This window comes from Pan troglodytes, chromosome 22, assembly GCF_028858775.2.
Source record: "Pan troglodytes isolate AG18354 chromosome 22, NHGRI_mPanTro3-v2.0_pri, whole genome shotgun sequence".
Taxonomy (NCBI): domain Eukaryota; kingdom Metazoa; phylum Chordata; class Mammalia; order Primates; family Hominidae; genus Pan; species Pan troglodytes.
In genome coordinates, this window is record NC_072420.2 from 11337576 (window position 1) to 11409116 (window position 71541).

General features: G+C 49.3%; 2 pseudogenes; both read left to right on the forward strand.

The window, feature by feature from the left end:
- Positions 1-3695: 3695 nt before the first annotated feature.
- On the forward strand, positions 3696-12778 carry LOC129138273 (carboxylesterase 4A-like; annotated as a pseudogene).
- A 19760-nt stretch (positions 12779-32538) lies between these two features.
- Positions 32539-53409, forward strand: LOC129138327 (core-binding factor subunit beta-like; annotated as a pseudogene).
- The last annotated feature ends 18132 nt before the right edge of the window (positions 53410-71541 follow it).

The following is a 71541-nucleotide window of genomic DNA, read 5'->3' on the forward strand; positions in this document are numbered from 1 at the left end:
CAAAGCCCAAGGGATCACGGTTGTAGTAAGCCATGAGTGCACCACTGACTGCACTCCAGCCTGAGCCACAGAGTGAGACCCTGTCTCAAAAAAAAAAAAAAAAAGCAGGTTGTCCACTGTTAGAACATGACTAGCAGTTACTAAAATACCAGAGCGTTCCTTGTCAGAACATTGGCTGTCACTGATAAGATCCCAGTTATCCTGAACATTCTGTGACTTATTTAGAATCCCAAAGATCAGGTGACAGAACATGGGATGGCCACTGTTAGAACCCTGGAGATCAGGGATTTAGAGGTTAGGGTGTTCACTGTATAGAAGTCTGGGCATCAGTTGTTAGAAACTGACCATGAGCTGTCAGAACAATGGCTGTTTGGAAACGGAGTGTCAGGTGTCAGAATTTGTGGATTGCTCAGAATAGCCCATGGGGTGGTGGTTGGGATGGGCAGCGGGAGAGGAGGATGTTTCAAAGATAGTAGTTTCTGCCTGGGTAGTTACAGGGGAGGTGGAAGGAAGGTATCAGACTCCAAATTTATTTTGAAAGTAAAATTGGCAGGATTTGCTGGAGAATTGGATATAAGCCACAAGGAAAGAAGAGGAATCACTGATAATGACTAGTTTTTGGCCACAGTAGACAAGGAAATAGGGGTACCATTTATCAAAATGAGGAAAACTGGAGCAAGAGCAAGTTTGGGCAAAATAGGAATTCATTTTGAGCCAGGAGCAGTGGCTCATGCCTGTAATTCCAGCACTTTGGGAGGCCAAGGCAGGAAATCACTTGAGCTCAGGAGTTTGAGACCAGCTTGAGCAATGTAGTGAGACCCTGTCTCTACAAGAAATTTAAAAAATTAGCTGGGCGCAGTGCCGTGGTCCTAGCTACTTGGGAGGCTGAGGTAAGAGGTTCGCTTGGGCTTGGGAGGTTGAGGCTGCAGTGAGCTGTGATCGTGCCACTCACACTTAGCCTGAGAGACAGAGTGAGACCCTATCTAAAACACACACACACACACACACACACACACACACACACACACACACACACACAGAGTTCCTTTTGGGGCCTGTTAAATTTGACGTGCTGACGGATGTCCCACGTGGAGGGGCGGTAAGGTGGCTGGAGAGAGGAGACAGAAGGCAAACTGATCATCAGCACATCAGTGGTGTGAAGACCCTGGGCCTGGATGATGGGAGAAAGGATGGTCAGAAAAAAAAACAAAAACTGAGGGTCGAGGACTGGGCACTCTCATGCTTAGGCCTGGAGAGAAGGAGGAACCACCAATGAGGTGGCAGGAATATCAGGAGCACGGGGTGTTACAGAAGCCCAGAGAAGGAAAGCTGTTCGAGAAAGATAATCTGGCCAGGCGAGGTGGCTCTCACCTGTAATCCCAACACCTTTGGAGGCTGAGGTGGGAGGATCCCTTGAGGCTAGGAGTTCCAGACCAACCTGGGCAACATAGTGAGACCCTGTCTCTACAAAAAAATTAAAAATTATCCAGTGTGATGGTGCGTGCTTGTAGTCCTAGCTACTTGGGAGGTTAAGGATCACTTGAGCCCAGGAGGTCAAGGCTGCAGTGAACTATGATCATGTCACTGCATTGCTGCCTGGGTGACCCTGTCTCTAAAGAAAGAGAGGAGGCTGGGCACCGTGGCTCATGCCTGTAATCCCAGCACTTTGGGAGGAAGAGGCGGGTGGATCACGAGGTCAGGAGTTCGAGACCAGCCTGACCAACATGGCGAAACCCCGTCTCTTCTAAAAATACAAAAATTAGCTAGGTGTCGTGGCATGTGCCTCAGGAGGCTGAGGCAGTGAGCTGATATCTCCCACCTGAACCCAGGAGGCGGAGGTTGCAGTCAGCCAAGATCGTGCCACTGCACTCCAGCCTGGCCGACAGAGTGAGACTCCATCTCAAACAAAAAAAAAGAGAGAAGGAGATAGAGCAAAGGGGAATATAATATGGTCAACTGTGTTGAGGGCTGTCAGGGCAAGTAAGATAATGACAGAGATTTAGCAAGATGGATGTCACTGGTGACCATGGCAGGATGGCTCTGATGGTGGGATGGGCACAGAAGCCTTGGCTGTTCATAATCCCAGTTCCCAGCTATCAGAGCCCTGGCTTTCCTGGTGAGGTGCTAGATGTGGTTTACTAGACAGCATTCTAATACCACATTAGCTGCTGCCAGAGGAGTGTTGGAATGCTGTAGGGAAGGACTGGTGAAAGGGAGCAGGTGATGCTCTGGGAACAGGCTAGGCTAGGACAAGAGCAGAAGGGAGCAGAGGAACAGGCGAGGCAAACAGGGTGTCCTGCACCCAATCAAATGGTCCAGGCCCAGCTGTTATGAGAATAGCCACCTAGGGGTTGGGCCAGCAGGGAGAAAAGGTGAGGTGGCCGGAGAGCCCATGCTACAAAAATACCCCAAATATCCACACAGTATAAGGCACTGGGCTGGGTGCCAATACTCAGATGAATCTATCTCCATTCCTGCCCTTGGGAAGTGCATGGTCACTTGGGGAGAAAAACAGCCAACTGAAATAACTCCAACCAGGACATGGTCAACAGCGGACAGGAGGCCAGGCATGGTGGCTCATGCCTATAATCCCAGCACTTTGGGAGGCCGAGGTGGGCAGATCACTTAAGGCCAGGAGTTCGAGACCAGCCTGGCCAACATGGTGAAACCCCGACTCTACTAAAAATACAAAAATTAGCTGGGCGTGATGGCACGTGCCTGTAGTCCCAGCTACTTGCAAGATTGAGGTAGGAGAATTGCTTGAACCTAGAGGCAGAGGTAGCAGTGAGCCAAGATCATGCCACTACACTCCAGCCTGGGCAACAGAGCAAGACTCTGTCTCAAAAAAATAAGTGGAGAGGATGTCGGGAGGCACAGAAGAGGAAGCGACCAGGAGAGGAGACACCACTTAAGCTGGGCCTTAAACACGAATAGGAGTTTGCTGGGCAGGGCAGAAGGCATTTGCTTGAGAGGACTGAGGCCCACGGGCTTGGAGGTGGGAGGCAAGGGGCCACATGTATCTACAGCAAAGGGTGGCTGGGACAGAGATGACTGGATGGAAAGGAGGGCCTGGCTACTCCGGGTATCTTAACTTTATCCTGAGGGCAGTGGAGAGCCAGGGAAGATTTTTGTTGATTTGTTTGTTTTTATTGATATATCATAGTTGTACATATTAGGGAAGATATGAAGAAGAGGAGTGACATAGTCCGCCAGAGTGTGGCCGAGGAGTAGGAGGAGTGTGAAGAGGCTGGGGTACTGTCCAGACCAGAGACGGTGGTGGCCTTGACATCTCCCCAGAGATGGGGATGGAGGGGAGGGACCATATTCCAGAGCTGTTTGGGAGGCAGAAGGGAGACTGAGGGGAGGGTGGGGCATGAAAGACAGGGAGGTGCCCAGGGCAGGCAGGTTCCTGCCTTGACAGCACCAACAGGAGCAGGCATCTCTCCACGGACTGAGGCGCCGGGCAGGGAGGGGATGGTTCCTGAGAGGCCAACCCGCCTCCCAGTCCTGGGCCCCGGCGCTGGCGGAGGCCTCCTGGACACGGACACGCACGCACATGCGCACGCACACGCACAGACGCTGCCTGGATTTTGCTTTGGGTTCCCTCTTCTCACTGCTGACCCTGGATTGAAACGATCTCCCGGCGGCCGCCGCCGCTACCTGGTGCCCGCAGGTGCCTGCAGGAGTCCTGGGGCCAGCTGGCCTGGATGTAGGTCAGCACGCGGGAACAGTACAAGTGGCTGCGCTTCAGCGAGGACTGTCTGTACCTGAACGTGTACGCGCCGGCGCGCGCGCCCGGGGATCCCCAGCTGCCAGTGAGTGCCAGGTCTCCCGCGCCCGCGGTCCCACCGCCGCCCACCGCCCCGCTCAGGCCCCGGCCTTCTTCATCCAGGTGATGGTCTGGTTCCCGGGAGGCGCCTTCATCGTGGGCGCTACTTCTTCGTACGAGGGCTCTGACTTGGCCGCCCGCGAGAAAGTGGTGCTGGTGTTTCTGCAGCACAGGCTCGGCATCTTCGGCTTCCTGAGGTGGCGGGGCCGGTACCCTTTGGGACCGCAGCTGTGGCCGGAGCGGCGGGGACTGGGTGGGAAGGGAGGGGCGGGGCCTGGGGCGGGGATGGGGGGGTGGGGCCGCGAGGCGGGGGCGGGGCCTGGCGCTTGGTGGAAGGGGCGGGCGCTCCATACCGTCTGGATGGGGCGAGCTAACTCCAAGGAAGGGGGTGTGGTCACAGGACTGGGTCTTAGAGGAGCAAGGCTGGGCTGGGTGGGGGAAGCCCAGGAGGGCAGCCCAACGCGCCCCGACTGTCGAGGCCCGGGACCCTGACAGTGAACCCCACACGCCCAGCACGGACGACAGCCACGCACGCGGAAACTGGGGCCTGCTGGACCAGATGGCGGCTCTGCGCTGGGTGCAGGAGAACATCGCAGCCTTCGGGGGAGACCCAGGAAATGTGACCCTGTTCGGCCAGTCGGCGGGGGCCATGAGCATCTCAGGACTGGTGAGAGCAATGCCCAGACGGACCCAGCACAGGCTTAGGCTCCTGCGTTCCCACAAATGTATGCTCCACTGCACAGGCCATGTGCAGATTTGCGTGTACAGGAACGTGCCTGCCACAGAAATGCTCTCGCCCCTGCCAAGGGTACAGCCCCTCACAGCCAAGGATGTCTCCTCTGTTGAGGGATAGCACTGATGAGAAAACTGAGCCCCAGGAAGGGTAGTGCTGAGGCTTGGGGTAATCAATGAATCCAGGTGCTACCCAGCACCTTCTGCCTCTCCACATTCCCCCAGAACTCTATCCCCTGAACAGAGCCCACCATCTGCCCCCTGGGCAAGGCTAGGACCTCACACCAGGCCTGCAAGCCAGGGGCATGAGTTGACGGGCTTTGCCCCTGACTCCTGTGTGACTGCTGACCTGGGATGTGCCTGGAATGTGGGTGTACTGTAAGATGCCCTGTGAGGGGCATATGGCTAGGAAGTGAACACATCACACAGGACATTGCTGGCCACAGTCATAATAATACTCAACAGCTGAGCACTTCCTGTGTGCCAGGCATTCTTCTAAGCACCTTATGTGTCGTCATCCATGTAATTCCTTCAATAGTCCAAAAAGAAAAGTACTGTTGTCTCCATTCTACAGAAAAAGAAACGAAGGCGAGAGAATTAAGCAACTTTATCCAAAATTCACTAAAAAGCAGAGGAAAAAAAAAATTTTTTTTTTGAGATGGAGTTTCGCTCTTGTTGCCCAGGCTGGAGTGCAATGGTGTGATCTCAGCTCACCATTACCTCCACCTCCCAGGTTCAAGCGATTCTCCAAAGCAGGGAAAGATTGTAAGCAGCAAAGTGACATGATCAGATGTGCATTTAGAGAGATGGCTCAGCCTGCTGCATGGGACTGGGTTGGCAAGAAACAGGAGCAGAGACTCGGAGAGCTACTGGGAGGGGCAGGGATGGGGATAGGATATATCCTAGGAGAGATCATGGGGCTGGCTCTAAAGCAGGGGCAGGAAAGATGGAGAGCAGAGGATGGCTCAGAGTGATCCAGGAGGCCAAATGGGCAGGACGAGGGCAGCTGGGGTGTGGTCATTAGCAGAGATAGGGAAGGCCCCTGGGGCTGGGGGATGGTATGGGGTAAGGAATGCCACCCAGACAGGGATTGGCTGGAGCAGGTTTGGGGCACATGAAGTCTGAGGTATCCAAGGGACAGGATGGGAGGCCCTAGATGTACTTGTTCCCCCAACTTGGGCAGTGGAGAGAGGCTAACAGCTGTCAGCGCAGGTAACAACCTGGGGAAACCATGAGGTCCCTTCCACCTACCCCTCATTTCTAGCCCTAAAGTAGAGGGAGACCCCTTTTCCACACCAGCAGATTCCCTCCCCCAATCTCACATCCCCTCTGGAACCCACTGGGGCCCACTGTACAGACCAGAGGCAGGAATACCACTGGCTTTAGGTCTAGGACATCACCCTAGGACTTCTGACTCCCTCCCAGTTACTTGCCCGTCCTGGCTTCACTCAGGCTGCCTGCCCATGGCCAGACAGATGCCCAGAACAGCCCAGGTGTCTCTACTTGGGCATCTTACGGGTGTATTCCTCCCTGTTCTTGCAGATGATGTCACCCCTAGTCTCAGGTCTCTTCCATCGGGCCATTTCCCAGAGTGGCACCGCGTTATTCAGACTTTTCATCACTCGTAACCCACTGAAAGTGGCCAAGGTGAGTGCCTCTCCTTCCCCAGGGCTCAGCATGGAAGGGCAGGATGGAAGCACCCCTGAGCATCCCTTCTTCTCTCTATAGAAGGTTGCCCACCTGGCTGGATGCAACCACAACAGCACACCGATCCTGGTAAACTGCCTGAGGGCACTATCAGGGGCCAAGGTGATGCGTGTGTCCAACAAGATGGTAGGTAGAACATTCCAGCTGTCTGACCTGGCTGCCTGAGGGCCATCCTCCTATCCTGGTACCCAGCCACCCCCAACTACTTCCCCAGGGACCCTGTCTCAAGAGCACACGAGGGAGACTTCCTTTAACTCTGATCCCTTCCTCTCCCCCACAGAGATTCCTCCAACTGAACTTCCAGAGAGACCCTGAAGAGGTAAACAGGCCACATTCTGCAATTTGAGTATTTATTTAACACCTACTTTGTGCCAGGCACTTGGGATACTTAGGGAATTGTTCAGGCCAAGATCCCTTCCCTAGTGGAGCTGATGTTCCGGTGGGGAAGGAGAATAAACCCTATAAATAAATATATTGTCCACCTCCTTAGAAGGTGATAAGTGAATAGCAAGGAATGGAGAGGGTAAAGGGGTTGGACATGTTGGGAGGTATGGACTTTTAAATAGAATGGCTAGAACAGGACTCAGTGAAGTGAAATTCAGCAAAGATTTTCAAGAGGTGAAGGAGTGAGCTATACAGATGCCCGCGGCCATCCCAAGTCCACGTAATTTGGTCCTGCCTATCCTGCTGCCCTCCCACACCCATCCTCCTGGGGCTCACCATGCCAGCCCCAGCCTTTTCCCAATCAAAGAACCTAGGCTAGAGCAGCCTCTGAAGGGGCACCCAAGCTCGCAGGGACCCTGGGAAGATACTTGAGGAGACTGGCTGGAAATGCCCTTTGCCTTGTAGATTATCTGGTCCATGAGCCCTGTGGTGGATGGTGTGGTGATCCCAGATGACCCTTTGGTGCTCCTGACCCAGGGGCAGGTTTCATCTGTGCCCTACCTTCTAGGTGTCAACAACCTGGAATTCAATTGGCTCTTGCCTTACATAAGTGAGTAGGAGTTCAATTGGCTCTTGCCTTACGTAAGTGAGTACCATAGTGGAGGCAGGGAAGGATGCCTCTTGGACGGTGCTGGGCACCAGGTCAGATGCCAGTAGCCCCTCTGTGGATGCCCTATGTTTGGGAGCCTCCTGTAGTCCCTGTACAGTGAAAACTGGCCATGAATGATGGAGGGGAAGAAGGGAGAAGTATGGCCTGTTGGAGATTTGAGGGCCACAAATTCTCAGATCATAGTTTAGAGGGGTTATGATGTTCATTCCCAAGCCTCTAGGCAACTGCAAATCCTGAAGCCCTCCCTTGCTCCTGGGTCAGGGTAGATGCCCCAACTCAGGATGGACCCCCACTCAGTACCACTTCAGCTCTGGCCCAGGTGGTAGTGATGAGCAGGATGGGAGCAGGGGGACAAGAGTCATGGGCCCTTCCTGGGCTGTGTGCTGTGTCTGATAACTCATCATTAGATGGGCAAGACCTTTGGGGCCTTTGTAGCTCTGGCCAAAATCCCTCCTAATGCTCAGGCCTGACCCACACTGGGGTCCTTGTCTTGTGAACAGATCATGAAGTTCCCGCTAAACCGGCAGGTGATGAGAAAGGAAACCATCACTAAGATGCTCTGCAGTACCCACACCCTGTTGGTGAGGGACCCAGCTGGCAGGGGTGCTCAGTTCCGACAGGGTTGACCCCCCCGTTTTTTTTTTAACCTAGTAGCTGCTCTTTGCAAAGGGGCTCACAGCCAGGGTAAGGATCTTTCTTGGAGGGTCTGGGGTTTGCTGTGGGATCAGATGACTGCTTACAGGTAAGGTGCTCAGGGTCACAGGGGCAGTTATGCAGTAAAATCAGGGGTTACAATCAGCAGAGACAGAAACTTTCCCAGGAAGCTCCCTTTTTTCCCCCTCCCAGGCCAAAAACTCCTGGGGGGCTGAGCATGGATCCAAGTCACTGGTGGGCCCACCTCTGGCCCAGCTGGCACCCAGGCCTCAGGTAGGTGTGGCCTCCTCACTCAGAATATCACCAAGGAGCAGGTACCACTTGTGGTGGAGGAGTACCTGGACAATGTCAATGAGCATGACTGGAAGATGCTACGAAACCATATGATGGACATAGTTCAAGATGCCACTTTTGTATACGCCACACTGCAGACTGCTCACTACCACCGAGGTATGCGGGGTCCCCAAGAGTGGCCACACTGGCCCCGTCCACTCTCCAGGTGTGCTGTTTACCAACTGGGCTTATCGACTGCTCCCCTACCCTCTCTGTACTTCTGGGCTAGTATAGGATTCTAAGATATCACAGAGGAGGCAGCATGCTATCAACTACAAGAGAGGAAGGGGCCAGGCACGGTGGCTCGCGCCTGTAATCCCAGCACTTTGGGAAGCTCAAGTAGGTGGATCATTTGAGGCCAGGAGTTCTAGACCAGCCTCACCAACATGGTGAAAACCCATCTCTACTAAAAATACAAAAAAATTAGCCAGCTGTAGTGGTGCATGCCTGTAGTCCCAGCTACTCAGTAGGCTGACGCAGGAGAATCACTTGAACCTGGGAGGGGGAGGTTGCAGTGAGCCAACATCACACCACTGCACTCCAGCCTGGGCAACAGAGCGAGACTCCATCTCAAGAAAAAAAACAAAAAAAGTATAAGAGAGGAACTGTTCTTCCTTAGGAACAAGGGCAGGACCTCAAACAGTCCAGAGGAGAAGCCTGGGGTGGTCAGGGAAGGCTTCCTGGCTGAGAGGACAGGCTTAGGGGCACCTTGAAAGTTCAGGCTGACTGGGGCTAGGGGAACATGTGGGTAACAGGTTAAAGTGGGGGGGCTGGAAAATGCAGACACCAAAGACCCTTCAATATGAGGCCAAGAAAGGAAGGTTCAGAACAGGGAAAAGGAAGGCTTCCATGATCCTGGCCCCAATCCTGTGAATTAGGTTTTAGTATTCTCAGTCTGAAGATAAGGAATTATTGATACAATTCAGAAAGGTAGAGCAACTTGCTTTAGGTCACACAGCGAATGAGTAGTGCAGACAGGATTCAAGTCTGCCCCCTTGATTCTGAAGCCAAAGCTCTTTTTCCTGCTTGGTGCAGGTGAGTGGGAGGCATGGGGTGGATGAGAAGCCTAGGCAGAGGCTTTTCCTGCATCCCTCCTCAGTTTCCCTATTCACAGATGCCGGCCTCCCTGTCTACCTGTATGAACTTGAGCACCACGCTCGTGGAATAATCGTCAAACCCCGCACTGATGGGGCAGACCATGGGGATGAGATGTACTTCCTCTTTGGGGGCCCCTTCGCCACAGGTGCAAAGGTCCCACCTGATACCCCAACTGGGTGTCCAGTCTCCCACCTCTGGATGCAGACCCACCCCTCCATCGGCTGGCCACAGGGAGCTCACCAGTTCCTAATCTGTGATGCTCTCCCAAATGAAAGTCTTCTGCTCCGGAAGCAACAGAAGCAGCAGGAGTAGGGTGGGAGGTCAGTGTCCCCTGCTCTGTCCGAAATCCCACATCCCATTCTGCCCCCAGGCCTTTCCATGGGTAAGGAGAAGGCACTTAGCCTCCGGATGATGAAATACTGGGCCAACTTTGCCCGCACAGGGTGAGTCTGCCCCCCAGCACATCTGGGCATTCTACCTTCCCAGTGCTGGACCCGAAGAAGCCAGCTGCTTTGGATATTTGCCCCAGCATGTCCTACAGGAACTGCCCAGTCGGCCCAACCAGGGTGCCCCTTCTTCTTCAGCTTTCCCCAGTCAGTCACCGGATCCTAAACGTCTCTAGAATGTGTCCTTCTTGATCCATGACCCACACTCTTCATTCACTCAAGCATTCCACAGTCATTCACCACTGCACTCTTTTGGGCCCAGCCCCAGTACTGGGAGCTGGAATTCAAGGATGTTGCAGACATGAGCCCCATCCTCCAGCAGCTCACCACATAAAATCAGGAAATTAAAATCTGGTATGCTGAGAGCTGTACTGGGGGAGCACAAGGCACTTTGAGAGCATAGAGGAGGTGTCTGGCCCAGCCTAGGGGGCAGGTGACATGTAAAGAGAGCTTTGGCTAGCCTTGTGACTATTTTCTTAGTCTCACTCTGTCACCCAGACTGGATGCAGTGGCGCAATCCCAGCTCACTGCAATCTCCGCCTCCCAGGTTCAAGTGATTCTCCCGCCTCGGCCTCCTGAGGAGTTGGGATTACAGGCCACCACGCCTGGCTAATTTTTGTATTTTTGTAGAGGTGGGGTTTCACGTTGGCCAGGCTGGTCTTGAATTCCTAACCTCAAGCTATCCACCCACCTCGGCCTCTGAAAGTGCTGGGATTACAGGCATGAGCCACTGTGCCTGGCCTCTCTCCTTTCAATTCATCCTCCTTATGACACTCAAAGTGTCTTTCTTTTTCTTTTTTTTTTTTTTAATTTTTTTGAGACAGGGTCTCACTCTGCTGCCCAGGCTAGAGTATAGTGGTGCAATCACAGCTCACTGCAGCCTTGACCTCCCAGGCTCAAGCAATCCTCCCACTTCAGCCTCCCAAGTAGCTGGGACTACAGGCACATACCACCATGCCCGTCTAATTTTTTTTTTTTTTTTTTTTTTTTGAGACAGAGTCTCGCTCTGTCACCCAGGCTGGAGAGCAGTGGTGCAATCTCAGCTCACTGCAAGCTCTGCTTCCCGGGTTTATGCCATTCTCCTGCCTCAGCCTACTGAGTAGCTGGGACTACAGGTGCCTGCCACCATGCCTGGCTAATTTTTTTGTATCTTTAGTAGAGACGAGGTTTCACCATGTTAGCCAGGATGGTCTCGATCTCCTGACCTCGTGATCTGCCCGCCTCGGGCTCCCAAAGTGCTGGGATTACAGGTGTGAGCCACCACGCCTGGCCTAATTTTTTTATTTTTTTAGAGATGAAGTCTTGCTATTTTGCCCAGACTGGTCTCCAACTCCCGGGCTTAAGCAATTTTCTCACCTATGCCTCCCAAAGTGTTGGTCTTACAGGCGTTAGCCACCATACCCAGCCCAAGGGGTCTTTCTGAAATAACATCTGACCAAGTCACTCTCCTGTTTAAAACTCTTCATGGCTTCTCTCTGCCTCCAAGATAAAGTCCCAGCTCCTCAACCTTGCATGAAAGGCCTTTCAAAATCTTTTCTATGTCATCTCCTTTCCACTTCGATCCCTTTCACACGCACTCTTTTTTTTTGTTTTTGTGTTTGTTTTTGAGACAGAGTCTCGCTCTGTCACCCAGGCTGGAGTGCAGTGGCGTGATCTCGGCTCACTGCAATCTCCACCTCCCAGGTTCATGCTATTCTCCTGCCTCAGCCTCCCGAGTAGCTGGGACTACAGGCACCCGCCACCTCGCCCAGCTTTTTTTTTTTGTATATTTAGTAGAGACAGGGTTTCGCCATGTTAGCCAGGATGGTCTTGATCTGCTGACCTCGTGATCCGCCCGCCTCAGCCTCCCAAAGTGCTGGGATTACAGGCATGAGCCACCAGGCCTGGCCACACACACACTCTGTTTTTACCTAACTCTTGACTTGTGCTTCCTCCAAAAGCCTTGGTCTTTTATATCTCTCAACCTGGCACATACTGTTTGCTCTGCCTGGAAGGCCCACCCCAATACACACTTTCCTACTCTTTATTAAAGTTCTAAGTATCATCTCCGTAAAGCCCTCTGGAACCCCAATTCCCAAGGGCAAATTAAATGAGGGAAGGGTGAAAGAAAGAAGCAGGATGAAAAGGAACACAGGTAGTCCTCTCTTTTTTATTTCTGGGCAGAAACCCCAATGATGGGAGTCTGCCCTGCTGGCCACGCTACAACAAGGATGAAAAATATCTGCAGCTGGATTTTACCACAGGAGTGGGCATGAAGCTCAAGGAGAAGAAGATGGCTTTTTGGATGAGTCTGTACCAGTCTCAAAGACCTGAGAAGCAGAGGCAATTCTAAGGGTGGCTATGCAGGAAGGAGCCAAAGAGGGGTTTGCCCCCACCACCCAGGCCCTGGGGAGACTAGCCATGGACATACCTGGGGACAAGAGTTCTACCCACCCCAATTTAGAACTGCAGGAGCTCCCTGCTGCCTCCAGGCCAAAGCTAGAGCTTTTGCCTGTTGTGTGGGACCTGCACTACCCTCTCCAGCCTGACATCCCATGATGCCCCCCTACTTCACTGTTGACATCCAGTTAGGCCAGGCCCTGTCAACACCACACTGTGCTCAGCTCTCCAGCCTCAGGACAACCTCTTTTTTTCCCTTCTTCAAATCCTCCCACCCTTCAATGTCTCACTGTGGCTCCTTCTTATGGGAGGTCGACCCAGACTGCCACTGCCCCTGTCACTGCACCCAGCTTGGCATTTACCATCCATCCTGCTCAACCTTGTGCCTGTCTGTTCACATTGGCCTGGAGGCCTAGGGCAGGTTGTGACATGGAGCAAACTTTTGGTAGTTTGGGATCTTCTCTCCCACCCACACTTATCTCCCCCAGGGCCACTCCAAAGTCTATACACAGGGGTGGTCTCTTCAATAAAGAAGTGTTGATTAGACCTGAATTTCTCCACCTATAAAATGGGTGTGTGAAGTGAATGATGTCTCAATTTCAGCCCTGAGAGAAAGGAAGTATTGCTGACTGTTCCTTAGTGGGCTGCGCCTGGATGCTACACTCAGTCAAAGGGTGCTACTGCAAAGTTGCCTGGGGTACAAAACACTTGCCTTTTGCCTTCATGGTCTCAAGTGCACCCCTCAGGACAGCAGGACAGCCACACCCCACGCTCACTTGTCCATCAGTTTAGGTCTTAGTGCCACATCTAGATTCCTCTGGCCTCTCCTGCAGCCCGTGTGTATCCCAGCCTGTCCCACAGTTTTGTTTTATTGTTTTGTGGGGTTTTTTTTTTTTTTTTTTTGAGACGGAGTTTTGCTCTTGTCACCCAGGCTGGAGTGCAATGATGAAATCTCAGCTCACTGCAGCCTCAGTCTCCCGAGTTCAAGCGATTCTCCTGCCTCAGCCTCCCAAGTAGCTAAGATTACAGATGCCCACCACCATGCCCGGCTAATTTTTGTATTTTTAGTAGAGATAGGGTTTCATCATGTCAGCCAGGCTGGTCTCAAACTCCTGACCTCAGGTAATCCACCCGTCTCAGCCTGCCGAAGTGCTGGAATTACAGGCATAAGCCACCATGCCTGGCCACTGTGGGCTTTTTGGTGGTAAAATACACATGACAAATTTTACCATTTTAACTATTTTTGTTTTTTGTTTTGTTTTTTGTGGTTTTTTTTTTTTTTTTTTTTTCTTTGAGACAGAGTCTCTCTCTGTCGCCCAGGCTGGAGTGCAGTGGCGCGTTCTCGGCTCACTGTGATCTCTGCCTCACGGGTTCACACCATTCTCCTGCCTCAGCCTCTCGAATAGCTGGGACCACAGGCGCCCACCACAACACCCAGCTAATTTTTTTTTTTTGTACTTTTAGTAGAGATGGGGTTTCACCATGTTAGCCAGGACGGTCTCGATCTCCTGACCTCGTGATCCATCCACCTTGGCCTCCCAAAGTGCTGGGATTACAGGCGTGAGCTACCGCGCCCAGCCCATTTTAACTATTTTTAAATGTACAGTTCAATATCATTAAGTACATTCACATCATTGCACAACCATCACCACTATTCTGTCTTTAGAACTTTTTCATCATTTAAACTGAAACTCTGTACCCATTCAACAATGACTTGCTGTTACCCCCTCTTCCTAGCCCCCGGTAACCCTATTCTGCTTTCTGTCTCTATGAACTTGACTCTTCCAGGTGCCTGATATAAGTACAGTAATGCAGTATTTGTCCTTTTGTGTCTGGCTTATTTCACTTCACATGATGTCTTCAAGTTTCATCCATGCTGTAGCATCTATCAGAATTTCCTTCCATTTTAAGGCTGGATAATATTCCATCGCAAGTATATAACACATTTTGTTTATCCATCCATCCAGTGATGGGTATTTGGGTTCTTTCCACCTTTAGGCTATTGTGAATAATGCTGCTATGAACACTGGCATAGTGTCCCACAGTATTTTTGTCCCAAACTAGTGTTGATTAGGCTAGTGTTGATCAAACTAGTGTTGATCAAACTAGTGTTGATTCCCAGAGGTTCCTGAGTCTCTGGGGCAAATGGAAGCTGCACAGATCTGTGGGATGAGGCACATCTAATTCCCCATACCCCAGGATCTAACCGCCAAAGCAAAGGGATGGTGGAGGAGGGCGGAAGCCCCTTCCAAGCAAACATTAATCCTCACAACAACCGTGGATCTTATTATCCCCATTTTACAGATGAAGAAACTGAGGCATTGAGACATTTAAAAGCCTTGCCCAAGGGCCTGAGCTGGTGGTGGAGGCAGAGCAGGAATTGGATCCAGGCCTGTCTGAGGCACCCTGCCACCTCCATCCAGACCTGGAGCAATCCCTGAGAAGGGTGGCTACCACCGGAGATGTGGCAGCTCTGGTCTCAGGAAGCACAGCCGGAGGATGTCCCAGGCAACCAAACAGCCACTCATCAGTAGGGAGCCAGAGTGAGGGCTGCTAGTTCAGCCCCCGGAAGGTGGTCCAGGGGCAGCCAGTGCAGAACTCAGCAGGAGCTCAGTTCCAACTGAGCCTGATTTCACTCCAGTGTCCACAAGGGATACCCTGACCTGGAGGTCCTCGGCTGCTCACCCTGGGGCCTGCTGGCACAGCCCAGGAGCTAGCCCAGGCCTGCCTCTGATGGTTCCCCCTGATTTCTCCCCTGACAAAGATTCTCTCCTTGACCAAACTCTACTCAGACTTTCCTGAACTTTTTCAGCTAGGCCTGACTTTTTAGCAAGATTCCTGCTAAGTCAGTTTAACCAGAGCCCCCCACCTTCGATATCTGATCATATTCCATAATCTAATTAAGTTCCTTAGCCTCGGCCAGGCACGGTGGCTCACGCCTGTAATCCCAGCACTTTAGGAGGCAGAGGCACGCAGACCACTTGAACTCAGGAGTTCGAGACCAGCCTGGCCAACATGGTGAAACCCCATTCTACTAAAAATAGAAAAATTAGCCGGATGTGGTGGTGGGCGCCTGTAATCACAGCTACTTGAGAGGCTGAGGCAGAAGAATCACTTGAACTCAGGAGGTGGAGGTTGCAGTGAGCTGAAATCGTGCCACTGCACTCCAGCCTGGGTGACAGAGCAAGACTCTGCCTCAAACATATAAAAAATAGAAGTTCTTTAGCCTCTATTATCCCCAAGATGATGTCTGGTCACCCTGGCCTGCCTGCAGCAAGAATCCTATTGGATGGGCTTAGCCAGAATTCCCCCCTTTATCTCTGATATTTCCTCTTAGTAATTTTCCATCCACTGACCCCCACCTTGCTCCTTGGCTATAAATTCTCACTTGTCCATGCTGTATTCAGAGTTGAGCCCAATCTCTGTCCCCAGCTGCCTGACTGCAAAACCCCACTGTGGCAATCCCTATGCCTATTTCTTTTTATTTCTTTTTTCTTTTTTTTTTTTGGAAACAGGGTCTCCTCTGTTGCCCAGGCTGAAGTGCAGTGGTGCCATCACGGCTCACTGCAGCCTCAAACTCCTGGGCTCAAGCAATCCTCTCACGTCAGCCTCCCAAATAGCTGGGACCACAGACAGCCACCACCAGCCTTGGCTAATTTTTTTTTAATTTTTGGGCCTGACACGGTGGCTCATGCCTGTAATCCCAGCACTTTGGGAGGCTGAGGCAAGAGGACTGCTTGAGCCCAGGAGTTTGAGACCAACCTGGGCAACACTGCAAGACCCCATCCCTACAAAAAATATTAATTAAAAAAATTAGCCAGGTATGGTGGCACATGCCTGTAGTCCCAGCTACTCAAGAGGCTGAGGTGGGAGAATCGCTTGAGCCCAGAAGGCCGAGGCTTCAGTGAGCTATGATCATCACACCACTGCACTCCAGCCTGGGTGATAGAGTGAGACCCTCTCTACCGCCTTGGCCTCCATAAGTGCTGGAATTACAGGCACAAGCTAACGGCTCGGCCCCTATGCCTATTTCGATGCTCCTGAATAAAGTCTGCTTTACTGAGCTTTAATAAGGACCCTGAATGATTTTTCTTGAACGCCCCTCCTCATGCTTTCTCACATGGGTCTGTGGGGAGGGCAGCTGCCTCTAATGGCCACCTGCCCAGGGCCCTCCTCCCCCAACTGGAGGAAGTGCAGCTGAGCAGGAGCCAGGGCTTAGTCGGGTCCAAGCTGGCTGTGGCAGATGTGACAATCATAAAGGGCTCTGAGGAAACCCTAGGACCCTCCATAGGAATCCAAGCCTGGGAGAACCCCAGTGGGCAGTCTGAATGCTGGGTTGGCCCCTGCCTTCCACAGCCCCGGCTCCACACCCTCCCCATACACCCAGGAAGGTGTCCCTCTTCTCGTCAGCTCCTCCGTAGGTTGCATTGCTGGATGACGGAGGCGGGAGGGCTACCTACTACTGCCCCATCGTCCCACCTTGTCTTCCTGCCCCCACTCAGGTCCTCCCACGGCCACTTGGAGTCTCTCCTGAAGCTGCTGCCAGGCCCCATCCCGCGTGGATCGGTGCGCAGAACAGACTGGATCTTGGTGAAAGCCCGAGGACACTTCTGAGTCTTGCCCCAGCCGCCCTCCTCACCGCCGGGTTTCATCCACCCGCCCGCGCCACCGCGGGTACGAAAGAGTGCGGGCGCTAAGCTCACGCAGGCATAGCGCACACACGAGCCCCCTGCCAGCCGGGCCGGGCCGGGCCGCCCACCTGGGGCTGAGCCTGGCTCCTGGCTCCGGATGCAGCGCCCCAGCTTCTCCCTCGCCACGCCCCCACCTTCCACCCGCGAAGGAGCAATTACCCGCCCAGGCGGCTGGGAAAGGGCCAATTAGCGCAGGAGACGCGGCCCCTCTGCGGGGCTCCTGCTGACCGCAGCCCACGCAGCGCTGCCTCCGCCGCGGGCCCCCAGCCTCCCGCCGCCCGCCCGCCTGCCACAGCCCTCCTGGCCGGGCCGACAGCGCTGGCTACCTGGGAGTCCCCGGGGACGCGCCGTCCGGCCTCCCGCCAACTGCAGTCACGGATCCAGCCGCCTGGCGCCAGCCCAGAGCCGGGGCGGACGTGCGGGCGCCGGGAGTTGAATCTCGCTGCCGCTGGGTGGTGGGGGCTAGTGGGCTGCGCTCCACTGCGAGGGCTCCGGCGCCCCCGACAGCCTGCGCCTTGGCGCCCGCCAGCAGTCTCCAGGCGGGGGCGGCCCGGCCCAAGCCTTCTTGCCTTCTCATGGCCCTCCTTGCTTCTTCCGGCCCTCCAAGGCCCGATTCTGGGCTGGCCGAGCTGGAGCAGTTCCCCACTGGTGGTTACGGCAGATCCAGGCTTTGGAAACCCACGGCCGTTGCTGGATCGTGCCCCGCGACAGGCACGTAGGCAGGATACGGGGTGGGCAGCACAGGGACACAAACACTCATTACTGACAGTGAATGCATGAACTTCCTCCCCTGGGTCCCTCCCCTGCACAACCTGACTTACCCACCTAGAGGCTTTGGGAGACCCAAGAGGGATGGGTCCTACCCTCCAGGAGCCTGCAGCCTGCATGGGCAGAGGATCCAGGAGCTTGGCTAGGACCCCAAGCTAAAGAAAGCCCCGAGGTCCAGGGAGGGAGGCATCGGGTGAAAAAAAAAGGGGGGGGGCTGGAAGAGGGAGTTGTAGGGGACAGATGCCATCCGTCAAGGCTTTCCCTTCCCCCAAAGAACCCCCTTCCAGCTGAAACTGGTCACACTGGGGCCCAGGAGTAAGGGACAAAGTGGGCCTGAGCCCAGTACATCCTCTGCAGCAGGCTGAAGTTTCTGAAACAAGAAGTGGGAGAGGGTTCATTAGGAAGGTCCACAAGTGAGGTCGACCAAAGAGATCCTGCTGTTTCCCCATGAGTGCCACAAGGGACTGGGGTGGAAGGGCTGAGGCTGGACCAGTCCTGGATGCAGTGGCCTTTTCTGTGTGTTCTTCCTCTGCTCCCTCAGGTCTGGAGGGCTGGGAGCCTGCTGCATGCTCTGGAACTTTACTCAGGTCTTGTTGAGCCACTTTCTTTGGGAAAGTGTGGACCATGTCTCTTAAAGAACCAGAACTGCTTCTTTCCACCAAGGTCATTAACTGTGTGGAGAGGGAGAGAGCCCCTGTCAGAAATTGGGGGATGCAGACTGAACAATGAAGGAAACATAGCAACAATGAAGGAACATAGCAACAATGAAGGAACATAGGGACAATGACACCACCTTGAGTCCAGTGGAATGAGGTGCGGCTGCATTAAAGAATGAGGAAAGGGACAGAGACAGGTGTAAGAGACGATGGAACAATCAGCCAAGAAAGTCAGGGGGTTGGCTGGGCGCAGTGGCTCACACCTGTAATCCCCGCACTTTGGGAGGCTGTGGCGGGCAGATGGCTGAAGCCCAGGAGTTCAAGACCAGCCTGAACAACATGGCAAAACCCCATCTCTACGAAAAATGCAAAAATTCGCCAGGCATGGTGGCATGCCCATGCAGTCCCAGCTACTTGGGAAGCTGAGGTGGGAGGATGGCTTGAGCCTGGCAGGCAGAAGTTGCAGTGAGACAAGATTTTTTTTTTTTATTATACTTTAAGTTTTAGGGTACATGTGCACATTGTGCAGGTTAGTTACATATGTATACATGTGCCATGCTGGTGCGCTGCACCCACTAACTCGTCATCTAGCATTAGGTATATCTCCCAATGCTATCCCTCCCCCCTCCCCCCACCCCACCACAGTCCCCAGAGTGACCAGATTTTTTAAAAGGCCAGGCATGGTGGCTCATGCCTGTAGTCCCAGCACTTTAGGAGGCCGAGGCAGGCAGATCACCTGAGGTCAGGAGTTCTGGACCAGCCTGGCCAACATGGTAAAACCCTGTCTCTACTAAAAATATAAAAATTAGCCAGGTGTGGTGGCACACACCTGTAATCCCAGCTACTCAGGAGGCTGAGGCACGAGAATCGCTTGAGCCTGGGAGGCGGAGGTTGCCAAGATTGTGCCACTGCACTCCAGCCTGGGTGACAGAGTGAGACCCTATATAAAAAAAAAAAAAAAGTCAGGGATGGAGGAAAGAGGCAGAAGCTGGTGGACACAAAGCCAGACAGACAAATGGAAAGAGAGCCAGGGCAGTGCTGGGGCAGTTCAGACAAGAGAGGGGGCATGCCTGGACACTCAGAAGGTAGCCATGGGCAGGGATCTGTTTTTCATCACAGTTGTCTGACCACTGAGACACCTTGGGGTGGGAGGCTGATGGAAAGGGAGGGCTTCCTGGAGGAGCCTTTGAAAGGACTATAGGGAATAGTGGAGGGAGTGAAGGTGGGAGTGGAGGGGAAGCTGTCTCAGCCAGAAGGCACAGCAGGAGCAAAGGCCTGGAGGCAGGAATTGGCTTGTTCAGTCCCAGCAGCTCTATGTCCGTCAGCATGGCCCCCACAGAAAGACTGAAAGAGGAAATGGCCCAGAACTGGAGCACCAGGCCTGTAAGCTAGGAGGGAGCATGGACTCTATGCTGAGGCACTAGGGAGCCATGGGAGGGGCATGTCTTGGTCAGATTCACCTTCCAGAAAGGTCTTTGAGGTTACCTAGTACAGAGACACTGGAGGAAGAGAGAGTGGAAGTGGGCAGACCAGGGGATGGTGGCAGAGAACTAGACAGTGGGTCCTTCGTGGAATCGAGCAAGCAAGTTCCCAAAGTAGATGGTTAGGACCTAGTGACACATAAGGGCAGATGTACTGTTTTTCCAAGGAACTTTAGGCCAAGGCGGGAGGTCAGCTCTGATCACTCACCTCCCCCACTCACAGGATGGCCCCTGGTGTACTCTGGCCTAGCACACTCCCACCCAGCCAGGTCTGGGAACTCACATGGCCCCTCCCCAGACCTGGGAGACCTTGGCACCTACCCACTGGGCCCAGGAAAAGCCCCAAGAGGTGTCCAGTCCAGGGTGGAGGCACAAACAGACCTCCCACCCCACAGAAAGCTTGTTAAGACAGCACTCTCAACTCCCACCACCAGCCCTCTGTGCAATGATGACTCCACTGCCATGAGGGGTTACGCTTGGGTCTATTTGGGAAGCCAGTAGGTAGGGGAGGAGGGCCCAGATGAGCCCAGAAAGAACTCAGAGGCTGAGATCACATGGCCGACAGAGCAGGGTTCACCAGGCCTTTTAGGCAGAATTTAGGGAGATGTGTGTTCCTGTCTGGGCCTGTCCTTTTGTGTGTCCTCAGGCAGACCACTTGCCTCCCTGGGCCAGACTTTCTTTGGGAACAGTCCCTGTTTTAGGACAGGACTCTGGCCTCAGCCCCCTGTAGCCATGGTCCAGGACCCCTGTCCACTCCCAGCCCTTTCAGCCACAGGAGCTGCTGGCAGAGCACATTGGTGACCTCACCAAGTAGCTGCTGGGATCATGGATCCCCCGCCGACAAAGAGCAAGAACCCTTTTGAGGGGGAACCTGAAGGTGAAAGAAAAAGCCTTTCAGGAAATTAGCACCAGTGGCAGGAAAATTCATCAAAAGCTGGAGGAGGCGCCTGTGGCCGATTCACGTCTCTTGCCAAAGAGGCAGCTCCTCTGACCTGGGGGAAGGGCTGGTAGCTTCTGGGGCCTTCTAGAGACCCCAGATCCCTGGCCCTGTTGCTGGGCCTCTCATCTCAGCACCTGGCAGGGGTGCCACCATGGATTTGCTGCTCCCAAATCACAGGATTCTGCAGTGCTAGGAAAGGCTGCTGATGAGTAGGGGGTCTTGGGTTTTAATATAACTCTTCCCTCTGCTGTGTGATCTCAGACACTCAACTGGCTTCTCTGATACTCCCTGCCAGGAGAAATCCTAACCTGCCTGGCCTCTAGGTGACCAATATATCCACAATACTCAGTATATCTGAGACAAGAATATTTTTCTGAAGAGTGAGGATGCAACTATACCCAAACAATCATTGGTAGTGGGAGGTCTCACGTGAGAAGCAGGGAGGCAGCCTGAATGTTGAACCCATTATTCTGGTAGAAGCCCCACCTGCCAGCATCCAGGTATGGCCGACAGAATAGCTGTTGCAGCACACACCTCCAGGGGGCACCATTTCCATGGTTTACAGTCTGAATGAGGCCTGAATGTAACCTGAGTTTCATGACTGCCTCCTCTGGGCTTGGTACCCACAGGCACACTCACACCACACACGTGCCTCAGAGAAGGCTCTGATTGGTTGATCATGATCACCACCTAACCTAAAGCATCCACATTGGTCAGGCTTTGGAGCCCGCACTTCTGCTCTAGCTATGCATGGCTCCCTTCAGCTCCCAGAGCAGGTCCAGTCCCAGGTCCAGCCAGATCATTTAATGCTGATAGAAGCAGGATCTTTTGAAAGAGCTATGGATGTAGCAGACCCCAGAGGCTCAGGAAGTCCTTTCCAGGCCATGCCCTAGTTCTGGCACTGCTACTGCCCCTGCTCCACTACTAAAGGAGGCAGGCCAGGCCATACATGGTGGCTCACGCCTGTAATTCCAGCACTTTGGGAGGCCAAGGTGGGCAGATCTCCTGAGGTCAGGAGTTCAAGACTAGCCTGGCCAACATGGTGAAAACCCGTCTCTACTAAAAATACAAAAAATTAGCTGGGCATGGTGGTGCTCGCCTGTAATCCCATCTACTCGGGGGGCTGAGACAGGAGAATCGCTTGAAACATTGAAACCAGGAGGCAGAGGTTGCAGTGAGCAAGATCGCACCACTGCACTCCAGCCTGGATGACAGAGTAGGACTCCATCTCAAAAAAAAAAAAAAAAAAAAGAATAAAGAAAAAAGAAAAGGAGGCAGGCCACAGGCAGTTACTTTTTTTTTTTTTTTTTTTTTGAGACGGAATCTTGCTCTGTCACCCAGGCTGGAGTGCGGTGGAACGATCTTGGCTCACGGCAGCCTCCACCTCCCAGGTTTAAGCTATTCTCTTGCCTCAGCCTCCCAAGTAGCTGGGATTACAGGCATAAGCCACCACACCCAGCTGATTTTTGTATTTTTAGTAGAGATGGGGTCTCGCCATGTTGGCCAGGTTGGTCTAGAACTCCTGACCTCAGATGACCCACCTGCCTCAGCCTCCGAAAGTGCTGGGCTTACAGGTGTGAGCCACTGCACCTGGTTTCAGGCACCCTTTCAGCTCATTGTATGGCATTTTGGCTAGACCTTATGTGAACTCAAATTGTTATCCTGTGCTTCCCTTACTGGCAACGTTTACAGATGGCTTCGTATTAACCAAAGCGTTGTACAACTCATAGCATTTCAGAGCTAGAAGGGACCATAAACAGTGTCATAGCCACCGTTCTTTGAACACTTACAACTTTGTGCCAGACACTAACCCAGGTACCTTCTGATGTTTTTGCCTGCACGGTACAGCCATTCCTTTTCCCGTGACACCACCCTGTCCTCGGCAATTCACCATGTCCACACCACAGCTCAGGGATGACCAGATAACCCAGACTTGGACTATTAAGCTCAATCTCAAGATTTTTGTAGAAACATCAGGAAAGAGAATGGGTACCACTTGAGGGTGAGTCAGCATGTGAAGGAAGGTAAAACAGAAAACTTGCCAGGTACAGTGGCATGTGCCTGCAGTCCCAGCTACTCGGGAGGCTGAGACGGGAGGATTGCTTGAGCCCAGGAGTTCTGGGCTGTAATTCACTATGTTGATTAGGTGTCTGCACTAAATGTGGCATCGATATGGTGATCTCCTAGGAACAAGGGACCACCAGGTAGCCTAAGGAGGGGTGAACCAGCCCAGGTCGAAAATGGAGCAGGTCAAAACTCCTGTGCTAATCAGTAGTGGGATCGTGCCTGCGAGTAGCTGTTGCACTCCAGCCTGGGCAATATAGCAAGACCCCATCTCCAAAAAAAAAAAAAAAAAAAAAAAAGGAATAGTGAAATGAAATAGTTCACACTGAGAAACAGTCTTGAACGAATAAAATAAAATAGGCTGGGCGCTGTGGCTCATACCTGTAATCCCAGCACTTTGGGAGGCCGAGGAAGGCGGATCACTTGAGGCCAGGAGTTCAAGACCAACCTGAGCAGCAATATAGCAAGACACCCCCACCTCTAAAGAAAAAAAAAATTAAAGAGTTAAGTGACTGCATTTCTTCAACTGCAGGACTTCTCTGGGATCTCTCTCTCTCTCAGTCTACCTGGCTATATGCCCTTGAATGAGTCAGTCACCTGTTCTGAGTCTCAATTTCAAGAGCTACAAAATAAGACAGTAATTATTTCCCTCTTTATCCTTTATTTATTTATTTAATTTTTTATTTTTTATTTTTTGAGTCTTGCTCTGTCGCCCAGGCTGGAGTGCAGTGGCGCAATCTCGGCTCACTGCAAGCTCCGCCTCCCGGGTTCACGCCATTCTCCTGCCTCGGCCTCCCGAGTAGCTGGGACTACAGGCGCCCGCCACTACGCCTGGCTAATTTTTGTGTTGTTAGTAGAGACGGGGTTTCACTGTGTTAGCCAGGATGGTCTCGATCTCCTGACCTCGTGAGCCACCCGCCTCGGCCTCCCAAAGTGCTGGGATTACAGGCGTGAGCCACTGTGCCCGGCATTTTTTTTTTTTTGAGATGGTGTCTCGCTTTGTCACCCAGGCTGGAGTGCAGTGGCACGATCTTGGCTCACTGCAACCTCTGCCTCCTGGGGTCAAGCGATTCTACCGCCTCAGCCTCCAGAGTAGCTGGGACTACAGGCATGTGCCATGCCCAGCTATTTTTTTGTATTTTGAGTAGAGACAGGGTTTCACCGTGTTAGCCAGGATGGTCTCAATCTCCTGACCTCGTGATCCACCCACCTCGGCCTCCCAAAGTGTTGGGATTACAGGTGTGAGCCACCATGCCCGGCCTTCCCTCTTTATCTTGAAGAAATTAAGGAGAGGCCAGCGAGAGAGTGTTTGGAAAATTGCTTTATGCAGTGGCTTGTGCCTGTAACCCCAGCACTTTCGGAAGCCAAGGTGGTAAGATTACTTGTGCCCAGAAGTTCGAGACCAGCCTGAGCAACATAACAAGACCCCGTCTCTGGAAGAAAGGAAGGAAGGAATGAAGGAAGCAAGCAAGCAAGCAAGCATGGATAAGCCAGGTGGAGTGGTGTGTGCCTGTGGTCTCAGCTATTGTGAGACTGAGGCAGGAGGATCACTTGAGCCCAGGAGTTTGAGGCTGCAGCGAGCAATGATGTCACCACTGCACCCCAGCCTGGCTAACAGAATGTGACTCTATATTGAAAAAAAAAAAAGTAACAATTAGCCAGGTGTGGTGGTGTGCACTTGTAGTCCCAACTACTCAGGAGGCTGAGATGAGGATCGGCCGAACCCAGGAGTTGGAAACTGCAATCAGCTAGGATCATGCCACTGCACTTGACTCGGGAAGACCTGTCAAAAAAAAAAAAAAGAAGAAGAAGAAAAGAAAGAAAGAAGAGAGAGAAAGAGGAAGAAAGAAAGAAAGAAAAAGAAAGAAAGAAAGAAAGAAAGAGAAAGAAAGAAAGAAAAGAAGGAAGGAAGGAAGAAAGGAATGAAGAAAGAAAGAGAAAGAAATTCACTGAAGGGAAACCTGAGTTGTTCATCTTTGTGTCCATCTCCGTCACCAACACTACCTAAACTGCAAAGCATGCTGGGAGCTCCCACTGGGCAGGAGGGAGCAAGATGAAGTTAGCATAAGCTGGGACTAGGGAAGCTATCAAGCCTGTGGGATGCCTTTGAGGTAGTTGAGTCCAGTCTTGTCTCATAGGCATTGGTGAGGGCACGCTGAGAGGGCGTCATTCTGCCCAGCATAGTTTAGAAAGCCTTGTCAGAGGCCTCTGAATTACACTTTTTTTTTTTTTTCTGAAACAGTGTCTCACTCCATTGCCCAGGCTGGAATGCAGTGGCGCGATCTCAGCTCACTGCAACCTCCACCTCCCAGGTTCAAGTGATGCTCCTGCCTTAGCCTCCCAAGTAGCTGGGATTACAGGCATGTGCCACCACCCCCAGCTAATTTTTGTATTTTTAGTAGAGACAGGGTTTCACCATGTTGGCCAGGCTGGTCTCAAACTCCCGACCTCGGGTGATCTGCCCACCTCGTCCTCCCAAAGTACTGAGATTACAGGTGTGAACCACTGCCCCGGCTCGAACTACTCTTTTTTTTTTTTTTTAAAGGCGCTTCACTCTTGTCGCCAAGGCTGGAGTGCAATGGCGCGATCTCAGCTCACTGCAACCTCCGCCTCCCGGGTTCAAGCGATTCTCCTGCCTCAGCCTCCCGAGTAGCTGGGATTAGAGGCATGCGCCACCACACCCGGCTAATTTTGTGTTTTTAGTAGAGACAGGGTGTCTCCATGTTGGTCAGGCTGGTCTCGAACTCCCGACCTCAGGTAATCTGCCTGCCTCGGCCTCCCAAAGTGCTAGGATTACAGGCATGTGCCACCGCATGTGGAATTATTATTATTATTATTATTATTATTTTTTTTTTTAGACAGGGTCTGACTCTGTTGCCTAGGCTGAAGAGCTGCAGTGGCACAATCTCAGCTCACTGCAGCCTCGACCTCCCCACCTCAGATGATCCTTCCACCTCAGCCTCCTGGGTAGCTGGGACTACTGGCTTGCACCACCATACCGTACCAGCTAATTTTTTGTATCTTTTTGTAGAGATGGGGTTTCATCATGCTGCCCAAACTGGCCTCGAGCTCCTGGGCTCAAGCCATTCACCTGTCTTGGCCTCCCAAAGTGCTGGGCTTACAGGCATGAGCCACTGAGCCTGGCTTCTCTAAACTACACTTAATGAAGAGTGTGAGTTGGTCTGGCCAAGAAAGGGGAGAAAGACAAGCTAGACAGAGGGAAGCTAGCCAGAGCTGGAGCAGACCAAAGCTGAATTCCTTGCCTATTTACTCAGTAGTGTCATCTCAAGGAAAAGAACGATTGTCTGCTTTCTGAATTGCCATTTTGTGTTCCTGGAGGGGAGGCAGGCTGGTGAGGTGTCCGTGGGCTAGTAATTATTTCTGCTTATTTACAAGGTAATATTACAGCATGATGACAAACCCTGCCCGTTTTGATGGTTCCAAGCTTGGAAAGTTTGGGAAAGAATCCAAGAACATGGCAGGTTATCAAGGTGTTATCAGCTGGGACACAAAAGGAGAGAAGGTAAAAGAGGCATTTGGATTCCAGAGTCAATAATAAGCCAGAAGTGAGTGTTGAATTATTCAACCTCCTGTATTGATCCATTGATCTCTATCTGCAGCTCTTGGTTTATTCTTGGTTGGCATTTCCTGTGTCTCAGACACTGATAAGAGAAATGGAAGGAGGAGGAGGAACAGATTCTTAAGACTCAAGAAAAGAGAAGAGGTGATGTCAAAGAGAAATTTGGCAACATACATCAGGAACCTTAAGATGTCCATATCTTTTGACCTAGTGGTTCTACTTTTGGAAATTGATCCTAAAAATACTATCCAAAACTTTTTTTTTTTTTTTTTTTTTTTTTTTTTTGAGGCAGAGTCTCACTCTGTTGCTTGCCCAGGCTGGAGTGCAGTGGCGCGATCTCGGCTCACTGCAAGCTCCACCTCCCGGGTTCACGCCATTCTCCTGCCTCAGCCTCCTGAGTAGCTGGGACTACAGGCACCTGCCACTATGCCCAGCTAATTTTTTGCATTTTTAGTAGAGGCAGGGTTTCACTGTGTTAGCCAGGATGGTCTCCATCTCCTGACCTCATGATCCGCCCACCTCGGGCTCCCAAAGTGCTGGGATTACAGGCGTGAGCCACTGCACCCTGCCTGTATGTCCTAAATTTTCTACAAAAAAAGTACAAGTTTTAAATAACTTTAAAAAGTCTTAAGGGTGAGGGGAGAGACCCTCATATGAAGGCTTCACAGTAAAGTAAACAAATTAGTGTAGAACTAAATCCTCCCAGAATCCAGGGGACTGCTATGTCCCAGGTGGGTTGACCATCTCCTTGGCACATAGCATGGAGCCAAATGAATAAATGGATGCTGTGGGGCAGTCATTCCATGGAGGACAATCAGAGGCCCGTGAACATATTTAAAGAAGAAGTATAGCCTGGACAACATAATGAGACCCCATCTCTAAAAAAAAATTTTTTTTTAATTAATTACCCAAGCATGGTGGCACCTGTAGTCCCAGCTACTTGCTACTCGCTACTCAGGAGGCTGAGGTGGGAGGATTGCTTGACCCCAGGAGGTCAAGGCTGCAGTAAGCCATGATTGCACCACTGCATTCCAGCCTGGGTGAAACAGGAAGACCCTGCTCCAAAAGAGAAAGAAAGAAGAAAGATGAGTTTTCCCAATAGAGAAACAGGAGGAAGTCATGGTATGGGCACGTGGGGAATGGAAACAGGCCAGTATGGCTGGATTGCAGGGTGCCATGGGGTGAAACGATGGGAGATAGTGTTGGAAAGTAGGGATTGGCAGGGGGTCATAAATGCTAGGCTGAGGGCCTTTGTCTTTCTGCCCCAAGTTTCTTCAATCTTGGGGGAGGGGTCTTAAGCAAAAGGGTGGTGTGGTTAGAGCTCACCCCAGCTCTCATCACATTATGTTATTATTATTACTACCATTATTATTGTTATTACCATTATTTTTATTCCCTAGCCCCTTAGTCTAGTCTGTTTCCCATCACTTGTCAGAAACTAGGAGAGCAGGGGAGGGGAAGGGGAGCAGTCCAAGGCAGCCCTCTAAGATCATCAGCCAGGCTTCCTGACCCCAGCTTGGCCCTCTTCCCACCACAGTAGGCTCAGTCCTGCCATCCCCAGGCACCCAGACAAACTCCTCCACCCCCAACTCCCATGACAAAGAGGCTCATTTGGAGCCCGGGCAAGATTTGCAAACGTCAAACTTATAATTACAAGGATGAAATCATCTGGTTCCTTTTAAGCAAACGGGTTTATTGATCCCAACACTAAAGAAATGCTATTCTGGGGAAACTTGCTCCTCTCTGCTTTCCTTTCCCTATGGGATGGCTGAGCTGGGGGAGGGTGGCTGGAGGGCTCAGAAGGGGGAGATGCCCCTGGGAGGGAGGGGAGATTCTCTGGGCCCAAGGGTGGATTTTACGGTATATAAATTATATCTCAAAAAGAAAAAACTTCTTTAGGGCCCAGGAAACTGCCACACTTGGGCAGATGACACCCTCATCCTGAATTAAGGCCCATTGCCTTCTAAAAACTAGAAGCTGAGTGGAGCCAGGGTTTTAGGCAATGTGCCAGCCACTAATTTTCCTTGTCTCCCACACCTCTCAAGTCTCATTTGTGGCTCCAGATCCTATTTCAGCTTCAAGATGGTACAATATTTTCTCAGTAACTGAAGGGAAACTATTTCCTTAGAAAAAATGCATCAGAGGCTCAGAGACTTCCTCTGTGAGGAGAGGCAAAGGTGGGTGGCTGCTGACACCAGACCTGGATAAAACCATCCTTTCTGCTGGGCCTGCAGAGGCAGGACATCTAGACTTTGACCTTCCAAGCCAAGAAGGGACAAACAGGCTCAGAGATAGGAATGCACAATCCTCAAGGGCAGACCCACATCCTGCCACAAGGCCCACAATAGAACCCCTTTCTTCAACCTGTGGGGACCCTTCTAGAACATGGTGGGGTGCTCCCAGAGGAATAACCCCAGACATAGCCTTCTATGAGTTTGCAGTTCGGTGAGGGCAGCAGGCAGGACTTTTGGTATCTCCACTAGGTCTCAGAGTAGAATGATTAAAATCACCACCCTGTGGTCACTTAGCCCCTGTGAATCTCTGTTGGCCCATCTGTAGAATAGGATCAATAATACTAAACTTACAGGGTTGTGGTGAAGAAGGAATGAAGATGATGTATCCCAATGCTTAGCTAGTTTCTTTAGAGTTGGGGGGGGGGTCTCACTCTGTTGCCTAGGATGGCCTCAAACTCCTGGCCTCAAGTGATCCTCCCACTTCCACTTCCCAAACTGCTGAGATTACAGGTGTGCACCACCATGCCCAGCCCCCATTTTGTTATTTCAAATGGATCAGGGTCTTGTCACTGTCCTTTTTTACTTTTACTTTTTTTTTTTTTTTTTTTTGAGGCAGAGTCTGGCTCTGTCACCCAGGCTGGAGTGCAGTGGTGCGATCTCGGCTCACTGAAACCTCTGCCTCCCGGGTTCATGTGATTCTCCTGTCTCAGCCTCCAGAGTGGCTGGGATTACAGGCGCATGCTGCCACGCACAGCTAATTTTTTGTATTTTAGTGGAGACGGGGTTTCACTGTGTTGCCCAGGCTGGTCTTGAGCTCCTGAGCTCAGGCAATCCACCTGCCTCGGCCTCCCAAAGTGCTAGGATTACAGACGTGAACCACCGCTCCTGGCCTTATTTACTTTTTCAAAGTCTGTTTCCTCATCTCTCAGGAGACAGAAGACCTGACTTAGAAGATTGTTGTGTGGGCCGGGCACAGTGGCTCACGCCTGTAATCCCAGCACTTTGGGAGGCCAAGGTGGGCAGATTGCCTGAGGTTGGGAGTTCGAGACTAGCCTGCCCTTCTCTACTAAAAATACAAAAATTAGCTGGGCGTGGTGGCAGGCGCCTGTAATCCCAGCTACTCAGGAAGCTGAGGCAGGAGAATCGGTTAAACCCGGGAGGCGGAGGTTGCAGTGAGCCGAGATTGCACCATTGCACTCCAGCCTGGGCAACAGAGTGAGACTCCGTCTCAAAAAAAAAAAAAAAAAAGAAAGTGGTTGTGTGAATTAACTGTGATAAGGTGCATGAAGGCACCCTGAACAGAGCTTCACAGTTGCACTAGGCAAGTGAGGGTTCCTGCGCTCTCCTCAGCTTCATTGTGTATTATCTACTTACCCACCCAAGATCAGCTTTAGGAGCCTGCAGGAGCAGCCACCCACCTAGGAAGTTAGGGAGATACTCAGAGGAGGCCCTTGGTTGGCTTGAATCCTTACGAAAGGAAGATTCCAGATGACCAGACTTCAGATAATTCAGTCAGGTTTTGGGACGGTGGGGGCAGATGTTTCTTGGCACAGAAAAGACACCTCTAAGCTTCCATGAGTGGGCCTTAATAGAGCTGGATCTTAGCAAACCCCCTTAGCAAACACCCATAGCATGGTGTCTGGGCCAACCCATACCCAACTCAACAGCTGCCAAAGCTGTTAGGAGCACAGACTTAAGTGTACCTTACATGGGTGAAAATTTCCTTTATAAATTTCCTTTAATTCAGTTTTTTTAAATAAGTGAAAAAAAATTAACAACCAAAAAGGCATATAGAGGTCAGCCGAGGAGATGGCCTCCTTCAGCCTGTGGCTTATTTCCCGGTCATCCTGGCTGTTGGATGCCAGACTACGCCGGGTGTGGGTTACCCTGTGGCCTGGAGTTGCCCAAGGCTGTCTGTGGGGCTGCTGTTCTGGGTCTGCTTGGCAGGCTTTGCTGTCCCTTTCCCTTAGGACATCATTCCTCCCCTCCTTGAGGGTGACAATGAGAGCACCCTGCCCTGCTCTGCACTCCCACCCCTCCAGGTCTAGCTCCCTTGATCCTGACCTTTTCCTTGCCTAAGCTCATGGCCATCAAGGCCATTCTAGAGATCTTTCAATTTTTATTTATTCCACATTTCCCATGGCAGAAACAATTATTGCTAGAGTCTTCGGCCAAGATCAACTTGGAGGTCTGTGAGCCCTCTTTGGACCCATTGTGGAGCAAGAGTGCTTCCTCATGGATTTTTTTCCCCCCGAGACGGAGTTATGCTCTTATTCCCCAGGCTGGGGTGCAATGGCACGATCTTGGCTCACCGCAACCTCTGCCTCCCAGGTTCAACCAATTCTCCTGCCTCAGCTTCCGAGTAGCTGTTTGAGACGGAGTCTTGCTCTGTGGCCCAGGCTGCAGTGCAGTGGCACCATCTCGGCTCACTACAACCTCCACCTCCCGGGTTCAAGCGATTCTCCTGCCTCAGCCTCCCGAGTAGCTGAGACTACAGGCGTGTGCCACCACACCCCGCTAATTTTTGTACTTTAATAGAGATGGGGTTTTGCCATGTTGACCAGGCCGGCCTCGAGCTCCTGATCTCAGGTGATAAGCCCGCCTCGGCCTCCCAAAGTGCTGGGATTAGGCCAGGCGCGGTGGCTCATGCCTGTAATCCCAGTACTTTGGGAGGCCGAGGCGGGCAGATCACCTGAGGTCAGGAGTTCGAGACCAGCCTGACCAACATGGCGAAACCCCGTCTCTACTAAAAATACAAAAAAATTAGCTGGGTGTGGTGGTGGGCGCCTGTAATTCCAAATACTCGGGAGACAGAGGCAGAAGAATCACTTGAACCCAGGAGGCGGAGGTTGCAGTGAGCCGAGATCGTGCCATTGCACTCCAGCCTGGGCGACAGAGCGAGGCTCTGTTTTAAAAAAAAAAAAAAAAAAAAAAAAAAAAAAGGGCTGGGATTACAGGTGTGAGCTACAGTGCCTGGCCACAGGACTAACTTTGAATCAAACTCTGCCATAAATCCCATGTCAGACTTTCTCCAGTTTGGGCTAAACAACTTCCCTAGAATTTATGGATCTTATTTTTTGCAGCTGATTGCACATTGAGTAAGTATATGGACTGGCAATCGGTTACATTCTTAACTCAGCTTGTTCTTCTTTAGAAACTTAAATTTATTGGGCTCCCACTGTGTGCTAGACCCACATAAAGGTTCTCACGCTAACACTGCAAACCTAGGAGTGTCTGCATTTTGGAAATAAGGAAACTGAGGTTTAGTGATCCAATTCTTATCTAAGGCCCCAGCCAGCAGGTAGTGTAGCTGAGTGGGATCCCATCTAAGACCCATATGACTCCAAAAGCCACGACCTTTCCACCATGACTCGGTTGGATTCTTTGGTCCGTTTCCACCTCAGTCTTCAACGTGCACAGCCTACACCCCTGCCGGTCGGTTTAGGGACGAAAAGTCCCCAAGGACTTAGGTTTCCTCGCGTTCAAGTGACAATCTGGGGTTACTCCGCGCACCTGGGGAACCCAGAAATTCCAGATGGCCGAGGAAGGGCGGAAGAAAAGGCCTGCGCTGGCTACTCCCGTCTGCTAAAGGCCAGGCGGATCCCCCAACGACAGCTCCACGCCGAGTGGCCGCGGGCGAGCAGGGGGAAAAGGGCCCTGGCGCGGAAGGAGCCCCGGGGCGCCACAGCCCGGCCGCTCCGCCAGCGGGCGGGTGGCGCATGCGCGGCGTGGGCCGCGGAGTTGTGAATGGTGCCTCTTGTTTGCCGGAGTTGGGGGCGGGCGGGCGCGCGAGGAGGGGTGGGGCCGGCGGGGGCGGGGTGGGCGGTGATAGGAAGTGGCGGCGGTGGCGGCGGCGGCCGGGGACGGCGAGCGCTGGGGCTGCGCGGGCGGCAGGCAACGGCTGAGGCGGCGGCGGCGGCGTGGGTTGGGCTCGAGCGGGCGGCGGCTCCTCAGACTGCCCGGAACGGGAGCCCACGTGGGCGGGCGCCTGAAACAAAGGGAAGCGGGCGTCCGGGCGCTGCGGGTGGGCGGTCAGTCGGTCAGCGCGGAGCCAGCCAGCGGGTGCCCGTGCAAGCCCCGAGCGCGGCCGGCCGGCGCGGCCTCAGGGCGGGAAGATGCCGCGTGTCGTGCCCGACCAGAGAAGCAAGTTCGAGAACGAGGAGTTTTTTTAGGAAGCTGAGCCGCGAGTGTGAGGTGAGGCGGGCGGGCGGCTAGGAGGCCGCAGCGCGCCCCGAGTGGGCCCGGGCGGAGAAAAGTTTGGGCGGCACGGTCCCCGGGAGTCCCAGTCGGTGCGCCCGCGGAGGGGCAATCTCGCCGGGGCGGTCATCGCCCGCAGCCTCTGCTTGCCCTTATCGGCGCCGCGCTGGGAGGGCGGGCGCGCGGGCGGCGCCGCGGATTTGGCTCCTAATTTCGGGCCGTCTTGCCTTGCAGATTAAGTACACGGGCTTCAGGGACCGGCCCCACGAGGAACCCCGGGCGCGCTTCCAGAACGCCTGCCGCGACGGCCGCTCGGAAATCGTAAGTCGGCTGGCCCGGGGCGCGCGCGGGTCACTTGTTGCGCGGGGCCGCGGCGGCCCAGGCCGGTTCCGGACGGCGGCGCGGCAGGAACTGAGTGGGCGCCGTCTCACTTCCTACTCGGGATTCAAAATGCGAAACCAGATGCCGCGGGCCGGTGCTCGTGGGGAGACGCTTTTCCTGGGGCTCGCCGCGGTGGCGCGTGTCGGCCAACGGAGCACCGCGAGTGGAGCTCGAACCCGAGCCAGACTAAACAAGCGAAGGGCATTGTTTAGGCTGCGACACCGAAGAAGGGTTCAGGGTATTTGTAGCAAGCAAACCCCCATTCGGAAAAAGAAGTGGAGCTTCATTCAAGGTCGGCGATAAGTTTGTTTCTTAGAAGGTAGATCTGTCGGTAATTCTCTGTGTCAAGCGGTCTCACTACCAGATCGCCGAGTAGAAATCTTTCCTCCAGTTATTTATTCTAATAGAGAGGGGAGGGGGGAAAAAGGCCCTAAAAATGTCATTTTCTTAGAATGTTAAGCTTCAGGAGAATCAGAAAGAAACCATTATCCCCATGTCCTGAGTAGGGCTGCCGTTCCTAAAAACTGCACAGATGGGCAAAACCCACGGTTGATCTCGAGGTCCTTGTTTTAGGAGACAGATTTAGTGCATCTTCACCATACCTTGGGTTGAAAAAAAAATCCAAGGGTCCTAGTTCCTCTCATCTTTTTGGTTTGCCTTGTTGGAGGTGCTGATGAGGAGGGAGTGGTAGGAAGAAACCAAGAAAAGAGGTTGATTATTACTATTTTTTTGAGGTAGAGTCTTGCTCTGTTGCCCAGGCTGGAGTATAGTGGCTCGATCTCGGCTCACTGTAACCTTCGCCTCCTGGGTTCAAGAGATTTTTCTGCCTCAGCCTCCTGAGTAGCTAGGATTACAGGTGCCTGCCACCACGCCTGGCTAATTTTTGCATTTTTAGTAGAGACGGGGTTTCACCTTGTTGGCCAAGCTGGCCTCCTGACCTCAAGTGATCCGCCCTCGTCGACCTCCCAGAGTGCTGGGATTACAGGCGTGAGCCACTGCGTCCGGCCTGATTATTTTTCAAAAAGTTGAAGCACTGTCTAATGGAATGCTGTTACTCTCTGCTCGGTGACTTGGACTCACTGCATTGTTAGAGGCTTGAAGCTAGGTGCGATTTGAATTTGGGTTAACAGTAGGAAGACATTGGAAATTTACTTCTCCCACCCCCTTTATAAAACCAGTTTATTTTTATTCAGATATAATTCATATGCCATAAAATTCTCCCTTTACATCACTGAACTCAAATTTATTTTTAAAGAATATTTTGATATTTTAAGTGAAGGCTTTTTAGAGTTGTAATAGTGAGAAGATACTGGTTAAATTTATCAGGAGCTCCTGAATATTTGGTCATTAGTGCATGTTATGAAAGAGAGTCTCAAGCTTTTAGCCCACTTGCAAATTTCTTGAGTAATTGTAGTATTTATATGATTGAAGTGCATAAGACATACTTTTAGGTTTTGGCACTGAGTGGTATAAGAAAAGAATTCATTAGCTGGTGCGATGATTGTGTCATCCTTTGCCTGGGTTACCTTTTGCAAAGGGAAGGTGGTACACCTGACGATAGAATTTCCTGGAGGTGAAGGATGCAAGTATAAAAGATAAGTTACAAAGTACTTGTACTCTCACTGTTTGCTTTTTTGTTTTGAGACGGAGTCTCGCTGTTACCCAGGCTGGAAGCACAGCAGCATGATCTTGGCTCGCTGCAACCTTCGCCTCCCGGGTTAAAGCGATTCTCCTGCCTCAGCCTCCTGAGTAGCTGGGATTACAGGCACATACCACCACGCCCGGCTAATTGTTTTGTATTTTTAGTAGAGACAGGGTTTCACCATGTTGGCCAGGCTGGTTTTGAACTCCTGACCTTAAGTAATCCTCCCACCTCGGCCTTCCAAAGTGCTGGGATTACAGGTGTGAGCCACCGCGTCTGGTCTTGTTTTTTTTTTTTTTTTTTTTTTTTTTTTTTTTTTAAGAGAGAGGTCTTGCTGTGTGGCCTTGCAGTGGCTGTTCACAGGCACAATCATGAGGCACTACAGCCTCAAACTTCTGGGCTAAAGCGATCCTCTTGCCTCAGCCTCCCAATAGCTGGGACTACAGGCTCGGCATCACCATACGCAGCCCCATGTGTTGTATTATCATCACTATCTTTGAAAGCTGAATTTTTTTGGAAATTTGGTGAATCATAGCTAGTAGGGTGTTTTCTGTCATCTCAGACTTTGCTGAATGGAATTATGAATTCAACCCATAGGATATCTGAAATGCTGTAATATTATAGTAGTATTATAGGTGGTTAGTGTTTGTCATGAATTTATTTCCAGGATGAATTAAACATTCTAGACCTTCCCCGCTTCCAAATAATCTGATCCTCACCTGAGCCCGGGAGGTCGAGGCTGCAGTTAGCCATGATCGTACCACTGCACTCCAGCCTGGGTGACAGAGTGAGACCCTGTCTCCAAAAATAAAACAAGTATCTGATCCGACACATTTTACAAGTTTTAAATTTCTGAGAAGTATTAAAGGTTAAAGAAGGTAGATTGAATGCTGTGTGAGATTTGCACTTAAGACGGCTCATGTCTTATTTTGTTAAATAATGTAACTATTGGTATTTGGAGAGGAATTTCACATTTCCTAGTTTTCTCTCTTTCTAGTTTCCCTCCTTTAATTCAGTGTTAACCCACATTTAATTACAGGATCCTTAGCTCCTAGAGGGTAGAGACCTCATTAATTTTGTATAAACCCCTCTGGATACAGCTATTTTTCACAATACCTTTTATATCAGAGGTACTTAATTATTTGAATTTAGAGGCTGCTTAATTTAATGCCTGAAATTTATCTTATGACTTATGAACAGGCTGGGTTTCTTCCTATTTGGCTGTGGAAAAAGGCATTATTTTGCCTGTTTTGACAGCAGCCATAAATGGCAAGGATATCCATAGTTCTCAAAACTATTCCCAACCTTTCTCCTGCCCTGTTGTCCTCTTCTTATTTGGAACATCTCCTTGATGTATCAGTGAGGTTAATGAAGAATTCATTTTGCTGTTGCCCAGGCTGGAGTGCAGTGGCATGATCTTAGCTCAGTGCAACCTCCGCCCCCCAGGTTCAAGTGATTGTCTTGACCCAGCCTCCTGAGTAGCTGGGATTACAGGCGTATACCACCACGCCCAGCTAATTTTTGTATTTTTAGTAGAGACGGAGTTTCACCATGTTTGCCAGGCTGGTCTCAAACTCCTGACTTTAGGTGATCCACCGACCTTGGCCTCCCAAAGTGCTGGGATTACAGGCGTGAGCCACCACTCCCAGCCTCATTTTGCATTTAGATGTGAAATAATTTAAAGGCTGTGTTGATCATCTCTCTTTAACTATAAAACTCAATCAGCCTCCTTATTTTATGCCAATTGAGTTTTTAACTGTAAAACCCAATCAGCATTAAATAAAAGTGAACACAGGTCGAAGAATCTGTAGTAGAATCTGATTTATTCTTTTTTGAGACTGGATCTTACTCTGTCACTCTGGCTGGAGTGCAGTGGTGCCATCTCGGTTCACTGCAACCTCCACCTCCTGCTTCAGCCTCCTGACTTGCTGGGTTTACAGGCGCCTGCCACCACGCCTGGCTGGTTTTTGTATTTTTAGTAGAGATGGGTTTCACCATGTTGGCCAGGCTGGTCTCCAACTCCTGGCCTCAAGTGATGTGCCCGCCTCAGTGAGCCACTGCACCCGGCCTTGATTTATTCTTATCAATTCTTTTTTTTTTTTTTTTTTTTGAGACGGAGTCTTGTTCTGTCGCCCAGGCTGGAGTGCAGTGGCACGATCTCGGCTCACTGCAAGCTCTGCCTCCTGGGTTCACGCCATTCTCCCGCCTCAGCCTCCCGAGTAACTGGGACTACAGTCGCCTGCCACCACACCTGGCTAATTTTGTTTTTGTATTTTTAGTAGAGACAGAGTTTCACCGTTGTTTTTTTTTTTTTTTTTTTTTTTTTTCCGAGACGGCGTCTTGCACTGTTGGCTAGGCTGGAGAGCAATGGCACGATCTTGGCTCTCGGCTCACTGCAACCTCTGCCTCCTGGGTTCACACGATTCTCCTGCCTCAGCCTCCCGAGTAGCTAGGATTACAGGCGCACACCACCACACCCAGCTAATTTTTTGTATTTTAGTAGAGATGGGGTTTCACTATATTGGCCAGACTGGTGTTAAACTTCTGACCTCGTGATCTGCCTGTGTTGGCCTCCCAAAGTGCTGGGATTACAGGCTTAAGCCACTGCACCCGGCCTATTCTTACCAATTCTTATGTAGTTAAGAATGTTGGAGACGTCTTCAACACTAATAATCAAATAAAGAAAAAATATTTATAAGAAGTATGGTTACTCTGTGGTGAGAAGAGTAAAAACCAATACATATTTCTAATTCTAAAGATTGGTAAAAAGTATGTTGGATTGGCACAAGGTGTGCTATTTTATAATTTGTGAAACCTATAAAGCATAAGACAACCTGGAAATCTTAAATATAGGCGTCATACTAGTGTAGCATTTTAATGTTTTCATTTTGTTTATTTTTATCTTTATTTTCCTATGACGATGTTGACACCATATTAATATTTTGGAACAGACTTTTTCCAACTCTTACCTATATGTAGGTATTTCATTAAAAGAATTCCATGGTCACATAAGTTTGGAAAATGTTATTCTAGAATGATCTGTGTTTACCACTTCTGTCTCAGAGAGGGATCTTTATGAGATAATGGACATATGGTGATGAAGCAGGAAATCTCTTCTGAGGTTGGCATCAAGACAGGAGATGAGGTAATACGATCTGCAGAGTGTCTTAGCACAGAACTGATTTGGGGTACACTGGAGGTGGAAGGATTTGCTACTAGGTGAATACTGAAGAAACAAGCCACAGGGATTTTGACACGGGGCAGTCGTTCATGGGCTGTGTCTTTTCTGCCACCACTCTGCTCTGAGAATTTCATTATCTGAAGCTGAAAAAGTTGGCTTTCTTGTTGAGCTTAAAGTTATTTATCATATTATTCAGCAGACACTTTCATAGCATTTACTTGGTACTGTTTTAAGCACTTTACAAATAATTAATTTGTGAGGAAACTGAGTTATGCTTCAGGTCATACAGCCTGGGCAGTTTCCCTCCCAGAAACTTTTTTTTTTTAACTAGTGTTGGGGGGTTTTTTGTTAAGATTTATGCTCATAGTACACGGGAAGTTTTTTTTGTTTTTTGTTTTTGTGATGGAGTCTCGCCTTGTTGTCCAGGCTGGAGCACAGTGGTGCAATCTTGGCTGACTGCATGCAACCTCTGCCTCCCAGGTTCAGGTGATTCTCCTGCCTCATCCTCCCAAGTAGCTGGGATTACAGGCATCTGCCACCATGCCCAGCTAATTTTTTGTATTTTTAGTAGAGACAGGGTTTCACCATGTTGGCCAGGCTGGTCTTGTACTCCTGACCTCAGATGGTCCACCTGCCTCGCCTCCCAAAGGGCTGGGATTACGAGTGTGAACCACTGCTCCTTGCCTGAAAGATTTTTTAAAATGATGTTGTAATATTGATGTTAGCTCAGTTTCTATGGATATAAAACATTTACCACATGAAAATGGTACCCCAGTTGATTAGGGAAATGCCATCAAAGAGGTTTAGAGATTTAGCATTTAGGTTGACAAGTGTACCGACAGTGCCAGTAATAGAAATAGGAAGTATAATTTTTACCTCTAAAGAATCTAAGCTGTTAACCATCAGGGGAACTATTGGATAGCTAACTTGGTTGATGGCTTTAAACAAATTGCCCCAAATGTGAACCTCTTGATTTGAGATGAAGACTCTATGCATGGAAACCAATTATGCTTCAGAACTGAATTAGTAGAATAAACCAAACAAAAAACTTTTTCTGGTTTCAGCAAAGAAGAGTTTACATTTAGATGATGAAAAATGTATTTTTTCAAAAATGGTTTTACTTCTTTTTTTCTTAATTTCCTTTGGGAAAGGGGTAATGTCTTTGTTTTTTGCATGAGGGAAATATAGAGGTAACTTGCTCAAGGCCTACATAAAATGACACTTTATTGAAGTGGTTTTAGATTGTTGCATCTGTTGAGCTCTAACATCCAAATCTTTTATAAATATTAGATGAATACTTTTCTCTTTGTTGTAGTCAGACCAAGTTCTCCTAAAGTCAAATGTGAGAAAAGACATATTTTTAAAAATCATCTAGGGTTTTAGAGAGTACTGTCACATCCCATGCCGATGTATGGTTTATCAGAGGAGAGACAATTCCAAGTGCATTTTTTATGTACTGCCTGCTATGCAGTGTTTCAGCAAGGGAAATCAAGGAAAATTAAAGTGTCTCATTTATACAATTTTAAATTGTGGTGTTCTTTAAAATTCAAAATCTTTAGATTTTCAGTGATTTTTACATTTAAAAATAGAAATTTTTACATTTAAAAATAGAAGTTTTTAAATGCAAAGATGGATGGTGGCTTCTGGTTAGACATTAGCAGTGTGAGATCCTAACGTCAGCAAAAAATGACCTGAAAGAAAGTATTGATTCCATGTCTGATTTTATATTTAAGCAGCCAATGGCAAATGTCCTCAAAATGGAATCAGATGTTTGTAACTTAATACTTAAGAAAAATGATGAGTGCATGTTTTTTTTACTTTTAAGTATTCTCTGTGCTGCCTGGCTTAAGACATAAACTGATGTAAAAATAAATGACTGCTTGCATAATTTATGTAATGTCCTGCTCCTGATCCTGTTTGTATTGATTTTTCTAAAAGGCTTTTGTGGCCACAGGAACCAATCTGTCTCTCCAGTTTTTTCTGGCCAGCTGGCAGGGAGAACAGCGACAAACACCTAGCCGAGAGTATGTCGACTTAGAAAGAGAAGCAGGCAAGGTAGGAAACATTTCTTTGCAATTGAAAATACTGTGGGTTGTTTTGTTAGAGATTATCTGGTAATTTACATTTTAATAAAGATCACAGATCTGATTATACCAGCATATGCTCAGATTTGTTTTCATTCCATGTTATAAGGATGTAATATAATTTTTCTTTTTTTGATGGCGTTTCGCTCTTGTTGCCCAAGCTGGAGTGCAGTGGTGTGATGTTGGTTCACTGCAATCTCCGCCTTCCAGTTTCAAGTGATTATCCTGCCTCAGCCTCCTGAGTAGCTGGGATTACAGGTACCCACCACCACATCTGGCTAATTTTTGTATTTTTAGTAGAGATGGGGTTTCACCATGTTGGCCAGGCTGGTCTCGAACTCCTGACCTTGTGATCCGCCCACCTCTGCCTCCCAAAGTGTTGGGATTACAGGCGTGAGCCACTGTGCCCAGCCAATATAATTTTTTAAAACAACTGTTAAACTTTTGTATCACTCCATTCCTAATTTCATGTACATAATATTTGTCATAGAACATTCTAACCCTTAAGGAAAGTAACAGAACACTTTCTTTAAAAGTTTGAGGAGATATATTTTGTTTACAAAAATATATGTAAGTATAGTGCTATAAAAATAAAACTAAGAGGAAAACGGAAAAAAAAAAAAGATTGCAGCAATTCACTCACATCTTCAGGCTCCACTTGTAATTCTAGTTTTCTTGCTATCTTCACCACAACTGTGGCTACTTCCTCTGCTAAGGTCTTGAACCCCTCAAAGTCATTTATGAGGGTTGGAATCAACTTCTTCCAGACTCCTATTAATGCTATTTTTACCTCCTTTGGTGAATCATGAATGTTCTTAGTGGCATCTGTCATAGTGAATCCTTTCCAGAAGGTTTCGAATTGACTTTGCCCAGATCCATCAAAGGAATCATGACCTATGGCAGTAACAGCCTTATGAAATACATTTCTCAAATAGTAAGACTTGAAAGTCAAAATGATGCCTCAATCCATGGACTACAGAATAGATGTTGTGTTGGCAGGCATGAGACCAGCATGCGTTTCCCTGTGCATCTCCATTAGAGCTCTTTAGTCACCAGGTACATTGTCAAAAAGCTGAAGTATTTGAAATGAATCTTTTTTTCGGAGCTGTAGGTCTCAACAGTGGGATTAAAATACTAAGTAACCCATGCGGTAAACAGCTCTGATATCATCCAAGTGTTGTTGTTCCATTTATAGAGCACGGGTAGTGTAGATTTAGCATAATTCTTAAGAGGTGCCCTAGGATTTATGGAATAGCAAATGAGCATTGTCTTGTAACAAGAAAGTCAGCCTGTCCTTTAAATATTTTTCTGTTTCTTGATATGAGGTCTCACTCCATTACCCAGGCTGGATTGCAGTGGCATGATCTTGGCCCACTCCATACTTGACCTCCTTGGCCCCACAATCCTCCCACCTCAGCCTCCTGAGTAGCTGGGACTAGTAGCATGCACCACCATACATGGCTTATTTTTATTTATTTATTTATTTTTTGTTAGAGACAGGGTTTCACCATGTTGCCCAGGCTGGTCTGAAGCTCCTAAGCTTAAGCCATTCCCCTACTTCAGCCTCACAGAGTGCTGGGATTACAGGCGTTATCCACCCTGTCTGGCCTCTAAATTCGTGTTATGGAGACTCATTTTCATGGTTAAAATATCCTGAATTGACTGTGGCCTGTTGGGAGGTGGGATGGAGGAAACTACTTATGGAAAATGAAGAAACGGAAGCACACCAGAAGCAAGAAAGTGTCATCGATTTTTACATCAAGGACTCCATGATAAAGAGAAAGAACAGGTGGCCTGTTATCAAGGCTGACCATTGGACTATGGACTGCACCTGCATCTACCAGGTTCTTCTGGATAGTCCCAGTTTTAAATTTTTGACCTGACATTCATGAACACAGTGCTACTGGTCAGACCTTTGTCCGGGTTTAAGCTTCAGAACATAATGTCTTCATGCAGTGGGAGGCCTGATTATGGTTATGATTCTGCCCTGGGACATCTGTCCCTTCTGACCTGGAGGTAAACTTGGCATCTACTACTTACCTCTACACTTGAACAGCCAAGGATGGGCTGAGCACAGAGGCTCACATCTGTAACTCCAGCACTTTGGGAGGCCAAGGCAGGAGGATCGCTTAAGGCCAGGAGTTCAAGTCCAGCCTGGGCAATATAGTGAGACCTCGTCTCTGTAAAAACAAACAAACAAAACCGAGGATGGGTGGGTGACATGGAGCAGTTCAACATGGGAAACCATTAATCTGAGAGCTAGAAGGACCCTTAGACCAACCCCCCATTAACAGATGAGACTCTGCCCTGAGATTATAGCCTAAGGTAATGCATTGAGCTTTTCTAGAGATTCAAAAATAATCAATCCTAAAACCCCCAAGCATATTGCTACTGTTTGCTATTGAATAATGTTTTCTAGTCTGGGTGTGGTGGCTCCTGCCTGTAATCCCAATGCTTTGGAAGATTGAGGCAAGTGGATCACCTGAGGTCAGGAGTTCAAGACCAGCTTGGCCAACATGGTGAATCCCCGTCTCTACAAAAATACAAAAAATTAGCAGGCCATCGTGGTGCGCGCCGGTAATCCCAGCTGCTTCGGAGGCTGAGGCAGGAGAATCCTTTGAACCTGGGAGGCAGAGGTTGCAGTGAGCCGAGATCACACCATCGCACTCCAGCCTGGGCTACAAGAGTCAAATTCCATCTCAAAAATAATAATGATAATAATGTTTTCTACAAGCAAGGAGTTACTTTGTACTGTGAACTGGTGTGAAGGTATCCACCATGTGTAAGCTTTTGGATTGATGACAGTTATTTCTAATTTTAAAGATAGCAACCCAACAGAAAATTGGGAAAAGGCATTAATAGGGATTTCACAAAAGAGAAAGCCTGCAAAACATAAAAATTTTCTCAACCTCATTAGTAATCAGGGAAATGCACAAGATACTACACATCTGTTCTCTCCACAAATATTAAGAAGTTTGACAATACAAAATGTATTAGTCCATATTCACACTGCTGATAAAGACATACCCGAGACAAGGAAGAAAAAGAGGCTTAATTGCATTAAGGGCTCCACAGGGCTGAGGAGGCCTCAGAGTTATGGCAGTGGATGAACAGCACTTCTTACATGGCAGTGGCAAGAGAATATGAGAAGGCGGCAAAAGAAGCAAAAGACGAAACCACTGATAAACCCATCAGATCTTGTGAGACTTATTCACTATCACAAGAATAGCATGGGAAAGACCAGCCATAAAGATTCAACTACCTCCCCCTGGTTCCCTCCCCGAACACGTGGGAATCCTGAGCAATACAATTCAAGTTGAGATGTGGGTAGGGACATAGTCAAACCATATTATTCTGCTCCTGGCCCCTCCAAATCTCATGTCCTCACACTTCAAAACTGATCATGCCTTCCCAACAGTCCCCCAAAGTCTTAACTCATTTCAGTATTAACCCAAATGTCCACTGTCCAAAGTCTCATCTGAGACAAGGCAAGTCTCTTCTGCCCATGACCCTGTAAAATCCAAATCAAGCTAGTTACCTCCTAGATACAATGGGGGTACAGGTAATTAAGTAAATACAGCTGTTCCAAATGGGAGAAATTTGCCAAAACAAAGGGGTTACAGGCCCCATGCAAGTCCAAAATCCAGCAAGGTAGTCAAATTTTAAAGCTCCAAAATGATCTCCTTTGACTCCATGTTTCACATCAAGGTCATGCTGATGCAAGAGGTGGGGTCCCACAGCCTTGAGTAGTTCTGCCCCTGTGGCTTTGCAGGGTATAGCCCACCTCCTGGCTGTTTTCATGGGCTGATGTTGAGTGTCCGCAGCTTTTCCAGGCTCATGGTGCAAGCTGTCAGTGAATCTACCATTCTGGGGTCTGGAGGAGAGTGGCCCTCTCCTCACAGCTCCAATAGGAAGTGCCCCAGTAGGGACTCTGTATAGGGGCTCTGACCCCACATTTCTCTTCTGCACAGCCCTAGCAGAGTTTCTCCATCAGAGCACCACCCCTGCAGCAAACTTCTGCTTGGACGTCCAGGTGTTTTCAAACACCCTCTGAAATCTAGGGGAGGTTTCCAAACCTCAATTCTTGACTTCTATGCATGTGCACGCTGAACACAACATGGAAGCTGCCAAGGCTTGGTGCTTGCACTCTCAGAGCCATGGCCTGAGTTCTATGTTGTCCCCTTTCAGCCATGGCTGGAGGAGCTGAAACGCAGAGAAACAAGGCCCTAGACTACACACAGCACAGTGAACCTGGCCCAGCACAGAAATCCATTTTATCCTCCTAGTACCCTGGCTTGTGATGGGAGGGGCTGCTGTGATGACCTGTGACATGTCCTGTAGACATATTCCCCATTGTTTTTGGGATTAACATTCAGCTTCTTGTTACTTATGCAAATTTCTGCGGACAGCTTGAATTTATCCTCAGAAAATGGGATTTTCTTCCCTATCACATTGTCAGGCTGCAAATTTTCCAAAACTGTATGCTCTGCTTCCTTTATAAAACCGAAGGCCTTTGACATCACCCAAGTCACCTCTTGAATGCTTTACTGCTTAGAAATTTCTTCCAGCAGATACCCTAAATTATCACTCTCAAGTTCAAAGTTCTACAAATCTCTAGGACAGGGGCAAAATGCTGCCATTGTCTTCGCTAAAACATGAGGATTACCTTTGCTCCAATTCACAACAAGTTCCTCATCTCCATCTGAGACCATCTTGGCCTGGACCTTATTGTTCAAAACACTATCAGCACTTTTGTCAAAGTCATTCAGCAAGTCTCTAGGAGGTTCCAAATTTTCCCACATTTTCCAGTGTTCTTCTGAGCCCTCCAAACTGTTCCAACCTCTGCCTGTTACCAAGTTTCAAAGTCGCTTGCACATTTTTGGGTGTCTTTTCAGGAGCACCCCTCTCCACTGGTATCAGTTTACTGTATTAGTCTGTTTTCACACTGCTGATAAAGACATACCCAAGTCTGAGAAGAAAAAGAGGTGTAAAGAAAAAGAACTGTAATTGGATTTACAGTCCCACATGGTGGGGGAGGCCTCAGAGTCATGGCAGGAGGTAAAAGGCACTTCTTACATGGCAGCAGCAAGAGAAAATGAGGAGGAAGCCAAAGCAGAAACTCCTGATAAACCCATCAGATCTCATGAGACTTACTCACTATCATGAGAACAGCACAGGAAAGACTGGCCTCCGTGATTCAATTACCTCACCCTGGGTCCCTCCGACAACATATGGGAATTCTAGGAGATAGAATTCAAGCTGGGATTTGGGTGTGGACACAGCCAAACCATATCACCACATGTGGAGAGACTGCGGATCAACAAGATCATCTCAAACTAATACAAGAGGTGAGAGTTTAAATTAGAACAACCACTTTGGAAAGCAATTTGGATTATCTTATAAATTTGAGCATTCTCATATGTTATGGCAAAGTAATTCCTCTACCATAGGCCCTGGAGAAACTCTTGCCCATATGTACCAGAAGTAGTTAAAAAAAAAATGCTCATGTAATGCCATTCATAATAGCAAAAATCTGGAAATAAGCCAAATGTTCATTAATTAGAGAATGGGTAAATTAATAGGAGAATGGGTAAATAAATTATACCCTTAAAAACTAAATAACATGTCATTTAGGGTAATCATGTATGCAATAAAACAATGTGTTTTTTTTAAAGGAAGAGAATCCTAAACATAAATTCAGGGTAGTAGTTACCCTCGGGCTGAAGGGTGAAAATCAGGAAAAAGGACAGAGGAGGAGCAGATGTTAGGGTCAGAACCCTAGTTCTTTGGTTGCGTTGTAAGTTCACAGGTGATTACCATATTGTTCAAATACATTTACACAGAGGCCCAGGCACAGACAAGGGTGAAATAGGAGCCAAGGTGTGCTATGAGCCAAGGATTATGATTAATCCAATTTTGTGCACTTTTAGCCATTTGAAAAACAGAAAAGCGAAACAACAAAATAATTTTTAAGAAATTGAATATAGGGTGCTATGCTCTGAATGTGTCCCGCTAAAATTAATCACCAATGTCATAGGATTAGGAAGTAGGGCTTCTAGGTAGTGATTCAGTCATGAAGGGAGAGTGTTCACAAATGGGTGTAGGATCCTTACACAAGGACTGGAGGGAGTGGGCTTCCCCTGTTTTGCCCTTCCGCCTTCTGCCATGTGAGGACACAGTGCATCTCCTCCTGAAGACACAGTGCACAAGGTACCATCTTGAATGCAGAGACCAGGCCCTCACCAGACACCAATCCTGCTGGCACCTTGATATTGGACTTCTAGCCTATGGAACTGTGAGAAATACATTTCTGTTCTTCAGAAATTACCCAGCCTAGTGTATTTTCTTATATATAGCACAAACTCATTAAGGCACAATGCCTCTTATCATTTTCTTCTACACTTTTCTTTGTTGCCTCTTTAGCACTGGGTCATTTTATATTTGATCCTTCATAATATCTCTTACTTTTGGTTTTTCACATTTCTGTTCCAAGTGTATTCTTAGATACATATTTTCCACTATTAGCCTCAGGGGTTGCCTGGGAGTGTGTGTTTCTGTGCCACCGCTGTAGGACTGTGTGTGTGTGTGTGTGTCTCCCATTCTCTCTTCTCTCTCTGTCTCACCCTTTGTGTGTGTGTGTCTCCCATTCTCTCTTCTCTCTCTGTCTCACCCTTTGTGTGTTTCTTTCCCTGTCTCTGTCAGTCTGTGTGTGTGTGTTTCTGTGTGTATGCCCGTGTGCGTGTGTGTCTTTGGACGAATGTGCTCTGTTCGCCAAAATGGGATTTTTTGCATGTCGGCCAGTCTTTGGTGAGCCTCTTTCTGCGTCTCTGCCTCAGTCCTGTGGCTGGTTGTCCATCGTTTTCAGGGCGGTTCCACTTTGGGTTTGTGTAGTCCTCGATCACGTGAGGAGATGCGTCGGTCCCGGAGCAATCGAAGTCTCATCCCCATCCTGAGCGGCCTCTTTTCTAGGATCAAGAAGACCACACTCCAGCCCAGGACAAAACCCCACAGCAGCTCATTGTCCAGCAGGAGAGGAGCAGATCCACCTCCAAGAAGATGGTTGTACCCCTGCACGGCTCTTCTCTGAGCAATGAAGCCACACCACGATACAGTTCTGAAGAGGAAGCCGGGAATGGGAGACGGCAACAATCCCTGTCCCTGGAATGCTGGCCTCTCTGGACAAGTCACCCGTTTTGCACCCCTCCCCTTATGCCCGTGGCGGTGGCAAGGTTCTGTAACCTGCCTGGGCTCTGGCCTGTGCTCTGTCCTCCCCTTGCTCTGTCTCCCCTGTTTCTGAGGGGCCTTGTTGCCTCTTGGTCTGGCTGAATAACTTCTACGAAGATCGCTTCCCAGTCCATCAGGGAGACACTTTCTGGAGATCCGCGACATGACTCTTTCTCTCTCCAAACCTGTTTCTGCTGGATTGGGCAGGTCTGATAAGCCTGGAACACTTGGCTTCCATGCGTGTCTCAGACAAGGAAGCTTCTTTGGTCTCCTTGTTTCACCTCATCAGTGGGTGGATTGCATAGAATGAGCACTAGGTGATCATGACTGTCCTTGTCTTCTAGGACAGGTGGTGTCCCATTTCCTTTGCACATCCTGTCTTACAAATGAGGGATATCCTCTCCTCTGCTCATAGGTGGACTAATTCCCTGAATCTTTTGGCTGTAACGAATGTCAGGAAACCAAAGTAACTGGGCTGGGCCTGGGGATGGGGTTGGGGCTGGGTGCAGGGAAGGTTGTGTCAGGGCTACCTGGGCGGTGGAGGTTTCGGGGTGGGGTGAATGTTGCAGAAACCTCTGTGCTCCTCTGGCAGGCATTTCAAAATGTGGCTTGGACTGAGGCACAAGCCCCGTCCAGGTTCCCAGGTCTTCTTTGGGTTTCCTTGGCGCTCAGGGAAAGGCCACTTGTTCCCCCTTTCCACTGGGCACATGCCTGGACACCATTGTTGGTTTTGCCATCACCCCATATGCCTCCGGTGACACACATTCACCTCATCTTCTGTGGGATACGCCAGTGCCACGCGTGATCGCATTGTCTCCACCTCGGCTTCACACCGTCCCTGTTTGCACCTGTCCTGGAAAGCGGTGTCCGCTTGCTGGAGCCCCAGGGCTTTTAGAAGCGGGGCACACCCTGCTCTTTCAAAGGAGGAGGGAGGCAGAAGGCTCACGCATCAGTGAACTTTCAGCTGACACCACGCCTTGAGGGCCATGGGATCATTCTGTGCTGCAGCGAGGACCTGCCTGCCTCACCAGATGTGCTGAGCCCATCCTTTCTAACCTGGAGGAGTCCAAACTAGGATCTGAAGAGTCCTGAGAACCCAGCAGGCGCCCCGAAGACCCCCCTCCATCGGTGGAAGTCGGCTCAAGGAGGTCCTGAAGACTGGACTTCTGAGGGTTTGGCCCTGGGACAGGATACTCAAGGACTCCTCTCCCACCCCGCCCCAAACTGGACCTCAGCCCCCACGCCACAGCCCCCACTTTCTCCCCAGAGCTGAGGGATAGACCGAGAATTGCGACTAGAAATTCGATCGATTGGTATGAGGGATCACGTGGCCAGGGGCTGGCCAATGACCAGGCCGCCCGGGATGAGCTAATAATGTAAGCAATTTGTAACTTTCAGTAGCTCTCTAGGCCTGGGTACCAGAGGGAGGGAGGTGGGCAGAGGAGGGGAGATGGGCACCCCAAGTCTTTCCATCCTCCTCATTCGTCTAGGGGCACCCGAGTCCCCTATTCCTTATTTCTCCTATCAATCAGGCACTGGCAGGGTCCTTTGCTACTCCTGTTGGCTGCCGCGGCTCCAAAGCGGGGTAAGCTGGTCCTCTACCCCTCAAACTCTTCACAACCCTCACCCGGTTTACTAGCACCTGCAAACCACAGCCTCCCTTCCTGTCCCATTAGTGAATTTAAATCGGATTTTGTTTTTCCTCTTAGTTGAAAGAAAAAAAGTCTTTTTGTATTCTTTTGTGTAACCTATCTCGGATTTGGAGAAAATTTTAATTGAAATTCATACACTTATATTGGGGGGGGGGTGAGTGGTACTTTCCTCCTTTTCAATAAATTTCTATACTTGCTACTTTATGGAGAGTTTACTTTTCTTTGGGGATGAGTTACACCTTATGTTTTCACATGTGTTACTTCTTTAATGATAAGTTCAACTCCTTCCTCCATTCCATCCTCCAATTTTGCTATTTATAAATATCACCTAATGGATTTAGAGTTTATTCATTTTTCTCCTCCCTTACTAGTTTTTCAGCTGTTACAGAATCACCACTATTTATTTTTCTCTGTATGTGGATGAGGTTTTGTGTTGATTCCTCTTTTCGTTTTGTAAATGAATTTATTGTTTGGGAAACTCTGGGGGGGGGGGTGTAAAAAAGGCCTTTTGATTAATTCCAACCTCTCCTCTTCTGAAGAACAATTTGCTTGAAATATTTTGTGTATTTTCCTCATTTTTATTATGTTTAAATTTGAGGTATTTTACCTTCTTTAAAACCTGACCTCTTTTTAAAATTTAACCTTTTGCATGTTAAACCATTTTTAAGGTTTTTATTTTATAAACTGCAATGGTTAGTAGATTTACTTGCCTTTCCCTGACCTCCTTCATGCTCCTGCCTCCTCCATCTCAAAACTCCCATCCCCAGCTTCCACAATTCTCAGCTTCCAATGGACTCATCCTCCCCTCTCCTCCCAGCCAAGGAGGGATGCCTGGGAAGTAGACAGTGTCCTTCTTGGGTCAGAACCTATGCTCTGGTTCTAGTTCAGGACACCTCCAGTCTGACCTCCAAGCCGGCAAAACGAGTGAGAGCAGAATTTCTGTTCAACTTTTTCATTTGGGACTAAGTTCTTTCCACTTGGCTGTATTCTGGAGAACTCTGATACATGAAATTGAATTTTAAGTTCTCATTTTTTCCCTAAATTCTAAGAAAAGTGAAGGCAGATTGTTTTTCTTCCTTAAATGTAAGCTGTTAGCTTAGGGGTCAGCCCTTTGGGTCTTTTACCTCCTGGGGGAGACTTCTCAGAGAGACACACAGTGTTGATTCTTCCCTTTAGTTTTGGGTAAGGCAGAAGGGGCAGGGATTGGGGAAGCCCATATTGATCTCTGGCTCTAGCTCTGAACAAAGAAGGGTAGAGATCTGGCCTGGGGACTTGTCCCTTTGGTCAGTAAGGTTTGGCTTAGGAGAGGGTTTGAAGTAAATCCCAGCTCTGAGGAAATTCTTTTTAGCATTACTGTGAAAATATTAAAATGGTGTGACATGGCTTCAAACTATTCAGATTCCTTGAAGTAACAAAAATAAACTTACAAGAGTAATTTGTGTTTCCCAAAGATCCGCCTCCAGTGACTGTCTATTTCTCTCAGGGAAACAGAACCCAACTGGGCAGAAGTACAACTGTCGCCCCTCCCCTTTCAGTTCCCCAGTCACATTGACATTCTGGGCACATTTGGCCCAGCCCCTGTCCCTGCGTCTCCCAAGTATGAATCTAAATTACTATTAATAAGGGGCCGCTCCAAGTTAACTGGCATTAAAAGAATTCATTTCAATTTGTTAATATTAAATGAATGCTCTGCACTTTAGCTCCCGTCTTCACTCTGGATTCCCAGATGAGTGATGGGAAGAGGGGGCAGGGAAGTAGAATGAGGATTTTATTTCTGGCTCTCCAGCTTAGCCACTGTGGTGCCTCCCCTGGGGGTGTGCGATCAGGCACAGTGGGGGCCTGCTTGGGGAAAGTCTGATGGTCTTTTTTGGTGAAATTCATCTGTTTCAGCAGGAGTTGTGGGGGAGGGTGGGTGGGGATCAGAGGGAGAGAGACAGAATGGTTTGGGGGACCTTGTGGGGAGCAGAGGGACTAGGGAGAAAGTGGGAAGGGAAAGGGACAGAGGTCAACAGTTTTGGAGAACAAGGGTTGTAGGCTGTGGGGGGTAAAGCCGATTTGTGAAGAACTGGTGATAGGAACTAAACAACCCACCTAGAAGGGGAGGGGCTTTGAGCAGGGGTGGGGAGGTGGGATTTGAGGCAAAACAGCTAGGAGTTCTGAAACTATTAATATCTAGCTGTGTGACTCAGGGCAAGTTGCTTAACTTTTCTCTCTGCCTTAGTTTCTTGACCTGTAAAACAGGGATACTAATAATAGAACTTATCTCAGGGGGTTATTTGGAATTAGAAGAAATACATGCCATGTGTTTTCCACAGTGCTTGGCACATAGAAACTGCCAGTAAGTGTTAGCTCTTTTTATGGCAGAGTGGTTAACAGGATGGATTCTGGAGCTAGACGGCCTGGTTTTGAATCTCGGTCATGCCTTATGTGAGTTGTATGACCTAGGCAAGTTACTTAACCCCTTGTGCTTTAGTTTCCTTGTCTGTAAAACGGGGTTAATAGTACCTAGCTCAAAGGCTGCTGTCAGGATTAAACGAGTTATAGTACGAAGAGCCTGGAACAATGCCTATCCCATAGGAAACACTGTGTAAGCTTTAGTTGTCATTGATATTGTTGCTCTTCTGATCTAGAAAGGTTGAAAATAGAGGCACAGGTGAGCTACTACTTACAGGCTAAGATTGGAATCAGATCAACTCTTTCACTCCTATCCCTGAAGCTAGTCCTGCAACTGGGGCTGCATATGAGGGCTTGGGGAGAGATCCTATGACCCTGGAAGCTGGGATATCCAAGTCCTTCCTCTGCTCTAGATCTTGGGTTGGTGGTCCCTCCAAGACCCATAGACTCGAAGTCACTTCTTTTTCCCTGTGCAGGGTTGGAGTGGGGCTGGTAATGGGAGAATTACTTTCTTGGTCTAAGAACTCCCTTTAGTAGAGAGTTAGTCCTGGGAATGTGAGTTGGGGGAGGTTGGGTAGAGCAGAGGAGATTAAATATCCTTTATGTACCAGCCCACACACACTTGACCTCACCAGAGGGTTGGGAAGACAGAGATTCAAAGAGGGGAAGTGATCTGACAAAGTCCTAAAGCTAGAACTTGGCAGAGTTGGCATCTGAACTCTGATCTGCTTGATGACAAACTTAAAGTCCTTCCATTGCTGCATGGTTTTTGAAGGGAGAGATGGGACACATGTAAACTTGGGCCAGGACCATGGGGTAGATGGAAGATGGGCGAAGATAGAGTATTGGAGTGAGAAGGGGCCAAGCAAGAATTTTTCAATCATGGAAGATTTCCTGAGAAAAGAGATTCCAGATCAGGGTTCAGGTGGTAGGGGAATGAGGATAGGAAGTAAAGAAGAGGGAGGGAGCCATGCATTGACAAGGAAGGAGAAGAAAAAAGAATTTATGCAAAGGCTGGGTCAGAGTAATGGACATGAATTCAATTTGCCTTGGGTTTGCCTTACCATTTATTGAAGGCATACTATGTACTAGGTACGTACATGATCACATTTGATGTTCACAACAGCCCTGACAAGTGGGTTTCTTATCCCGATTTCCAAAAGAGTTCATTGAAGTTCTGAGAGCTTAATCCCCGCTTTAGGTTACACAGTAGTAGCTGGATTTCCTGGCATCAGAACCCTCACCTAGGCTGCCTCTGAGCATGGCTTCTGTGTCCCAGTCTCAATTTCCATGACTGTTTCAGGTCCTCCTGTTCCCCCGCATTTGTAGTCACTCTTGGTGACTGGGAACAAAGGGCTAGAGCGTGAGCTGAAACTGAGACAGGGAGTGGCAGGCAGGCAGTGGGGACAGAAACTTTTCTCACATCCACCCATGTGAAGAAGATGGACAGAAGGGTGGTCTTTCTGGAGGGAGGCTTCCAAGCCACTTTCCCAAGACAGCTGATCTTGGGATGAATGGCAGGGACCTGATTGGGTAGGGGATGGGTGGTCACATTGTTTCCTGAGCTGTAGAGTTTATTTCCCTTCCTTTAGGAAGAGAAGAGGAAGAGGACAGCTCAGGTGTGGGTTTGAGCCCTGGATTAAGACTGCCCATTGTCCACTAAAATCTCTTACTTCCTTGCTGCACGAGGGTGGAGGGACACCCAGCTGGACACTCCATTTCCCAGCTGCTCTTGTTGCCAGGTGTAGACACAGGGGAATGTGAGATGAGCATGTCCTCAAAGCCTGACGGCATTGAGTAAATTCTCCTTTGTGTTCTCTCTTTCATGAGCTGGGCATATGTGCCTGAGACAGGTTTGACAAGGCAACTGAAAAGATATCCCTAAGAGAAGACAAAGCAAAGGTAGAAAGGAACAAACGTCCCTGACTGACTAGGAGGAACAGAGCTGCCTGCTCTCTGGAACCGCTTCCTCCCAGACTAAGTGAGAAATAAACTTCTGTTTTCTATATGCTACTGTGTTTTGGGGCCTTTGTGTTATAGCAGTTTTGCTGTCATCCTTTCTAATTCACCTTCTCAGACCAGATATTTCAAATTAAAAAGATTATATCAGGCCAGGTGCGATGGCTCGCGCCTGTAATCCCAGCACTGTGTGGGGCTGAGGCAGGCGGATCACTTGAGGCCAGGAGTTTGAGACCAGTCTGGCCAACATGGTAAAATCCCATCTCTACTAAAAAATACAAAAATTAGCTGGACACAGTGGCACACTCCTGTAATCCCAGCTACTTGGGAGGCTGAGATAGGAGAATTGCTTGAACCCCGGAGGCGGAGGTTGCAGTGAACTGACATCATGCCACTGTGCACCAGTCTGGGCTACAAAATGAGATTCTGTCTCAAAATAAAAAACTGATTACATCAGATCACGGAATAACTATAATAATATTTATTGGGCCAGATAGTATGCGAAGGACTCTATGCACATTATTTAGTGTAATCTATGTGACAATCCTCTGAGATATGTGTTACTATTATTCCAATTTAAACACGAGGAAACAGGTTCAAGGAAGGTAAGTTATGTGCTGAGGGACACACAGGAGGGGGTGGAGCTGGATTTCAAGCCCACTGGGTGTGCAGAACTGAGCCTCTTCACCATGGGGGCAAATCCCTCCTGAGGACAGGGCTGGAAAAGCCATGGAGATCATCTTGTGCTTGGACAAGCCTCTCGCCATTCACCACAGGGCCCTGAGACTCCCATTCCTACCTTCAAGAAGCTCAGCAGGCTCGTGTTCATGTTGGGTCACTACATACAGTTTTATTTGAAGGAAGGACCCCAGAGTTAAACTCATTTGAAAACCCCTGATAAATTCAGTCCCCTCTCTCTCTTTACAGGTGAGGCCCGGAGAGAAGACATGACTTGCTTAAGGTCACACACTTTCTCTATCAATCTTTGTAAATCTAGGATGAGTTCTCTTCCCACTGTATCAGGCTGCCTCAACAAACAGGGAAGTACAAAAATAGCCAAATCCAGGAAGGAGGGCAGTGGCCTGTGTCTCCTCCAATAATTTCATGGGACAGCCAAGCCTATTTCCTTAATTTCCCTTGTGCCCCTCCTGTCAGATATCTGCTTTGGGATCCATCTCTTTTGGGCTTGCAGAGAGAACGGGCTGCACCAGTTCTCTACCCTCCCCATCACCCAGATGGTCAAACATGCAAAGGGAAAGGAGAGCTGGGGCCAGAGCCAAGGCAGGCAAAGAGACTCCTCGACCCCCTCCAGTCTTTCCACATTTATATTTTTGGAATTTCAGGCTCTCTCCTCCCCCTGGACCTTTCCTAGTAGCCCACCAGGGAGAAGAAGAGGGAAAACTGCCATAAATTTCTCCTATTTATACAAGATGACAGAGTTTATTGTGCCAGAAAAAACAGAAAGGGAGCTGTCAGGGGAGAAGGGACCCAGCCCTATACCTTCTGGGGTCAATTTATCTTTCCGAGTCGTGGCTTGGGTGCTACCCTAACATTGCCTGTATGAAATGCAGGCTTTGACTTGGGGCAGCCAGGCCAGACAGCCCCTGAGCTTTGTTTCTGATCACAGTTTTCCTGCTTCGTCTCAACTTCCCCCTACCCCTTACGCTGTCTTTTTAAAAAACAACTTTCTTGAGGTATAATTCATGTGTCATAAAATTCACCATTTGAAATGTACAACTCAGTGGTTTTAGTATATTCACAGGTTGTCAAACCATCACCATAGTTAATTTTAGAATATTTTCATCACCTCAAAAAGAAATCTTGTAACCTTTAGCTATCACCTCCCTATCCCCCCATATTCCTTCTTGCCCTTAACATCCCTAATGTACTTTCAGTCTCTGTAGATTTCCCTATTCCAGACTTTCATATGAATGGCATCATATAATAAGAGACCTACTGTGACTAGCTTCTTCCATTGAGCATAGTGTTTTCAAGGTTCATCCGTGTTGTAGCATTTATCAGTACTTCATTCCTTTTCAAGGCTAATATTCCATTGTATGGATATGTCACACTTTGTTTATCCGTTCATCCATTGGTGAACATTTGGGTTGTTTCCACCTTTTAGATATTATGATTCTCTCTTTCCTCTTATTCTCTAGACATCTTGGATAGTATCCAGTGAGGCCTGTGGGCAAGAATGGATGTTTCTTATATTTGGGAACACCTAATACCCATGAAAGAAGGGTCTTGGCACATGTCTGCTTTCATATTAAGTACATGTACTAGCTGGAATATTCCTCCCTCTGTTGTTACTGAGGTGGGGCTGCTCCCTCCTTTATCAATTCTCCCTTTTTATCACAATTGCTATGTTGGAAACTTGCTGACTCTTTAGGGGATTCAGATCCTTCTCTTGGGGCTTCAGAGACATGGAGTGGATGAATGAATGTCTTCCCATCAGGGAAGAGTTCCCTGAGTCTGGTCTCAAGTGATTCTCCAGTGCCTCACAGCAGAAGGAAGGTCTGTGAAGACTCCAGAGTCGAGAGAAAGTTATGTTCCTGGAGGTATGACTGAGCCCAGAATCCAGGCCTCCAGTGTCCATCTCATTGCCTGGCCCATTTCAGTCTTCAGACATGCTTTGAGGTCAATCCAGTCACTCACCCAGCAACAGACACTGCCTCTGCCCTCATGGACCTTGCAGTTCTAGTGGTGAGAGTAAGATGAATACAAGTGAACAAAATGATGGCAAGTTGTTCAAGCTTGTTCAAACTTCTAAACACTGTTCAATGAACGAATGAACCAACAAGAACTTACTATGTGCTCTGGAAAGAAAATGAGAAAAAAGTCAGAGTTGTAAATCACTTTCTGCTACCACTATCTTTCCTAGTCTGGAAGTCAGCATTACTTCTCCATCCCTTGGAGGAGATAGTGGGCAGATATTACAAAATGTTAGCTAATAAGAGCTACCATTTATTGGACCAGACATACACCAAGGGGTTTCTATAGTTCATTAATTTTCACCCTTTGAATTAGGCATCAGTATTTCCATTTTGAAGATGAGAAAAACTGAAACTCAGGGTTTAAGTAGCTATCTGAAATCACACCCATACCAGTAAGTGGCAGAACATTTGCTCTGGACACTGGGATAAGTATGTGTGTATGGGTTTTTTTTGTTTTTTTTGTTTGTTTGGTTTTCTGTTTTTTTGTTGTTGTTGTTTGCTTGTTTTTGGGATGGAGTTTTGCTCTTGTTGCTGAGGCTGGAGTGCAATGGCATGATTTCAGCTCAATGCAACCTCCACCTCCTGAGTCCAAGTGATTCTCCTGCCTCAGCCTCCTGAGTAGCTGGGATTACAGGTGCCCGCCACCACGCCTGGCTAATTTTTGTATTTTTAGTAGAGACGGGGTTTTGCCATGTTGGCCAGGCTGGTCCCAAACTCTTGACCTTGTGATCCACCCGCCCCAAACTCCCAAAGTGCCGGGATTACAGGCGTGAGCCACTGCACCTGGCCATGTATGTGTTTTTATTCCTAGCACTTCATAACAAATGCCAACATCTCTTCCTGCGGCCCTACCACAGAGGGAGCTGATCAGTTTCCCCTCCTGCCCAAAGGCAAATCAGCCACAGTGGAAGTGCCAGAGTCCTCCCTCACAGCCTTCTGTCTAGTGGTTATTCCCGCTTCAAGGCTAAGGATGGAAAGGACCCGTTTTGCTTTCAAAGGCTTTTTCCTTCCAGCCCTTGCTGTGCGGCCTGTTGTGTGTGGGAGGGACCATGAGAGGCCTGGATATTGTCAACAAAAGACTTGAACAAGCCAAAGAACTGATGATGTTGACAAGAAAGCGACCTTAACAAGGCAGATAATCAAAAGTTGATGACTGACAGCCCCTTTCGCATCCCTTCACCCTCTGCTAAATCAGGTCTCTTACATGATCTTGATGACAAATAATAAAAATTATAAACACATTACAGTTTTCACATGCATTTGTTCACTTCTCACAGCAAATATGAGAGGTATCTAAGGCTGAGCAGCTTATTACAGAGAAAAGTTTATGGGACTAGAACCTTAATTTTATGTAACAAAATTTATATAGAGCTTACCATGGATCATGTACTCTCCTAAATAGTTCAAAACTTTCATTTTTAGAGAGATGGGTGTCTTGCAGCCAGGCGCAGTGGCTCACACCTATAATCCCAGCACTTTGGGAGGCCGAGGTGGACAGATCAACTGAGGTCAGGAGTTCGAGACCAGCCTGATCAACATGGTGAAACCCCATCTCTACTAAAAATGCAAAACAAAAATTAGCTGGGTGTGGTGGTTCATCCCTGGAATCCGGAGACTGAGGCAAGAGAATCACTTGAACCCAGGAGGTGGAGGTTGCAGTGAGCCGAGATCATGCCATTGCACTCCAGCCTGGGCAACAAGAGTGAAACTCCATCTGAAAAAAAAAAGAGGGGGAGCGGTCTTGCTATGTTACCCAGGCTGGTCTTGAACTCCTGGGTTCAAGCAATCCTTCCACCTCAGCCTTCTGAGTAGCTAGGACTATGGGCCCATGCCACCAGGCCTGGCTGTATCTCATAACTATTAACTCACCTACTTTTTCACCATGTGAAGTAGGCATTACTGTTATTCACATTTTTTAAGATGCGGAAACTGAGGCATGGTAATCAAGTATCTTGCCCAAGGTTGTACAGCCAGCAGGTGGTAGAAGATCTTGAGCCCAGCCCCAGCATCTGTGTCTAACCACTTTGCCAGGTGGGCTTCGCATGGGGACTAGAAACTCTAGTTTGTTAGTCTGGTGCCCCTGCTTCCACCTGCCTCCCTCAGTCTTTATGGCCCATTGGAAAAAGCAAGCCAGAACTGTGGCTCCCAGGGTGATGATCCTTCAGCTGCCTCCTTGGCACTGTCATTCCCTCCTCCCATCTCCCGCCAAGGGCTACAGCCGAGAATACCACAGACGGTTTGCCATGGATCAAGATTTCTCTCAAGAAAGAGCTCACAGAAAGGCTGCTGTGAGAAAGGAAGTCACTTGCTTCTCCCCTTGTTCCTCCATCAGGAGGAGCCAGATGAGGTCACTGCACATTTGAGTGGGTGCCATCAAAGCACAGCCTCTGGCCAGCGTGGAGACAAACGTGGGCTGTGTGGCCCCTGACTGAGTGGCTGAAAGGAAAACTGAGGTGGTAGATGATGGAACTGATTGAAATAAAACTTCTGTAGGAATGCTGCATGTCATTCATTCAACAGTGCTCCCTGACCAGGTCCCAGGGCTGTGCATATGAGATGCAAATGGGTTTGTTCATTCGTTTATATATCTATTTGCTTATTTATTCAATAAATTATGATTATGCCCCTAAGAGGCACTGTGCTAGATGTCAAGGATGAACAAGACAAAATCCCTTCCCCACAGGGGCTCCCGGTATAGAGAGGGGAGGAGGAAGGAAGATCCACAGTGATTTGTATCCTATGCTGAGGAAAGAGGGTCATTTACTATCGCTGTTTGACATCCTCACCCCCAGTGCGGTCCTTCTCTTTGTCTCTCCATGCTGGGAGTGGGCAGTCCCTGCCCTGCTGCACTTCATACACAGCCCTCTTCCCTCAAGCTGCCCTCTGCGTGGATCCCACCTTCCTTGTGAGCTGGAGTATTTGCCTTGAAGGAGTCTTGACTCTCCTTCCCTGTCAGTCACTGTTTGGCTGCAGGCAGTGATAGAGGTGGCAATAAAGCAGCAGAGAGAAGGCTTTGGTATCACAGCAGGGACTCGCGGGTGGGATGGGACGGGGATGGTTTTCTGTTTGCCTCACTGTGTTCTCTGTGCTGCTCTGCCCAGGGAGGCTGACCTCTACAGACTGTGTCACCTGGGCCCCCTGATCTCTCGGCCAATAGAGGTCCCGGCTGAGAAGGGGGAGAGAGGAGTCAGGGTATTTGTTTCCCCCATTCCCTGTCAGCCCCCTTTTTGCCTGCCTGAAGCTCTGGTGGTGGTTGTGGTTCCTCCATGGTCACAGCTTTGCTGAGTGGCCTCTCTCCTGTGTCCTGTGAGCCTAGTTGGCATCGGGCTTTGGTAGATATATTTCTATCCTGGTGTCACACTAGCCCTTAGTTTTCTTCATCTGGTCTATGCCTTTAGAAACTGTCACATCACTAAACCCTTCAGTGAAACCCTTTCGAATGTGTCATTTATTTTCTGTTGCCACCCTGACTGGCTCACCTGGGTGCAGAGGAGGTGGGGACAGAGCAGGTTGGGGCTCCAGTTCAGCTTTATTATCCCTCTTTTTCAGGGTTTCCCAGAGGAAGAGAGAATTTGTACAAATGAATGAGGAACAATGCTCTCCTGAGGGTTTTCTTTAAGGGGCAAGGATCACTGCCGCTAGCTCCTTTGAAAGCAGAGTTAAGAGGCAGTGCAGGAAGGCACAGCAGGAAGGCTCATGGTTAGACTACAGAGAAGGAAGCAGACACTGCTGGGGACCTACCCTGTGCTGGTCACTGACAAGCTGTCTCATTAAACCTTCCCAGACCCTCAACCCCTCCTAGTATCTTATCCTCATTTTACAGACGAGAAGACTGCGTCCCAGAGAGGTAAAGATCTGGGGAGCAGGATGGGAGCTTCACTTTGTCTCAGTTTCTCTGGCAAAGAGAAGCCTCACCTTGTGATCAAGGGATTGGGAGGGTGACAGATAAATCTTGGCTTAAGTGTCAGCATAGCACTGGAAATCTGGAGCTAGACGGCACTGGCTTGACTCCTTGGATCTGCCTCTTACTAGCTGTGTGATACTGGGCAGGCCTCTGTTTCCCCATCTATAAAAATGGGGCTAATGATAATAACACCTGCCTTACAGGTTGTGTAGAAGGTTGAATTTGTAGTTATGAGGTGCCCAGGAACAGTGCTGGCACACAGTGAGCACCATACACAAGTGTTAAAGAATGGAGCCTCCTGCTCTCCTTATTTTCCACCCCCTGCCCTCTTCTCATTGCCCACCTCCCCTGCCTTCTCCTCACCATCCTGAAAAAGGGTGAACAGCCACCCAGGAGCCCCTGAACAGGTATGTTGGTCCCAGGCCCTTTGTGAGCATGCTTTTCCCTGCCCTGCCCCCTGTCATCACCATTCTGGATGGAGCAGCAAGGACGGAGACACTTAGTTGGGCTGTCCACTCCAGGTCCAATGCCAGTGGGATCAGCTTCGATGGGATGCACACAGACTGACCTCTTCTCCCCAGCCCCTTCAACTTCCCAGAGCTGCAGGGGGCCTGGGAGTTCTTAGTAACAGCACATTAAACCTCTGTTTGTGGGAACTTTAATTTAAACACAAATTAGAGATGGCAAATGACTCTGGCAGCCAGATAAGCCATCCCGGGAGAACAAGGAGAAAGCCAAGAGAATCAGCCCAGATAAGGCCTGACTTTAAACTACTGGTGATACCCAGAAGCCTGGGACAGATGAAATCTAGGGGTCCTGAATGAAGAACCCCAGAAGCTCCACACCCCAGTTGTCCTTGCTCTGGGCTCTGTGCCAGCTCCCTCTCCTGTGTTCTCTATATGTCTATCTTTTTGCAAAATTCTAACCTGATTCTTTGGCTCCATCCCTCCCACCCCCACCCCACTGTTTTAGAGAATGCAATTTCTTTACTTTGCTTCTCATCTTCTTCTGTGACCTACTATTCTGAGAAAGTTCTACTTGTTATCTAACCTCCATCTATGCTACTACCTTTAGAGTCTAATACATCCTGCTTAGTGGTAGCTCTGGGAGTTTCTGTTCATGTGGCAAATGTGGTGTAGTAAAAACAACCTGAAAAAGACCTGGGTGAACTTCTCTGCATCTCAGTTTCCTCATCTGTATGATGAGTGTGTGAGAAAAATCTCTAAGGACTTGTAAACTCTGACTTCTCACAGAGAATCTGAGGACAAGGACATCCCAGGAAATCTCTATTGTTCTGGAACCCATGAATTTTCCACTGTTCTACTGTTTGGGAGTGAGCATGGGGAGAGCAGTCAAGCCTGTTGGTTCCTTTCTGGGAGGGGTCCACAAGCTTTGTTTCCACCCTTCCGCCCACAACCCAGGCTCAGGCCAGGCCCAGGCCCAGGCCCAGGAGAGAGGCTGCCTTTCCAGTTCTGTCAAGGCCTGCTGAGCCCAGCTCTGTGGGGCTGTGGCTGCTAAGATGTTGTCTCTGTCCTCTGGGGTAGGAGAAACATATGTTCCCTCTGTCACAGCACCTGTGAGGGTGGCAGAGGGATGGCAACCCCCAAGAGGGCAGAGTTCCATCTCTCCAACTGACCTTGAAGCATCTTTTTATCCTGCTTTTCTGGGAGGCTTAAAGTGAAGGCGGAGGGAGATATCACACAGTCCCAAAGCCCCCACTAAATGGGGAGCTACTGTCTTTCATCTTTCATGCAGGGTAAAAGAAGACACCTCGGCTACAGCAAGAGGAAAGAAGGTCAAACCACAGGCAGAACTTTCAGGTTGAATGTTAGAGCAGACTGTGATCCCAAGAGGTCATCCAAGACCCTTGGTCTCAGAGGATGCCTATGAGGCCCCGGTCCCTGGCTGGGGTGGGAACAATAATCGCAACAGCCCCATGCCAGACTGACTTGGGAGTCAGATGGTCCCTGGGACTAGAACAGAAGGACTTTGGCATTTTCCCTGGCCTAGGGCCCTTAGACAGAAGTGGGCAGCTGCCATCAGGAGCCTGGGGCCCAGCTGTGTCTCCACCTTGCCCGCCTCCCCCTTCCTGAGTGCCTGGCTGCCCCTGGAGCCCCAGGCTTGCCTGCCATCTGGGCAGCTCAGAGGAGAGCCCACTGCCAAGGGAGTGCCAGCGTTGATTTATGGCCCACAACCTTGGCAGGCTCAGGCTGTGTGCCCGAACTGCCTTTGCTCAGGGAAGAGATGCTCCTCTTAAAGGGACAGTGCAGAGGAATGCAGGAATGTCCAGGACGAAAGCTTGGCAGGGGGCTGGCAAGGAAGACCTCCACCCATCAGCACTCTGGGTGACTGTCACTCCCTAGGGAAACTTCTCCCTAGGGAACCGCCCATCATACCTGTTATCATACCCTATCCTTTGTAGACTTGGCCCAACTGTAACATATTAATATGTTCACTGTCAGTCTCTCCCACTGGACTGCAATCTCTAGGAGGGTAGGAACCAGACCCATTGTGCTCATTCCTGAATATTCAGCACCCAGCACAGTGCCTGGCGCCTAATAAGATCTCAGTAAGAATTTGTCAAGTGTAGGAAAGAATGAATAAATGAAGGTCCTTGTCCATGAGGTGGAGGGAAGCCTATGTGTCTTCTTAGTGCCTGCCATGGTTTCCGAGACCCTGTGGCATCTGCTGCTACCCCCAGGATCTCTCCCTCCAGGACCCTTCCTCACCCCTGTCATAACAACCCAGGACCAATGGGGCCAATCTTATCTGCATACCCTTGCCTCCCACTTTCCTTGAGTCACCTTTCTTAAGTCCTTCACACAACGTTCTTTTCCTCCCATTTTCCTTCCTCCAAGATACTTTCACAGATTACCTATGGCCTCAGTCCTGGATTCAGATACTCTTTCAGATAATCTTTTATTTTTTTATTTTTATTTTTATTTTTTATTTTTCTTGAGACTGAGGCTCCCTCTGTCACCCAGGTGGGAGTGCAGTGGCAGTCTTGGATCACTGCAACCTGTGTCTCCCAGGTTCAAGTGATTCTCCTGCCTCAGCCTCCAGAGTAGCTGGGATTACAGGCTTGTGCCACCATGCCCAGCTAATTTTTGTATTTTTAGTAGAGACGAGGTTTCACCACGTTGGCCACGCTGGTCTCGAATTCCTGACCTCAAATGATCTGCCCGCCTTAGCCTCCCAACGTGCTGGGATTACAGGCATGAGCCACTGTGACTGGCCTATCCAGCAGTATTTACTGAGTATCTACTATGCACTAGGCACCGGTTGCCAAGAATTCATGAATAAATGGAACAGGCATAATCCCTGAACTCAAGGACTGTACATTTCAGAGAGTGAAACAGACAAAAAAATAAGTAAGCAAGTTAGCAAATAGATACATGCAATTTTGAGACCTGTTGTGGGTAATCACAGACAGGGTGGAGCAGGGACCCTTTAAATTGGGTGATCAGCTAGGCATGGTGGCTCATGCCTGTAATCCCAGCACTTTGGAAGGCTGGGGCGGGTGGATCACCTGAAGTCAGGAGTTCGAGACCAGCCTCACCAACATGGAGAAACCCTGTCTCTACTAAAAATACAAAAATTAGCCAGACTTGGTGGCACATGCCTGTAATCCCAGCTACTTGGGAGGCTGAGGCAGGAGAATCGCTTGAACCCGGGAGGCGGAGATTGCCATAAGCTGAGATCGTGCCATTGCACTCCAGCCTGGGAAATAAGAGCAAAACTCCGTCTCAAAAATAAATAAATAAATAAATAAATAAATAAATAAATAAAATAAAATAAATAAAATAAAATAAAATAAAATAAAATAGGGTGGTCGGAGAAAGTTTCTCTGAGGAAGTGACACTTGGGCTGAGGTTTGAAGAATGAGAGGGAGCCATGTAAAGAGTGAGGGAACAGCATTCTAGAAACAGTTCAGTCACCTGGGTGTGCACAGTAGCATTTGGGGGATGGGAGTGGGAGAGGAGCTTTCCCAAACTGCACACTCCTATCTCTTTTACATTTTGAAAGCCCCTGCCCTTCCAATGTAGGAGGACCATTGCTTAAAATCTTTGGAGAAGCAGCCCTGGCCTTACCTGGAAGCTGGTTAGAAAACAGAGCTCAGGTGCCACCCCAGATCTACTGAGTCAGAATCTGTATTTTAACCAGGTCCCAGGTGATTTGTCTGCACAGTGATGTTTGAGAAGCAGTGTTTCAGGAAATACCTCACAGGAGGAATGGAGTGTGAGGACATCAGAGGATGTGAGGTGGGTGGGGTTGGGGGTTGGTTGCTGAAGAGTGGATTTGAATCAGAGAGGGGGTCTGAGTGTGTATATGTGCCTCTGTGTGTGTGTTCCTCCAGCCTAATGACTGTGGGCTATCTGAGGATGTGCATCTCCAAGCGCTTTTCCTTCCATGGGTGTGGAGTACCAGGGGATACTGTACATCTTTATCCCACTGTGACAATGTCCCCACTTCCACCTACAGCTGTGAGTCAAACAGAATCTGCCAACCTCTGGTGGTGGGAGCATCTCGGAAGCAAGGCAAGGCAAGGCAAGGAGATCCCTTGTTCCTGACCTCCGGCAATCCATTTATTTGACCCGAGTCTCATAAAGGCGTCCTGATGAGCCCAATCGCTTGCTAATGGTTATGAGCCGAGACCTGGGGATTTATGGCTGAGGCCTCCGTGGCCACAAACAGGAGTGGGGCTACGCACAGGAGGCCAGGCTGTGCATGGCTTCAGTTCATGGAGGCCTGTACCCAGAACCACGGGGGGACTACCACACCCCCACCTCCAAATCTGGGGCAAAGAACATTGCCCTGGGTGGGGGAAGCTGGGCTAAGGAGAAAAAAGACCTCTGGCTGGAGATGTCCAGGGATGAAGGGTGAGTGTCTGGGAAACTGGCCTGACTTGGCTGGGTGGGGTGTAGGGGGAGATACTGGAGAAGTGAGTGGAAAGGGCACTGGAATTGGAGCCAGTCAAACTGGGGTTCAAATCCTGGATCTGTTTTCCACCAGTGTATGACACTGGACAAATCAGGGCTCTCCCTGAGCCTCATTTTTCTCATCTGTAGATGGGAATTGTGACACTATCTCATAGGTTTGTGAGAATTAAATGAGGCCAGGTACGGTGGCTCATGCCTGTAATCTCAGCACTCTGGGAGGCCAAGGTAGGAGGATTTCTTGAGCCCAGGAGTTCAAGACCAGCCTGGGCAACATGCTGAAACCCTGTCTCTACAAAAATACAAAAATTAGACAGGTATGGTGGCATGTGCCTGAGGCTGACGTGGGAGCATTGCTTGAGCCCAGGAGATTGAGACTGTAGTGGGCCATGATCATGTCACTGCACTCCAGCCTGGGTGACAGAGTGAGAGCCTATCGAGAGAGAGAGAATTAAATGAGATAATGTTTGTGAAAAGCACTTCGAATACCAATTGTATATATTTAAGTGGGTCAAGAGATTGGGATTCTAATTCCAGCTCCACCACTAACTTGCTGGGATTCTAGCACTAGCACTGGTTTTGTTACCAATGGATTTTTTTTTTTTTCCTGAGACAGGGTCACACTCTGTCGCCCAGACTGGAGTGCAGTGGTATGATCTCAGCTGGCTGCAACCTCTGCCTCCCAGGCTCAAGCAATTCCCCTGCCTCAGCCTCCTGAGTAGCTGGGATTACAGGCACACTCCACTACTGCCCGCTAATTTTTGTATTTTTAGAAGGGACAGGGTTTCGCCATGTTGTCCAGGCTGGTCTCGAACACCTGACCTCAAATGATCCACCCGCCTTGGCCTCCCAAAGTGCTAGGATTTCAAGTGTGAGCCACCCTGCCTGCCCAGTTACCAATGGCTTTGTGACCTGGGGCACATCACAGACCCTTTCTAAGTCTTAGTTGCCCCATAGATACTAAGAGGGGACACAGTGCTCTTTTGGTTGCCTCCAGCTCTGATGTTTTGTGGTTCTAACAAGGAGTCCTTGTTTGGAAATGGAACTTTGGAATGGTTTGGATCTCATTCTGGCCATAGAGAGGGCATCATTGCAACTGTAGCTTCAGGGCCAATGTGCGGTTAGGGGGTGCTGAGTCAGAACAGCCCCCTCTTCCTCGATAGTGCCATCCTGTGAGTATAACCCCTGTATGGGAGTTGGACAGTGTTTGGGAAGACTGTGCAACAGGGGTAAGCAGGAAAGGCCCTGTGGTAGGGGGTTAGCTGGGTATCCATGGAAATGCCTGAACTACTCATACCTTTTGCACAAGTAGGTCTTCAAATAATCTCTTCTGCTTCCCTCTTTCCGACTCTTTCCCTGTCTAAGGTGTGTGGTGGTGGTGGTGGTGGTGGTGGTGTGTGTGTGTGTGTGTGTGTGTGTGTGTGTGTCTAACCTGATTGGGAGAGTAAGCCAAATGGAGTGAAGTAGAGAAACATCCCCAAAAGTCTCAGGTAGAGACCTAAGGATTACTAAATCACAGTGCAGAACAGGGTCCTCTACCCTTTTCCCATTCTGGGAACATCCTGAAGCCAGTCATTGTGGGAGAGAGACATGACCCCCAACCCAGCCTCACAGATCCCACCCCTCTTCCATGCTTTGCCCTACCCTCCTTCCGTGTGCTTGTATCCTAACCTTAAGCCCTAGAGACTTCTAGGCACCCAGAGAGCAGCCTATTCAGTGATGTTTACTGAGCGCATGTTATGTGCCTTGCACTGGGCCTGGAGCAAGCGCTAAGGAGTGAAATTAGACCTGATCCCTGTCCTGAAGATGTCACAGCTGAGTAGGCAGAAAGACTTTAAACAGATAATGGCAACACGATGTGCTAAGGAACATCAATATACAAGATAACAGGTAGTCTCTATTTATGGGAGAGGGAGGCGTAAAAGAAGATGCTTCAGCTGCTTTCTAAACATGTTTGTCGTGGAACATTAAAAACATATGAAAACAGAGCAGTATAGTGTCCTCATCATGCAGCTGCAACAATGGTCACACCAGGATCTTGGCGTGTCTATACTCCCACCCACGTTCCATACCCCACTGCACTGGGTTGGTTTTGAAAGAGGAACAGCAATTCCCCAAGTAGAAATTGCTGGAGGGAAAAGTTTGCAGGCAGAGGGGATGCTGTGCTCAGAAGCTTGAGCAGTGCCTGATGCTGGTGCACCAAACCGAAGCTGAAGGAGTTCGACAAGATGCTTTGGCCCCTGTGCATGCTGGCACTAATGCATCTGTCGCACAGCGTGCCCTGTGGCTCCTTTTGGAACTCGGGTCTCCAGGCAAGTCTTCGGCAGAGCCAGGTTAGCGCAGAGCCAGCCCTTTGAGTGCAGGGAGTGAGGAGGCACCGCTAAGACGGCAGGCCTTGGCTGGGCGGCGGCGGGGCCTTGGTGGGCCTAGAGCGCTAGGGACTGGAATGCACCAGCACTGACAGGCAAAGCGAGCGCAGTCAGGCCCTCCAGCCCGCTTCGGCACGCGGTCTTAAATATTACCCCGGAGCTTTCAATTATCTCTCCTTAATGGATTTGCAGGGGCTCTTTCATCAAGCGCGGGGTGGCTGGGTGTGGGGGCGCGGGGAGGGCGCGGCGAGGGCTGGAGCTGGGAAAATGGCCCATATTTCAATATTAAAGCCCTTTACGATCGTCAGCAGCATGAAAGATGCTGCAAATTAAACGGAGCCGCCCGCGCCAGCCTCTCCATCTCGCAAGTTTTAATTAACACTGAGGGGGAGGCGGCTGAAGGGCGGATGGGAGCCGGGCCAGCGGCGGATCTGGGAGCCTGAGGATCCCAGATTCCGAACTGGAGTGTCAGGGATCTCGCGGGCCGGGCCAGGCCAGGCGGAGGCGGAGGGTGGTGGGCTCCGAGTCCCGGGCGAGGGCGCGGAAGATGCCCGTGGAGATGGGCAAGGCTGAGGGGTGGGGGACAGGTTGGAAGGTCTCTGAGCATCTGACTGGGAAACAGAACTCTGCAACTGAATGCAGGAAGCTTTGTTCTTAAAGGTGAGGGGGCTTGTGGCCAAATCATCGAGCTCTTCATCCCCAGGCTGCTTCAGCGCGTCCTTCTGCCTCTCTTCTTTCGACCAACACTTCCCCCAAACTCTCCCCCGCGTTGATTCCGGGTCCCCTCCCACCTCATCCTGTGGCCCCTTGTTTCGGGAGGCAGGCGTGCTTCTGTGACCCCGGGGCTCCTGTTCTGGGACGCCTGCTTTCTCCATCACTCCCTGGCTTCCCGGGCGGGCCCCATCCTCTGGAGCGGAGCGGAGCAGCGGGCACAGAAGTGCCACTGTTCTGCCTTGGCAGGGCCTGGCCCGACAGCTTGTGCCTGCGAAGCAGACCCATCCGTCAGGCGGGAAGGATGGAGCGACGTCCAGCTGCCCACTCTGAGGACTCCCCAGGGAGACACCTCTGGCCTTGGCCTAGACTCCTCTCTTACCTTCTCCCCACCCGCCAACCCTTCCCCCAACTACCAGCTCAGTATATACTTCTGTCTCTCCTGCTTTCCTTGCTTCTCCTCCTCCCTCCCATACGCATGCAGCCTGGGGCATGGGGCCCAGGAGAGCCACTCTTCTCATGGGTCACACTGAGAAGTCCTTCCTCCACCTGCATCCACATGGCAGGGCATAACTCTAAAGCTTAAAAAGATCCAGCGATCTCAGTGGACCACAATCCAAAGCTAAGTCAGCCAACCAACACTCAAGGGCTTAAATCAAGGACTTTGGGCAAACTCTATAGAGTGGAGGAATTAGAAAAATAATACAAATAAAAGACATGGTCATTATTCCTGGGTATTTACAGATACTTCGTGCTTCCTGAAATGTTTTGCAGAAATCACATTCTCCTCTCATTGTGCTACACAGCTTGTAAGCACCAAGACAAGAAATTCTATGATAAAGCAAAAAGAAAAGAAAAAATCCTCTTCTACTTTCTTCTTGGTGTGTATTTTTTCTTGTCAATTTCTGATAATCTATCAAGCCTACTTAAAATAGTGCCTGCTTATGCAGTATGGTTAGGATGATGAACACACACTTAAACAGGATAGGGAATAAGTACAAACTACAAGTGCTGTGGGGATGCAGAGTAATAGGACAAGTGGTGAAAATTAAAACATTTTTGGCTTAATCAGGGAGTACTTCCTGGAGGAGGGGAGACCTGATTTGGAAGGAGAGGTGATATAAACTTGAAAAGAAAGTTCCAGATGTGGAAACACTGGTTTTATTCTTTATTTTTATTTTGAGACAGAATCGTACTCTGTCACCCAGGTTGGAGTGCAGTGGCACGATCTTGGCTCACTGCAACCTCCACTTCCCGGGTTCAAATGATCCTGTGCCTCAGCCTCCTGAGTAGCTGGGACTACAGGCGTGTGCCACCACACCCAGCTAATTTTTTTGCTTTTTTTGTAGAGATGGGGTTTTGCCATATTGCTCCAGCTGGTCTTGAACTCCTGGACTCAGGCGATTCCCCTGCTGCCTTGGCCTCCTAAAATGCTGGGATTATAGACGTGAGCCACCACACCTGGCTAACACCAGTTCTAAAATTAGGCAGAATCTATATTTTACCTCAGGTTGAGGAGCAGATAATCTTGGCTATATTTTCCCTGACAATACAGTAAGATGAAAGAAGCCTTGTGCAATAGCAGGAAGAATTCAGGGTAGACAGTGGGATCTTGGCTAATGCTGGAGACTAAAGTGAATGGAGAGAGACTCTGAAGCACCCTTCTCCCATACTTGGCTATGGGCTAAGGGACGGATGCCTGGACTCTGAGACTTGGCCACCATGTTGTGTTTTGCCATTAAAAGATTTGGACATGAAGTTGAATAAGGCAGGAACGACCTCATAGCATCAACCACAACCCCCAATGTGGCTGGAGAAGGAGGGAGAGAGGGCAAAGAATATCTTCCTCTTACTCAGATTGTAAGTGGAGAAACTGAAGTCCATTCACTCAAATCGATAAGTGTCTACTGAGCACCTCCTATGTGGCAAGCACTATATAGGCCCTAAGGATCCAGAGATGATCAGGGCATGGTCCCTGTCAACATGGTGCTCACAGTCTAGTGGGAAATAGAGTTCACTCATCATTCTATCATTCAATCAAAAACAAAAAGTATTGAGCACTTACTCTGAGCCAGGCAGAGTTGCAGGTGCTGGAGATGCAACTGTGAACAAGACAGATCCAATCCCTGCCCCATCAGAGAGTACCACCTGGTGCAGAAGACACATACATAAACAGGCAGCTATAATTCAGGGTGATGAATGCTATGAAGGGGAAAGGACAGTTGCCATGGGGTGGCATATCCATAGATATGCCATAGATCCATAGGTTCCCATGAGGGGATCTATCCGAGTCTGTGAAAGAGGATGCGAGGATGATGTGGAAGAAGGAACACCAAATCTGATCTGCTCACAAGATGCGCAGAAGTCAGGTGTGGGATGGCATGGGGAGGGTGTCCTGGGCCTAGAGTTTGTGTTCCTTTTCAGCATCTTACTAGGAGCTTGTGGCCAAATCAGGTCCAGGCAGAGCTTCTTCCCTCTAGTCACAGGATAGCACTGGCCTGCACCAACACAGCTCTTCCAACACCAGCAGGGGAAACCAGATGATAATCCTAACAGAGAAAGACCAAGGAATGAGGTTATCAGTTTTCCTTTTTCTGCTGGGAAGTTTCTGCCTTGGGGCTAGGCTATGTGGGGGGAGGCTGGGAGGTGGGAGGGCACTGTGGAGGATCTTACTCTTTCCACCCTTCTCTCACTGATCCTAGTTTTGAACAAGAAACAGGTGATCTGTTTCTCTAGTTGCAGCTGAATAGAAACCAGGACAAGAAAGTGTTGTCCTCCCCAGACACGTTTCTGTCTCCTGGGTCCTAACCAGCTGCCTACTTGAGCCATCTGACTTCAATCCACAGGGCCTCCCAGGAGCTGAATCCAGAAGGTCAAGAACAAAGTAGTAAAGCAGAAAAGGGCATTCAGAAGAGAACAGCATGGGCAAAGGCCGCGAGGCCAGAGCACTTGGAAACTGCAAGTCCCTCAGTGTAGAGATGAGTCTGTAGAGGAGGTTGACACAAGCTTGTGAAAGACCCAGTATGCCAGGCTAAGGGGGTGGGAACAGTGAGGGACACAGAGGGTTTTATGGCTTAAATTTTGACAAGTGTATCTACAATATAGACAACTAATGTAACACTCCTTTTTTTTTTCTTTGAGACGGAGTCTCACTCTGTCACCCAGGCTAGAGTGCAGTGGTGAGACCTTGGCTCACTGCAACCTGTGCTTCCTGGGTTCAAGTGATTCTCCTGCCTTAGCCTCCTGAGTAGCTGGGACTACAGACTGATCCCACCACATCTGGCTAATTTTTTGTATTTTTGGTAGAGACAGGGTTTCACCATGTTGGCCAGGCTGGTCTCGAACTCCTGAGCTCAAGTGATCCACATGCCTCAGCCTCCCAAAGTGCTGGGATTACAGGGAACACTTTTTTTTTAATTTTTTTTTTGAGACAGAGTCTTGTTTTATCATCCAGGTTGGAGTGAAGTAGCTCAGTCATAGCTCACTGCAGCCTTGACCTCCCGTACTCAAGCAATCCTTCTGCCTCAGCCTCCTGAGTTGCTG